Source organism: Pongo pygmaeus, chromosome 1, assembly GCF_028885625.2.
Source record: "Pongo pygmaeus isolate AG05252 chromosome 1, NHGRI_mPonPyg2-v2.0_pri, whole genome shotgun sequence".
Taxonomy (NCBI): domain Eukaryota; kingdom Metazoa; phylum Chordata; class Mammalia; order Primates; family Hominidae; genus Pongo; species Pongo pygmaeus.
In genome coordinates this window covers 42,248,872-42,309,509 of record NC_072373.2, presented here as the reverse complement: position 1 = coordinate 42,309,509, position 60,638 = coordinate 42,248,872, and the positions used below count along the sequence as shown (strand labels likewise).

At 38.0% G+C, this 60,638-nt stretch overlaps 1 protein-coding gene across 1 annotated transcript; it reads left to right on the top strand.

Annotated features, from left to right (window-relative positions):
* Positions 1–13,920: 13,920 nt before the first annotated feature.
* On the top strand, positions 13,921–52,440 carry LOC129030072 (zona pellucida sperm-binding protein 3 receptor-like). The gene is made up of 13 exons (XM_054474964.1): positions 13,921–14,026; positions 33,561–33,742; positions 34,685–34,864; positions 35,423–35,519; positions 39,687–39,772; positions 39,940–40,134; positions 41,677–41,859; positions 41,997–41,999; positions 43,199–43,399; positions 46,707–46,907; positions 49,749–49,916; positions 50,922–51,097; positions 52,044–52,440. The coding sequence occupies exons 1-13, from the start codon at positions 13,968–13,970 to the stop codon at positions 52,290–52,292; spliced, it is 1,980 nt and encodes a 659-aa protein (XP_054330939.1). The 5' UTR covers positions 13,921–13,967; the 3' UTR covers positions 52,293–52,440.
* Positions 52,441–60,638: the final 8,198 nt, after the last annotated feature.

The following is a 60,638-nucleotide window of genomic DNA, read 5'->3' as shown; positions in this document are numbered from 1 at the left end:
CTCCCAAAGTGCTGGGATTACAGGTGTGAGCCACCATGCCTGGCCATACTTGGGTTCTTATCATGGACAGACTGCCTTTACTCCACAGTTTCGTGTGTGCACAGCACTCATGTCCTCCCTGGTGAGGTTAAATGTCAACACACCCTCAAAGCCTCCCCCATTCTCCCGCTCTGGGGGAGTCACGCCTTCCCCTGAGCCCCTGTGCACGTTGTCTCTTTGACTCACGCCACATCTCCACTATTGCCTTCCATGAAGGAAGTTTACTTTTGTGTCTGACTTCCTCATTCCAACCCCAGAGAAGGAACTTCGAAAGACAGATGAAGATGAAGCCCACGTGTCAGTCTTCTGCATATTCTCAATTCTTCTATCTGATTTGGTCACAATTTTCCTTAATATTAAGTTAAAACAGGTTGAGCAACTGCCCCACACAGGAAGAGATATCCCATATCAAACTTCCTTATATCTCTGGGTACTCTAGGAACTTTCATTCCTTTAAGTCATCACTTTTCTCTGACTCTTGCTTCCTGTGCAGTCTCTTTCTCACTCTTATCCCAGCTCCTCTGGCTGTCTTTTCTCTCCCTGCACACAGAACTCTGGCCTTTTGAACATTGGCCTTTTTGGCTTAATTTTCCCAAAATTATGTGAAGGAAATGGCATTATGGCAGGCTTTCACTGAACTTTAGACGTAACAGAGGAGGTGGCGTTGTTGGAGAAACCCACTGCCATAGTTTGAATGTTTGTCCCCTCTAAACTCATGTTGAAAGTAAATCCCCAATGTGGAACTATTGAAAGGTGGGGTTTTTAAGAGGTGACTGGTCCAGGGGGGTTCTGTCCTGATGAATGGATTAAACCATTCATAGATGAATATTTCATGTGCTAATGAGAAGAATGTGTTTTCGCAGCTGTTATCACAGAAGTGGGACTGGTGGCTTTATAAGAAGAGGAAGAGAGACCTGAGTTAGTATGCTCAGCCCCCTTGCCATGTAATGCCCTGTGCCACCTTGGGACCCTGCAAAGTCCCCACCAAGAAGGTTCTCACCAGATGCCGAGCCGTGGCCTTGGATTTCCCAGCCTTGAGAATTGTAAAAAATAATTTTTTTGTTTATAAATTACCCAGTTTCAGGTGTTCTGTTATAAGCAACAGAAAATAGACTAAGACACCCACTTAACATCAAACGTATCTATCCATGATCTTAAAAGTCATTACCTACTAGGCTACTAGGCATTTCTTGGTTTAATGTTTATTTTTGAATTTCCCCTGATACAAGAATTTGTGAGCAACTAGTTTCCCTGAAAGGTGGTTCCAGAAAACACTATGAGTGAGTGGGCAGTAAGATGGAGAAGGGAAGAAAGCCCATGAGGGAACATTGTTGAGGGGGTTATTTCATTGCCAACTGGGACTCAATCATGCTGGAAGCATCTGAGAGCATGTAGAATCCAACTCTGAGTTGTCCTCCTCAGGAAGAAGACCTGGGTATTTTTCTGCCTATTCTCTTCTCTCACTGGTGAAGCTTTGCTCCAGTAGTAATGGCTCCCAGACCCAAGGGATCTACACTGTTGGCTGGCTGAGCAGGCTCCAAGGATGGGGCTCACCATCAGTCAGAGACACATGGGTAGCCAATGGCACCTATGGGACCATTTGCAGTAACCTCTAGAGTATGTCAAGGCCATATGGCCAGGATACAGATGGACTCTTCTACAGTTGCCTTTTCTGTATGGTCCCATCTGTTGACTAAGCACAATGGCATCAGCCAGTCTCTACTGGCTTACAGAAATATCACTGACTTTTTTGTATTAATGTTGAATCTTGCAAATTTACTGAATTCACTTATCAATTCTAACAGTTTTTTGATGGAGTCTTTATGTTTTCTAAATATAAGATAGTGTCATCTACCAACAGGGACATTTTGACTTCTTCCTTTCCAATCTGAATGCCCTTTTATCCCCTTTTGCTTGTCTAATTGCTCAGACTAGGATTTCCAGTATTATGTTGAATAAAAGTGGTGAAACTTGGCATCTTTTTTTTTATTATTATACTTTAAGTTTTGGGGTACATGTGCACAATGTGCAGGTTAGTTACATATGTATACATGTGCCATGCTGGTGTGCTGCACCCATTAACTCGCCATTTAGCATTAGGTATATCTCCTAATGCTATCTCTCCCCCCTCCCCCCACCCCACAACAGTCCCCAGAGTGTGATGTTCCTCTTCCTGTGTCCCTGTGTTCTCATTGTTCAATTCCCATCTATGAGTGAGAACATGTGGTGTTTGGTTTTTTGTCCTTGTGATAGTTTACTGAGAATGATGATTTCCAATTTCATCCATGTCCCTACAAAGGACATGAACTCATCATTTTTTATGGCTGCATAGTATTCCATGGTGTATATGTGCCACATTTTCTTAATCCAGTCTATCATTGTTGGACATTGGGTTGGTTCCAAGTCTTTGCTACTGTGAATGGTGCCCCAATAAACATACATGTGCATGTGTCTTTATAGCAGCATGATTTATAGTCCTTTGGGTATATACCCAGTAATGGGATGGCTGGGTCAAATGGTATTTCTAGTTCTAGATCCCTGAGGAATCGCCACACTGACTTCCACAATGGTTGAACTAGTTTACAGTCCCACCAACAGTGTAAAAGTGTTCCTATTTCTCCACATCCTCTCCAGCACCTGTTGTTTCCTGACTTTTTAATGATTGCCATTCTAACTGGTGTGAGATGGTATCTCATTGTGGTTTTGATTTGCATTTCTCTGATGGCCAGTGATGATGAGCATTTTTTCATGTGTCTTTTGGCTGCATAAATGTCTTCTTTTGAGAAGTGTCTGTTCATATCCTTCACCCACTTTTTGATGGGGTTGTTTGTTTTTTTCTTGTAAATTTGTTGGAGTTCATTGTAGATTCTGGATATTAGCCCTTTGTCAGATGAGTAGGTTGTGAAAATTTTCTCCCATTTTGTAGGTTGCCTGTTCATTCTGATGGTAGTTTCTTTTGCTGTGCAGAAGCTCTTTAGTTTAATTAGATCCCATTTGTCAATTTTGGCTTTTGTTGCCATTGCTTTTGGTGTTTTAGACATGAAGTCCTTGCCCATGCCTATGTCCTGAATGGTAATGCCTAGGTTTTCTTCTAGGGTTTTTATGGTTTTAGGTCTAATGTTTAAGTCTTTAATCCATCTTGAATTAATTCTTGTATAAGGTGTGAGGAAGGGATCCAGTTTCAGCTTTCTACATATGGCTAGCCAGTTTTCCCAGCACCATTTATTAAATAGGGAATCCTTTCCCCATTGCTTGTTTTTCTCAGGTTTGTCAAAGATCAGATAGTTGTAGATATGCGGCATTATTTCTGAGGGCTCTGTTCTGTTCCATTGATCTATATCTCTGTTTTGGTACCAGTACCATGCTGTTTTGGTTACTGTAGCCTTGTAGTATACTTTGAAGTCAGGTAGCGTGATGCCTCCAGCTTTGTTCTTTTGGCTTAGGATTGACTTGGCGATGTGGGCTCTTTTTTGGTTCCATATGAACTTTAAAGTAGTTTTTTCCAATTCTGTGAAGAAAGTCATTGGTAGCTTGATGGGGATGGCATTGAATCTGTAAATTACCTTGGGCAGTATGGCCATTTTCACGATATTGATTCTTCCTACCCATGAGCATGGAACGTTCTTCCATTTGTTTGTATCCTCTTTTATTTCATTGAGCAGTGGTTTGTAGTTCTCCTTGAAGAGGTCCTTCACATCCCTTGTAAGTTGGATTCCTAGGTATTTTATTCTCTTTGAAGCAATTGCGAATGGGAGTTCACTCATGATTTGGCTCTCTGTTTGTCTGTTATTGGTGTATAAGAATGCTTGTGATTTTTGTACATTGATTTTGTATCCTGAGACTTTGCTGAAGTTGCTTATCAGCTTAAGGAGATTTTGGGCTGAGACAATGGGGTTTTCTAGATATACAATCATGTCGTCTGCAAACAGGGACAATTTGACTTCCTCTTTTCCTAATTGAATACCCTTTATTTCCTTTTCCTTCTCCTGCCTAATTGCTCTGGCCAGAACTTCCAACACTATGTTGAATAGAAGTGGTGAGAGAGGGCATCCCTGTCTTGTGCCAGTTTTCAAAGGGAATGCTTCCAGTTTTTGCCCATTCAGTATGATATTGGCTGTGGGTTTGTCATAGATAGCTCTTAGTATTTTGAGATACGTCCCATCAATACCTAATTTATTGAGAGTTTTTAGCATGAAGGGTTGTTGAATTGTGTCAAAGGACTTTTCTGCATCTATTGAGATAATCATGTGGTTTTTGTGTTTGGTTCTGTTTATATGCTGGATTACATTTATTGATTTGCATATATTGAACCAGCCTTGCATCCCAGGGATGAAGCCCACTTGATCATGGTGGATAAGCTTTTTGATGTGCTGCTGGATTTGGTTTGCCAGTATTTTATTGAGGATTTTTGCATCAATGTTCATCAAGGATATTGGTCTAAAATTCTCTTTTTTGGTTGTGTCTCTGCCCAGCTTTGGTATCAGGATGATGCTGGCCTCATAAAATGAGTTAGGGAGGATTCCCTCTTTTTCTATTGATTGGAATAGTTTCAGAAGGAATGGTACCAGTTCCTCCTTGTACCTCTGGTAGAATTCAGCTGCGAATCCGTCTGGTCCTGGACTCTTTTTGGTTGGTAAGCTATTGATTATTGCCACAATTTCAGCTCCTGTTATTGGTCTATTCAGAGATTCAACTTCTTCCTGGTTTAGTCTTGGGAGGGTGTATGTGTCGAGGAATTTATCCATTTCTTCTAGATTTTCTAGTTTATTTGCATAGAGGTGTTTGTAGTATTCTCTGATGGTAGTTTGTATTTCTGTGGGATCGGTGGTGATATCCCCTTTATCATTTTTTATTGTGTCTATTTGATTCTTCTCTCTTTTATTTCTTTATTAGTCTTGCTGGCAGTCTATCAATTTTGTTGATCCTTTCAAAAAACCAGATCCTGGATTCATTAACTTTTTGAAGGGTTTTTTGTGTCTCTATTTCCTTCAGTTCTGCTCTGATTTTAGTTATTTCTTGCCTTCTGCTAGCTTTTGAATGTGTTTGCTCTTGCTTTTCTAGTTCTTTTAATTGTGATGTTAGGGTGTCAATTTTGGATCTTTCCTGCTTTCTCTTGTGGGCATTTAGTGCTATAAATTTCCCTCTACACATTGCTTTGAATGTGTCCCAGAGATTCTGGTGTGTTGTGTCTTTGTTCTCGTTGGTTTCAAAGAACATCTTTATTTCTGCCTTCATTTCGTTATGTACCCAGTAGGCATTCAGGAGCAGGTTGTTCAGTTTCCATGTAGTTGTGCGGTTTTGAGTGAGTTTCTTAATCCTGAGTTCTAGTTTGATTGCACTGTGGTCTGAGAGACAGTTTGTTATAATTTCTGTTCTTTTACATTTGCTGAGGAGAGCTTTACTTCCAAATGTGTGGTCAATTTTGGAATAGGTGTGGTGTGGTACTGAAAAGAATGTATATTCTGTTGATTTGGGGTGGAGAGTTCTGTAGATGTCTATTAGGTCCGCTTGGTGCAGAGCTGAGTTCAATTCCTGGGTATCCTTGTTGACTTTCTGTCTGATTGATCTGTCTAATGTTGACAGTGGGGTGTTAAAGTCTCCCATTATTAATGTGTGGGAGTCTAAGTCTCTTTGTAGGTCACTCAGGACTTGCTCTATGAATCTGGGTGCTCCTGTATTGGGTGCATATATATTTAGGATAGTTAGCTCTTCTTGTTGAATTGATCCCTTTACCATTATGTAATGGCCTTCTTTGTCTCTTTTGATCTTTGTTGGTCTAAAGTCTGTTTCATCAGAGACTAGGATTGCAACCCCTGCCTTTTTTTGTTTTCCATTTGCTTGGTAGATCTTCTTCCATCCTTTTATTTTGAGCCTATGTGTGTCTCTGCACGTGAGATGGGTTTCCTGAATACAGCACAGTGATGGGTCTTGACTCTTTATCCAATTTGCCAGTCTGTGTCTTTTAATTGGAGCATTTAGTCCATTTACATTTAAAGTTAATATTGTTATGTGTGAATTTGATCCTGTCATTATGATGTTAGCTGGTTATTTTGCTCGTTAGTTGATGTAGTTTCTTCCTAGTCTCGATGGTCTTCACATTTTGGCATGATTTTGTAGTGGCTGGTACCGGTTTTGCCTTTCCATGTTTAGTGCTTCCTTCAGGAGCTCTTTTAGGGCAGGCCTGGTGGTGACAAAATCTCTCAGCATTTGCTTGTCTGTAAAGTATTTTATTTCTCCTTCACTTATGAAGCTTAGTTTCGCTGGATATGAAATTCTGGGTTGAAAATTCTTTTCTTTGAGAATGTTGAATATTGGCCCCCACTCTCTTCTGGCTTGTAGAGTTTCCGCCGAGAGATCCGCTGTTAGTCTGATGGGCTTCCCTTTGTGGGTAACCCGACCTTTCTCTCTGGCTGCCCTTAACATTTTTTCCTTCATTTCAACTTTAGTGAATCTGACAACTATGTGTCTTGGAGTTGCTCTTCTCGAGGAGTATCTTTGTAGTGTTCTCTGTATTTCCTGAATCTGAATGTTGGCCTGCCTTGCTAGATTGGGGAAAGTTCTCCTGGATAATATCCTGCAGAGTGTTTTCCAACTTGGTTCCATTCTCCCCGTCACTTTCAGGTACACCAATCAGACGTAGATTTGGTCTTTTCACATAGTCCCACATTTCTTGGAGGCTTTGTTCATTTCTTTTTGTTCTTTTTTCTCTAAACTTCCCTTCACGCTTCATTTCATTCATTTCATCTTCCATCACTGATACCCTTTCTTCCAGCTGGTCGCATTGGCTCCTGAGGCTTCTGCATTCTTCACATAGTTCTCAAGCCTTGGTTTTCAGCTCCATCAGCTCCTTTAAGCACTTCTCTGTATTGGTTATTCTAGTTATACATTTGTCTAAAGTTTTTTCAAAGTTTTCAACTTCTTTGCCTTTGGTTTGAATTTCCTCCTGTAGCTCGGAGTAGTTTGATCATCTGAAGCCTTCTTCTCTCAACTCATCAAAGTCATTCTCTGTCCAGCTTTGTTCCGTTGCTGGTGAGGGACTGCGTTCCTTTGGGGGAGGAAAGGTGCTCTGCTTTTTAGAGTTTCCAGTTTTTCTGCTCTGTTTTTTCCCCATCTTCGTGGTTTTATCTACTTTTGGTCTTTGACGATGGTGTTGTACAGATGGGTTTTTGGTGTGGATGTCCTTTCTGTTTGTTAGTTTTCCTTCTAACAGACAGGACCCTCAGCTGCAGGTCTGTTGGAGTTTGCTGGAGGTCCACTCCAGACCCTGTTTGCCTGGGTATCAGCAGCGGTGTCTGCAGAACCACGGATTTTCGTGATCTGCGAATGCTGCTGTCTGATCGTTCCTCTGGAAGTTTTGTCTCAGAGGAGTACCTGGCCATGTGAGGTGTCAGTCTGCCCCTACTGGGGGATGCCTCCCAGTTAGGCTGCTCGGGGGTCAGGGGTCAGGGACCCACTTAATGAGGCAGTCTGCCTGTTCTCAGATCTCCAGCTGCATGCTGGGAGAACCACTGCTCTCCTCAAAGCTGTCAGACAGGGACATTTAAGTCTGCAGAGGTTACTGCTGTCTTTTTTCTTGTCTGTGCCCTGCCCCCAGAGGTGGAGCCTACAGAGGCAGGAAGGCCTCCTTGAGCTGTGGTGGGCTCCACCCAGTTCGAGCTTCCCGGCTGCTTTGTCTACCTAAGCAAGCCTGGGCAATAGCGGGCGCCCCTCCCCCAGCCTCGCTGCCGCCTTGCAGTTTGATCTCAGACTGCTGTACTAGCAATCAGCGAGACTCTGTGGGCGTAGGACCCTCTGAGCCAGGTGCGGGATATAATCTCCTGGTGTGCCGTTTCCTAAGCCCATCGGAAAAGCGCAGTATTCAGGTGGGAGTGGCCCTATTTTCCAGGTGCCATCTGTCACCCCTTTCCTTGACCAGGAAAGGGAACTCCCTGACCCCTTGCACTTCCCAAGTGAGGCAATGCCTCGCCCTGCTTTGGCTGGCGCATGGTGCACTGCACCCTCTGTCCTGCGCCCACTGTCTGGCACTCCCTAGTGAGATGAACCCAGTACCTCAGATGGTAATGCAGAAATCACCCCCTCTTCTGCGTCGCTCAGGCTGGGAGCTGTAGACCGGAGCTGTTCCTATTCGGCCATCTTGGCTCCTCCCCTCGGCATCTTTGTTTTGTTCTAGATCTTAGAAGAAAGGCTTTCAACTTTTCCCCATTTAGTATGGTATTAGCTATGGGTTTGTGACTTAATGGCCTTTTTTGTTTTTAGGTACTTGGTATAATTTTGATTTCTAAAAATTTGCTGTGACTTGTTTTATGGCCTAACATAATCCTGGAGAATATTTCATGTGGTAATGAGAAAATGTTTCTGCAGCTGTTAGATGAAATGTTCCATAAATATCAATTTGTTCCATTTGGTATAGCGTGTAGTTTAACTCCTAAGTTTGTTTGTCAATTTACTGTCTGGATTATCTGTTTATTGCTGAAAGTGGGGTGTTGAAATCTTCTAGTGTTATTCTATTGCAGTCAGTCTCTCTCTTTAAGTCTATTGATATTTGCTTTATATATTTAGGTGCTCTGGTGTGGAGGGTATATACATACATACATACATACATAAACACACACATACATACACACATACATACACAAACACAATTGTTATATCCTCTTGACATATTGACTTCTTTATCATCACATTTATTACAAAATAATCTTCTTTTAAAAAATCGTTTTTGATTTGAAGTCTATTTTATCTAAGCATATGTACTCCTGCATTTTTTGGGTTGTTTCGCATTGGTTACTTTCTTCATCCTTTCACCTTTAGCGTATGCATGTCTTTATAGGTGAAATGAGCTTCTTGAGAACAGCATATAGCTGAGTCTTGTTTTTTAAAATCCATTCTGCCACTCTATGTCTTTTAATAGGATAATTTAACCCATTTACACTCAAGATTATAACTGATAGCTAAAGATGTACTATTACCATTTTGTTGCTTATTTTCTGTTTTTTTTTTTTGAGTCTTTCTTTGTTCCTCTCTTACTCTTTTCTTTCATAGTTAAGTCTTTATCTCTAGTAGTATCTTTTGATTTCATGCTATTTATTTATTTTTAATTTATTTTTAAATTTTATTTTATTTTAAGTTCTGGGTTACATGTGCAGGACATGCAAGTTTGTTACACATGTAAATGTGTGCCATGGTGGTTTGCTGCACCTATCAACCCATCACCTAGGTATTTTTTTTCACTGCTAAAATATTTTATTTTAAAATGTACCACAGTGAATGGATGTATCCATACTGGTTTTTATAAATGTACACATGCACATCCATATATTTGACAAAGTATATATATGTACTGGCTAAAGACCTATCCAAAAGAGGAAATATTCCTAGAAAGTTCATGTGTTTATACTTCATTTTACAATTAAAACTTACTTATTTGAACTGAAGTTTCAGTAGCTTAGCAATGACTAATAATACCAATGCCTGTCAATAATGACAACTAAATTGAGAACTGTAAATTTCACTGCTGTGCCTTGGGTCAAAATTTTCAATGATAGAATCCTAACTAACAGTTATTCCTATAATGGGGTATATATTCAGAAGGAAATATATATAGCTCCTTTGTGCCCCATGTCATTTTCAGATTATGGTAACATGCTGATACAGCACCATGAAAGAACTCAGGAAAATATATCAATGTAAGAAGTTGACTCTTAGACCTAGTGTTCTGAGGTCAGATGGGTTTGGACTGCCTCAATCAGAAAGATTAAGGACTATTATCAAGAACATGAACATTGGCTTCCTACATAGAGAGGAAATCAGTATCTGAGTTCCATAACAGGCAGTATTAAAATCTAACAGGTCTGTTTGGCCCATTGATAGATACTCAAATGGTATCTCCTTCTGGTTATGGATTTTGACCATTGATTACCTTTCTCAATGTAATGAAGTATTTTACAGTCAATTTGTGATGTAAATGTTGCTCTTGTCTTTCCTCACTCACAGATTACTTTCACATTGAACAGCTGTGAATTTCATATATATATGAATTTCATATATAAATATATATGAATTTATATATATTTTCATATATATATGAAATTTATATATATTTTCATATATATATATATGAAAAGTATCCCATATTCCAGTTTCACGTGACAACAAATTTATGGTTAAATTATTTAAGACATTTACTTTATTTTTCTTGTGGCCATCCATTTAATTAAGTGAAGAACATCAGTGTCTTAAGAAGTCCCTCTTTATCACATGATAGTTCTAAGCAGATATTTAGGAATGCTCAGAAGATTCCACTTTCAGTTTCCTAAGGCCTCCTAAGACATAATTTAAAGTGGAACTTGAACAGAAACAAGTATCTTCAGACTCTAGCAGAAATCGTAGAAATAGTTTCTGTTTAAATCCTGGGAAGCCTTAGATAAGGTATGTGAAACTGAAAAAAGATCGAATCAGCACACACAGATAAAAGATACAACAGATACCAAGATGGGTAAATGCCCAATTATTTTCAGTCCTCATAATCCGTACAAAGCTATGAGGCAACCAGTAGGCCATATCTCACTAGGCAGCCTTTGAGGAAGATGTTTCCCTATTTGAAACAAGAAATTATGAAAATATGGAGATGAAGAGGGAGCAGTTCTGTGCTTCTTGCTGTGTTACCTTTATTATATTCCTAGTGTCACTGAGACTAGTTTAAAAACAGTCTGCAACAAGAATATTCTCATCACCAGCCACCTTTTCCACCTTTCTTCTTTTTCTGTTGCTGTTTCTTCTTTGTTGCTGGAGCCCCTGCAGGTTTCTGACCCATCACCTAGGTATTAAGCCCTGTATGCATTAGCTATTTATCCTGGTGCTCTCCCCTGCCCCCTAACAGGCCCCAGTGTGTGTTGTTCCCCTCCCTGTGTCCGTGTGTATGTGTTCTCATTGTGTAGCTCCCACTTATAAGTGAGAACATGTGGTGTTTGGTTTTCTGTTCCTGTGTTAGTTTGCTGAGGATAATGGCTTCCAGCTCCATCCATGTCCCTGCAAAGGACATGATCTCATTCCTTATTATGGTTGCATAGTATTCCATGGTGTATATGTACCACATTTTCTTTTTCCAGTCTATCATCGATGGGCATTTGGGTTGATTCCATGTCTTTGCTATTGTAAATAGTGCTGCAATGAACATACACATGCATGTGTTTTTATAACAGAATGATTTATGTTCCTTTGGGTATATACTCAGTAATGAGATGGTTGTGTCAAATGGTATTTCTGGTTCTAGGTCTTTGAGGAATCACCACACTATCTTCCACAGTGGTTGACATTTATTTTTTAATGTATCTACTATAAGTTTTTGTGCTGTGGTTTCCCTAAGGTTTATAAATATTTTATAGTCATAACAGGTTATTTTAAACTGACAATTTAACTTCGATCACAAAGAAAAGAATGATAGCAAAAACAAACTCTTCTTTAACATCACTCATCCCCACATTTTGATGTCTCTATTTGCATCTTTTTATATTGCCTGTAAAAAGATATTTGCATCTTTTTATATTGCAACAATAACTATTGTTGCAGTTATTATCTGTAATAGTTTGTTTTATAGTCTTCATGCTAAAGATATAAGTGGTTGAGTTTCTACAGTTACATTATTCTAAATTTGTCTGTAAACTTACTTTTACCAATATGTTTTATACCTCCAGATGTTTTCTTCTAATACGTTAGTGTTCTTTTCTTTCAGACTGAAGAGCTCTCTTTAACATTTCTCTTAAAACAAATCTGGTCTTGATGAATTCCCTCAAATTTTGTTTGTCCAGGTAAGTCTTTATCTCTCATTCATATTTGAAGTTAGCTTTGCTGGGTACTAATATTTGTGTTGGACTTTTTTCTTTAGTACTTTGAATATATACTTCCACTCTCTCTTGGCCTGCAGAGTTTCTGCTGAGAAATCTGAAAGTTGTATTGGGGCTCTGTTTAATGTGACATATTTCTTTTCTCTTGCTGTTTTCAGTATTCTTTCTAGGTCTGACATTTGATAATTTCATTATGCTGTACCTTGGGGAAGAATTCCTCTTTGGGTTGAAGTGGATTGGTGACCTCTGAGCTCCATTCATAGATGAACTCTGAGCTCCATGTACCTGAATTCTACAATCTTTCTCCAGATATGGGGATTTTCAACCATTATTTTCTTAAATATTCTTTCTAGGACTTTTTGTCTCTTGTCTCCTTGCAATCTCCTATTATGCAGAAGTTTGTTTGATAGAGTCCCATAATTCTCATAGGCCTTTTTCACTGCATTTTATTCTTTTTCCTTTTTGCCCTCTGATTGGTTAATTTCATATGTTTTGTCTTTGAGCTTGCTGAATCTTTTTTTTTTTTCCTGTCACTCAGGCTAGAGTGCAGTGGTGCAACCATAGGTCACTGTAACCTTGAACCCTGGAGCTTAAACCACTTTCCCATCTCAGCCTCCTGAGGAGCTAGGACTACAGGCATGCACTACCATGCCTGGCTTTTTTAAGAGACAAGGAGTCTTATTATATTGCCCAGGCCAGTCTCAAACTCCTGGTCTCAAGCAATCCTCTTACCTTGGCCTCCCAAAGTGCTGGGATTATAGGCATAAGGCACTGTGTTAGGGCCCAGCCTTGCTGATTCTTTCCTTTGTTTGATCAGGTCTGCTGCTGAAGTTTTCTGTTGGGTTTTTCAGTTCAGTTATTGCATTCTTTATTTCTAGAATTTTGATTTGGTTTTTAAAAGTTGTTCCTAGGCTGGGCATGGTGGCTTATGCCTGTAATCCCAGTGCTTTGAGAGGCCAGAGGGAGAGGATGGCTTGAGCCCAGGAGTTTGAGACCAGCCTGAGCAATATAGGGAGACCCTGTCTCCACAAAAAAATTAAAAATTAGCCAGGCATTCTGGCATGTGCCTGTAGCAGTCACTTGGGAGGCTGAGGCTGAAGGATCACTTGAGACCAGAAATTCAAGATGGCATTGAGCTATGATCATACCACTGCACTCCAACCTGGGTGAAAAAGTGAGCCCTCCATCTCTAAAAAACAAACATCAAATAAAAATTGTTCTTATTTCTTTGTCAAATTTCTTATTTTGTTTCTGGATTGTTTTATAAATTTTATTTAATTTTCTATTGATACTTTTTGTGATTTCCTGGATTTTTAAAAGCGGGTTATTATTAATTATTTCTCAGGCAGTTCACAGATCTTTAATTCTTCAGGGTCTATTACCAGAGCTTTGTTGGTTTTTTTCCCTGATTTTTTTTCAGTCTTGTGTCTTTACATTGATGCCTGTGCATTCGAAGAGATGGCCACCGCTTCCAACTTTTGCAGATGTTCTTTGGTGATGTTAGACTTTTATTATTTAACATTAGAACTTTATTTGCTGGCCTGTAGTTGCTTCCCATTCTGGGAAGGATTTATATTGAGCACCAGAACTTAAACACTTCCCTGGAACTAAATCACCACCCTTTCATTGTTTCCCAATCTGGGGAAGACTTATTGTGAGTACCAGAACTTATAGCTTGCACAGGAACTTAAACACAGAACTGCAGTGGTTTCCAGGTCTGGGGAAGACTTAAGAGAGCACCAGAACTTCATCACTGAGCTTTCAGTTGCTTCCAGGTCAGGGGAAAGTTCCATGTAAGCATCTGGGCCGTGTGGGAAATCTGACCAGGGACTCAGGCCTTCCCATGGATTGTGTCCCATGAAGCACTATGGCACTATCCAGTCTCCTCTGTGTGATGCCCAGCTGATTTAAATGCGGAGTAGCCACCAAGATCCATATGCCAGTTCCTGTGATAAGCACCTTTTCCCCCCACTTGTCTTCAATTCACCCCAGGTGGTTCAGTCCTCCTGGCATTCCCAGTGCTTCCTGTGGGACAGGACTGCCTTGGGCTTCCCATGAAAATTCCCAGACCAGTGGGGAGATAGAATGTCCACTTCCAGTTCCCTCCTTCCACCTTGGAAACTGTGGGTCCAGGGAAGTTCTCTGTGAGTGGCGGTTATGCCAGCTTAGGGGAGACAGTGGCACAGTCTTAAATGGCCATTTCTGTTACCAGTTGTGGTTTTGTTGTAGGGGCTTTCTCCTCTTCTCTCTCAGGTTCTGGTGAATTCAAGGTGGTGTTCTTGTCTTTGAATAGTTACTAGCTGTACTTTTCTGGGGAGGAGTGGTGCTGAGGATCTTCTATTCCACCAACCATAAATGAACTAATTTCATAAATAAAATTAAAATTTCCACTATCCAGAAAGTCACTTTCCACACCATTTTATGAGCGGATAAGAATGGGTAATTATGTATGCTTATATTTTCATGTTATTAACATGCTTAAACAAAGATCCACCCCAAGTCTCAGTCTTTAAGAGTACAGAAGAAATAGTTGAGGTTTTTAAATATTAGCCCTTTATTTTTCCTTTCTCACCATTCTTTACTAATATAAAGGAGTAGTGTTGACTTATTTTCACATAGATTTAAATTATCCTTCCATTCTTTAATTTATCCTTTTATTTAAATCCCTTTTAAAAGTTATTTAAAATAAATATATATATATTCTAACAAATATTAAAACAATAAAGGTAGGTATAGAGAGCTTACCTCCATTATATTATCCATTTTTCTCTTTCCATTTTAAATTTAAATTTCTCATTTAAGATTTTAACTCTGTATATAATTCTATAAATTATAAACCATGTTAGAAACGCATCTATTTCTTGACCTATCAACTTTATTTATCTTTAAAATTAAGATACATTCACGTTTAACAAATTAGCATATTATCTGGTGCACACAGTTCCCTTTCCCTACTCCCAGAGAACCACTGTCATATCTTGCAACATTTTTTTCCTGATATTTGTGTTCATATTTTAAGGCAATGTTTTTTCTATTTTTCTTAAATTATTCATTTTAGCTGTTATCTATTGATTACAGACATATATTTAATCATCTTCTAATATACCACCTGCTTTTCCTTTTTGTTTCAATATAATTATTGCATAATTTTGGTTACATCAATAATAACTTTTACATGTTATGACTATGCAGTATACCAAATAGTGTTTTGTGAGTATGTTTCATTGCTTTTGTTTTAATATGTTGTCTATAATGTCCTTTTCCAGTAATGTTTGCTTGCTTGTTTTGTTTTCTGTATTTCTATTTACATTTCCTCCTAAATGCGCCAAGAGATTTTTCAGTCTACCAAATCTATTCCAAATGTTGAGATATCATATGCTTTATCAATTCCTTTCTTATTCTTGTGTGTCTTTCTCCCAAAGTCCTAGAAGCAGACCTTGAAACAAGAATTAAACTGTAGGTAATTTGTTTAGGAGGTGCAGGAAACACCAGGAGAGAAAGGCAGTGAGATATGGAAGGAAAGTCAACCAAAAAGGATATGTTAGCAAGCTAGTTAGGATGACCACAGCCTCATTGCAAGGGAAACTGGTAAAGATGGTGAACTCGCACCTCAGAGCAATCATAGCTAAGGGTAGGGAGCTGGGATATTTATACATACTTCCATCAGTTGTTAATTGAGGTCTGCTTCTGCAAGGTGTTATCTTCAGTTTATCCTGCTAATTGCAAATCAGAGTAGGCTTCGATGGTTGTGGAAAAAGCCTGGGTAAAAGGAAACAGATATAGGCAGTTGGAAGTTGTTTAGAGTGTGCTAAAGTGGCAGGGCGCTGGTGATACTGACAGGACATTGACAGGGCCTGCTACACACTACAACAAGCAATGGATGTTCTCAAATCTGTAGACTCGCCTTCCTGCCCTGTCTTTACTTTGTTGACTCATGTTCTCTTTCTTATTTCCTCATTTTATTGGAGCACATCCTCCAGGAACTGCCTAAGAAATGATGTATACGAAGTAAGCTATTGAGTGAACTCCTATATTCTTGAAACTGTCATTATTTTCACACTTGATTGATAGTTTGGCTGGGTGTAGTAGGGTGGGTAAAGTGTAATTTTTCCTCTCATTTTAAAAGAATTTATCTACTGCTTTAATATATTCCATACAGCTATTGAGAAGTCAGAAGACATCCTGATTTCTGACCTGATTTTTCCTCAACGCTGGAAGCTTTTAGGATACAATCTTTACTCACGGTGCTCTAAAATATCACGTTGGTATACTTTACTGTATGATTTATTTTTATTTATTATGCTAATTCTTGATGGGCTCTTTCACTCTATAAACTCATGTTCTTTTATTCTGAGAAATTTTCTTAGAAAATGTTTTCAGTAACATTTCTTCACAGTTTTCTTTTTTCATGGGAACCAAAATCATTTGATATTGGACCTCCTTGTTAATTATTGGATTTAGTTATGTTTTCTGCCTTCATTCTTACCTTCAATTCTCCAAACACTTTTTTGGAGATTTCCTTGACTTCATTTTTTTTTCTGAATTTTTCAATTTCTTTTAAGAACATTTTCTAACATTTTCCAAAGAATTTTTAAAAATTGTTTTCTGTTTTTTAAAAAACAGTAATCCTGTTCTTTCCACCTAGATTCATTATTGTCTCTATAGAGCTATTTTGCAATAGAGAAGTATGATTTTGCTCCCTACAAACCTCTGCTAATGATCATTGGTCAGCAGTTGTTCTTTAAGAGTAAGGCCTAAATAATCTCATTTAAAGTTCTGTGTATGTGAATAAATTTTGCTGGCAGCAGGCTTACTTGCAGCATGATGGGACAGTGAGGCATTTTAAATTAACTTGTGGCTATAACAGAGAGTGTTAATTGTTTCCCTGTATTAACCTCTATTTTCACTTTAAGTAATAGAACCACTTCTACCATTTCAGCAGGGCACAGTGTTGCTCAAGTTGTCCCTCCCTTGGAGCAACCTCCCAATAAATGCAACACGCTTGTCACCTTCTTAAAAAGGAAGCTTCTTGCTCTCCTCTTCCTCTTCCATACTCTTGAGGGATGAAATGCTGATAGGGTGCCTGAGAGCCAGCTTCTGCCTTTTTGAGAAGGACAGCATCCTAGGGGATATTAAAGCAACAAGGAGAAAAGGCCCTAGTCCCTAGTTGACCATGTTGAGCAGTACTGCCTTCCATCCTGAATGGGTTTTTGCCTCCAAACTGTATTTGAAAGAAAAATAAAGTTCTACCTGCTCTGAGCCATTGAGTTTTTGGTGGTCCTATCTCATGACAAGTATAGGACAATGAATATCCAAATACTAATGTTTGTAGGTGTCTTCTTTGTTGCTGTCCAGTTGCTCCAGAGAAGGAACTTCTGTTTTTTTTTTTTTTTTTGCCTGTGTACAACTTGAGTTTACAACTTAAATTTCTCCTGTGCAAGATGAGGCAATTACTGCTTCTGTACTTTTTAAAATTCTGTTTCTCCCTCTATTCCTCAGGCTATTTCCATCACCACATTACTTTTGCACTATCAACATCGAGAGAACTTTCTTTCCTGAAATGATTGCCCCTATCCCTAAAAGACAGCAGTTGCATTTGTCTGCTTGCTTTAAGTTAAATGTTTTTCTTTACACTATGACTAACTAGTTCATATATTTCCTTCAGAAGTTCACCCACAGTGGTGCTGAATAATTACACCAGGAGTAAAAAATGTATAGGTTATTTGGAATGTGAATCTGGTGCTAAAGTTTAGTTGAGCCTGAGAAAAGTCAACTATGAAATCCCTGCCGCCAAATATCCTTCTTTGATCACAAGAAAATAAATTAAAACGAAGTGAATTCTTTCTATTCCAGGTTTAATAACTGTGGGGAGAAAGCAATTGGTAAGCTAGAGGCTCTGCCCTAAAAAAGTTATAACTAAAGAGAGACTATTTTGATTCCGTTATCATTTTATATTTATGGGCACTAAAAAAGGGGGATGCTATTTTCTAATATTTCTCTGAATTTAGGAATTACCCTTCCTAGTGCTGTTTCTGCCATTTTTTTTTTTTTTTTTTTTGAGATCAAGGAAGGAAGTCATCCTTCCTTGATATATATACAGCCTTTGGGTACAAATTGTGTGATTTCTTGAGGATTGGACTCTTGATGGATTTCTATTTTTATATAACTATACAGTAAGCATTTGTATTTTCTCTCTCTAGGTATAAGTTATTAGTTTGGAATGTCCACTAGGACCTTTAATAAATGAGTTAAAAATTTGTCTTATGAGACACACCTATTTTAAGTACAGATTTTGGCTTTATTGCCCAAAATCCTCCTGAAAGGGTAGAGAGAGTCCCCTCTCTGGGCTGGCAGTGTGAATGAGATCTGTTTAGTCTCGTGCATATAGTTGCTGTTTTTTTTTCTTTTTTTTTATTATTATTATACTTTAGGTTTTATGGAACATGTGCGCAATGTGCAGGTTAGTTACATATGTATACATGTGCCATGCTGGTGTGCTGCACCCACTAACTCATCATCTAGCATTAGGTATATCTCCCAATGCTATCCCTCCCCTCTCCCCCCACCCCACAACAGTCCCCGAAGTGTGATGTTCCCCTTCCTGTGTCCATGTGTTCTCATTGTTCAATTCCCACCTATGAGTGAGAATATGTGGTGTTTCGTTTTTTGTTCTTGCGATAGTTTACTGAGAATGATGACTTCCAGTTTCATCCATGTCCCTACGAAGGACATGAACTCATCATTTTTTATGGCTGCATAGTATTCCATGGTGTATATGTGCCACATTTTCTTAATCCAGTCTATCATTGTTGGACATTTGGTTTGGTTCCAAGTCTTTGCTATTGTGAATAATGCCGCAATAAACATACGTGTGCATGTGTCTTTATAGCAGCATGATTTATAGTCCTTTGGGTATATACCCAGTAATGGGATGGCTGGGTCGAATGGAATTTCTAGTTCTAGATCCCTGAGGAATCGCCACACTGACTTCCACAAGGGTTGAACTAGTTTACAGTCCCACCAACAGTGTAAAAGTGTTCCTATTTCTCCACATCCTCTCCAGCACCTGTTGTTCCCTGACTTTTTAATGATTGCCATTCTAACTGGTGTGAGATGGTATCTCATTGTAGTTTTGATTTGCATTTCTCTGATGGCCAGTGATGATGAGCATTTTTTCATGTGTCTTTTGGCTGCATAAATGTCTTCTTTTGAGAAGTGTCTGTTCATGTCCTTCGCCCACTTTTTGATGGGGTTGTTTGCTTTTTTCTTGTAAATTTGTTGGAGTTCATTGTAGATTCTGAATATTAGCCCTTTGTCAGATGAGTAGGTTGCGAAAATTTTCTCCCATTTTGTAGGTTGCCTGTTCACTCTGATGGTAGTTTCCTTTGCCGTGCAGAAGCTCTTTAGTTTAATTAGATCCCATTTGTCAATTTTGGCTTTTGTTGCCATTGCTTTTGGTGTTTTAGACATGAAGTCCTTGCCCATGCCTATGTCCTGAATGGTAATGCCTAGGTTTTCTTCTAGGGTTTGTATGGTTTTAGGTCTAACGTTTAAGTCTTTAATCCATCTTGAATTGATTTTTGTATAAGGTGTAAGGAAAGGATCCAGTTTCAGCTTTCTCCATATGGCTAGCCAGTTTTCCCAGCACCATTTATTAAATAGGGAATCCTTTCCCCATTGCTTGTTTTTCTCAGGTTTGTCAAAGATCAGATAGTTGTAGATATGCGGCGTTATTTCTGAGGGCTCTGTTCTGTTCCATTGATCTATATCTCTGTTTTGGTACCAGTACCATGCTGTTTTGGTTACTGTAGCCTTGTAGTATACTTTGAAGTCAGGTAGCGTGATGCCTCCAGCTTTGTTCTTTTGGCTTAGGATTGACTTGGCGATGCGGGCTCTTTTTTGGTTCCATATGAACTTTAAAGTAGTTTTTTCCAATTCTGTGAAGAAAGTCATTGGTAGCTTGATGGGGATGGCATTGAATCTGTAAATTACCTTGGGCAGTATGGCCATTTTCATGATATTGATTCTTCCTACCCATGAGCATGGAAAGTTCTTCCATTTGTTTGTATCCTCTTTTATTTCATTGAGCAGTGGTTTGTAGTTCTCCTTGAAGAGGTCCTTCACATCCCTTGTAAGTTGGATTCCTAGGTATTTTATTCTCTTTGAAGCAATTGTGAATGGGAGTTCACTCATGATTTGGCTCTCTGTTTGTCTGTTATTGGTGTATAAGAATGCTTGTGATTTTTGTACATTGATTTTGCATCCTGAGACTTTGCTGAAGTTGCTTATCAGCTTAAGGAGATTTTGGGCTGAGACAATGGGGTTTTCTAGATATACAATCATGTCGTCTGCAAACAGGGACAATTTGACTTCCTCTTTTCCTAATTGAATACCCTTTATTTCCTTCTCCTGCCTAATTGCCCTGGCCAGAACTTCCAACACTATGTTGAATAGGAGTGGTGAGAGAGGGCATCCCTGTCTTGTGCCAGTTTTCAAAGGGAATGCTTCCAGTTTTTGCCCATTCAGTATGATATTGGCTGTGGGTTTGTCATAGATAGCTCTTAGTATTTTGAGATACGTCCCATCAATACCTAATTTATTGAGAGTTTTTAGCATGAAGGGTTGTTGAATTTTGTCAAAGGACTTTTCTGCATCTATTGAGATAATCATGTGGTTTTTGTCTTTGGTTCTGTTTATATGCTGGATTACATTTATTGATTTGCGTATATTGAACCAGCCTTGCATCCCAGGGATGAAGCCCACTTGATCATGGTGGATAAGCTTTTTGATGTGCTGCTGGATTTGGTTTGCCAGTATTTTATTGAGGATTTTTGCATCAATGTTCATCAAGGATATTGGTCTAAAATTCTCTTTTTTGGTTGTGTCTCTGCCTTGGCTTTGGTATCAGGATGATGCTGGCCTCATAAAATGAGTTAGGGAGGATTTCCTCTTTTTCTATTGATTGGAATAGTTTCAGAAGGAATGGTACCAGTTTCTCCTTGTACCTCTGGTAGAATTCGGCTGTGAACCCATCTGGTCCTGGACTTTTTTTGGTTGGTAAGCTATTGATTATTGCCACAATTTCAGCTCCTGTTATTGGTCTATTCAGAGATTCAACTTCTTCCTGGTTTAGTCTTGGGAGGGTGTATGTGTTGAGGAATTTATCCATTTCTTCTAGATTTTCTAGTTTATTTGCGTAGAGGTGTTTGTAGTATTCTCTGATGGTAGTTTGCATTTCTGTGGGAACGGTGGTGATATCCCCTTTATCATTTTTTATTGCATCTATTTGATTCTTCTCTCTTTTTTTCTTTATTAATCTTGCTAGCGGTCTATCAATTTTGTTGATCCTTTCAAAAAACCAGATCCTGGATTCATTAATTTTTTGAAGGGTTTTTTGTGTCTCTATTTCCTTCAGTTCTGCTCTGATTTTAGTTATTTCTTGCCTTCTGCTAGCTTTTGAATGTGTTTGCTCTTGCTTTTCTAGTTCTTTTAATTGTGATGTTAGGGTGTCAATTCTGGATCTTTCCTGCTTTCTCTTATGGGCATTTAGTGCTATAAATTTCCCTCTACACATTGCTTTGAATGCATCCCAGAGATTCTGGTATGTTGTGTCTTGGTTCTCGTTGGTTTCAAAGAACATCTTTATTTCTGCCTTCATTTTGTTATGTACCCAGTAGGCATTCAGGAGCAGGTTGTTCAGTTTCCATGTAGTTGAGCGGTTTTGAGTGAGATTCTTAATCCTGAGTTCTAGCTTGATTGCACTGTGATCTGAGAGATAGTTTTGTTATAATTTCTGTTCTTTTACAATTACTGAGGAGAGCTTTACTTCCAAGTACGTGGTCAATTTTGGAATAGGTGTGGTGTGGTGCTGAAAGAAATGTATATTCTGTTGATTTGGGGTGGAGAGTTCTGTAGATGTCTATTAGGTCCGCTTGGTGCAGAGCTGAGTTCAATTCCTGGGTATCCTTGTTGACTTTCTGTCTGATTGATCTGTCTAATGTTGACAGTGGGGTGTTAAAGTCTCCCATTATTAATGTGTGGGAGTCTAAGTCTCTTTGTAGGTCACTCAGGACTTGCTCTATGAATCTGGGTGCTCCTGTATTGGGTGCATATATATTTAGGATAGTTAGCTCTTCTTGTTGAATTGATCCCTTTACCATTATGTAATGGCCTTCTTTGTCTCTTTTGATCTTTGTTGGTCTAAAGTCTGTTTCATCAGAGACTAGGATTGCAACCCCTGCCTTTTTTTGTTTTCCATTTGCTTGGTAGATCTTCTTCCATCCTTTTATTTTGAGCCTATGTGTGTCTCTGCACGTGAGATGGGTTTCCTGAATACAGCACAGTGATGGGTCTTGACTCTTTATCCAATTTGCCAGTCTGTGTCTTTTAATTGGAGCATTTAGTCCATTTACATTTAAAGTTAATATTGTTATGTGTGAATTTGATCCTGTCATTATGATGTTAGCTGGTTATTTTGCTCGTTAGTTGATGCAGTCTCTTCCTAGTCTCGATGGTCTTTACATTTTGGCATGATTTTGCAGCGGCTGGTACCGGTTGTGCCTTTCCATGTTTAGGGCTTCCTTCAGGAGCTCTTTTAGGGCAGGCCTGGTGGTGACAAAATCTCTCAGCATTTGCTTGTCTATAAAGGATTTTATTTCTCCTTCACTTATGAAGCTTAGTTTGGCTGGATATGAAATTCTGGGTTGAAAATTCTTTTCTTTAAGAATGTTGAATATTGGCCCCCACTCTCTTCTGGCTTGTAGGGTTTCTGCTGAGAGATCCGCTGTTAGTCTGATGGGCTTCCCTTTGAGGGTAACCCGACCTTTCTCTCTGGCTGCCCTTAACATTTTTTCCTTCATTTCAACTTTGGTAAATCCTACAATTATGTGTCTTGGAGTTGCTCTTCTTGAGGAGTATCTTTGTGGCATTCTCTGTATTTCCTGAATATGAATGTTGGCATGCCTTGCTAGATTGGGGAAGTTCTCCTGGATAATATCCTGCAGAGTGTTTTCCAACTTGTTTCCATTCTCCCCGTCACTTTCAGGTACACCAATCAGACGTAGATTTGGTCTTTTCACATAGTCTCACATTTCTTGGAGGCTTTGCTCGTTTCTTTTTATTCTTTTTTCTCTAAACTTCCCTTCTCACTTCATTTCATTCATTTCATCTTCCAGGGCTGATACCCTTTCTTCCATTTGATCGCATCGGCTCCTGAGGCTTCTGCATTCTTCACATAGTTCTCGAGCCTTGGTTTTCAGCTCCATCAGCTCCTTTAAGCACTTCTCTGTATTGGTTATTCTAGTTATACATTCTTCTAAATTTTTTTCAAAGTTTTCAACTTCTTTGCCTTTGGTTTGAATATCCTCCTGTAGCTTGGAGTAATTTGATTGTCTGAAGCCTTCTTCTCTCAGCTCGTCAAAGTCATTCTCCATCCAGCTTTGTTCCATTGCTGGTGAGGAACTGCATTCCTTTGGAGGAGGAGAGGCACTCTGCTTTTTAGAGTTTCCAGTTTTTCTGCTCTGTTTTTTCCCCATCTTTGTGGTTTTATCTACTTTTGGTCTTTGATGATGGTGATGTACAGATGGGTTTTTGGAGTGGATGTCCTTTCTGTTTGTTTTCCTTCTAACAGACAGGACCCTCAGCTGCAGGTCTGTTGGAGTACCCGGCCGGCCATGTGAGGTGTCAGTCTGCCCCTGCTGGGGGGTGCCTCCCGGTTAGGCTGCTCGGGGCTCAGGGGTCAGGGACCCACTTGAGGAGGCAGTCTGCCCGTTCTCAGATCTCCAGCTGCGTGCTGGGAGAACCACTGCTCTCCTCAAAGCTCAGATGGAAATGCAGAAATCACCCGTCTTCTGTGTCACTCACGCTGGGAGCTGTAGACCGGAGGTGTTCCTATTCGGCCATCTTGGCTCCTCCCCTGTTTCTGCCAATTTTAACCAATAAGTGACCTTTTGATACCGAGTCTGTTTGCATATTTAGGGATGTAGTGAATTCTCCTTTATTTAAAAAATAATACTCTTTATTCAAAATGTAAATACACTGAATAGATTATGTAATTAATAATTATTTCCATAAAATTATTTTCCCTCAGAAACTTTATATGCCATCTATCTCAATACCAAATAGAAGCTTATTACAAGTTTTAGATTATCCCAAAATGTCTATGTGTCAGCCTGGGTCCAATCAGGAGATAGAAACCATAGAATGATTTAAATAGAGGAAATTTAATATACAGAATTACTAAACTCTGATAAAAAAAGTAAGTATAAAATTTAAGAAAACTCTGTATGGTATTCTAGGGCTGAGACAGGGTACTCAAGGGAGACAAACTGCAATGAGGTGCCCCTTCCCAAGGCTGGGGTTTAGACTTCATTAAAAAAGGTATAGTAGCAATCCACTGGATGCCAGAGAAGTTCACTAGTTGCCTGGAGAAGAGCTGGTCTGTGGTCATTGGGCTAGTAGAAACCAAATATCCAGAATAGAGGCAGAATATAGGTGAGCTCCAGCTGGTGGCTACATGCATAGGCCTGCAGATAGGGTTGGGGGTCACTGGAACATGAGCTATCTGTGAGGGGAACCACAGATAGTGGCCAGATGGGCAGGTGTGCAGAAAAGTGACCCCAGTAACAAGCCTTCAAGGCAGAGAAAGCACACAGGCAAGTAGGTGGCCAGGTGTGAGGGCATGAAGAGGGAGTAGGGGTGCTGTTGTGGCAAGAGTCTTGGAGAAGTATCCGTCAGAAGAACCACGGGGAGGTGATAGCCAGCCTGGTCCACGACTGCAAGATTGCCAGGGGATAGTGCATTCTGGGAAGAGGGCCTGGGGCAGACCACCCCCTTGTATCTTACTAACCCATCATGTAGCAGCAGGAAACAGCTGCTCTCAATTGGCGATTGAGAATCTTTGCTTCCTGCAATGTCCCTCAAGCATCCTCTAATGAGAATATTAAACATCATTCTCATTGTAAAGGATTAATACTTAAGGGAATTTCATTCATTATCACAGAGCTGTAATAAATGGTTAGTTTGGATCTGAGAGGAAATATACTGATAAGTGGCACGGCACGTATAACTTAAAGATGCTAAAATAAAAATGCAAAGTCAAACTACTCAAGGATTGCTTAGAGCGAGACTTATGGAAGAGGAAGTACAGGAAGAGTAGCAGCAAATTCACTAAAATTTAGACTTATAAGCAATTTTGTTGAGTTTATTTTCAGTCAAGGAAAAATGATTATATATTTCCTACTACTTGATAAAAAGAAACAGTTCTGAAAGAGGAACTTATTTTCACTAATTAAAATAGAAAAACTTAAAATAGAAAATTAAAATTTATCCCATGGGCCATTTAATAAGAAACAGTGAATAACATAATTAGGACAATGCCAGTAACATGGACAATAGCAAAGTTGTTTTTCAAATAGCCAAATATACCAGCCTTTAATAAGAACTGAGTTGATCTATTAAAACATAAATTAAGACTGATGCTTTTACAAGAAGTTAAGCAAGCTACTGATATCCAGGTACCGCTACTAAAGCTTTGTTTTGAATCAAAGATAGACCCTGGAATACATAGAAAAATGAATGGATTTCGTCTCTGTTAGACTAGTGATTCCTGCATTTGCTGAACATGAGAATAACTTGAGGCATTTTAAAAATAATTCAGGCATTGAAGCCTCATTAGATCTATTTGATTAGGGGATTGGGAATCTGCATTTTAGCAAACACAGATATTTTGGGGCAGCTGCCTCACTCAAGGTGGCAGTCTTTCTCTGGGACACCCACATTTATTGATTGGTCGATGCAGTGGTACAAAAGCCCAGCTTTACTTAATCCTGGACACCTTTGAAGGGCCAGCCCAACTTTAGAGGATGCTCTGAAGTCTCTGATGCAACTGCTTCAAAGTTTTGCTTTTCTCTCTTCTTTCTCATTCTTCCTTTACAGACGATGTTCCTGTAAGAACGCCTCAATAAACCACTCTGCATGCACATTTGTATTTCTTCTGTTTTGATTTGCTTGTTTGTGTTCTTTCCTCATGTGTTTGAAAATTTTATTTTTGAGTGATTTGTAAAGAAGGCTTTTATATTTAAGACATGAAATTTTAATCGTTATATCTGCTTTAATTATTTAATTTAATTTTTTTTTTTTTGAGACAGGGTCTCGCTCTGCCATCCAGGCTGGAGTGTGGTGGTGTTATCATGGCTCACTGCAGCCACGACCTCCTGGGCCCAAATGATCTTCCTATCTCAGCCTTCTGAGTAGTTGAGACCACAGGCATGCACAAACATGCCCAGCTGATATTTTTTATTTTTACTTTTGTAGAGACAGGGTCAGGATCTCCCTATGTGGCCCAGACTGGTCTCGAACTCCTGGGCTTACAGGATTCACCCTCTTGGGCTTCCCAAAGTGTTGAGATTACAGCCATGAGCCACTGTACCTGGCCTTAAAATTTTATTATTATTTCATTTACTTAATAGTGTTTGATATATTGGAGATTTAAAAAATTGTATTCAAATTAAATATTTTTCCATTTAATTATTTCCACCCTCACTCTAATGCTTAAAAACATTATGCCTATTGGGAGGCTGAAGTGGGTGGATTGCCTGAGCTCAGGAGTTCGAGACTATCCCGGGCAACACAGAGAAATCCTGTCTCTACTAAAATACAAAAAATTAGCTGGGCGTGGTGGCGTGCACCTGTAGTCCCAGCTACTCGGGAGGCTGAGACAGGAGAATCACTTGAACCCGGGAGGTGGAGGTTGCAGTGAGCTGAGATCGCCACTGCACTCCAGCCTGGGTGATAGAGCCAGACTCCATCTCCAAAAACAAAAACAAAAACAAAAACAAAAACAAAAACAAAAAACATTGCAACCAAAAAGTATATGACTCTCTATGGACATTTAGTGCTCCCAATGGACTTATTTAAAACAAAAAATCAATAGTTAAAAGGAAATCCTCAAGGATTGTCCAGAGTTAGTTCTATGAGGAGGAAGTACCAGAAGATAGAACAGGGACATAATGAGAATTAAAGCAGACTGGGGATTCTTACCCCTACTTCCCAAGTTTGTTTTTTAGTTAAAAAGAAAATACTGAAAAATTTTATCAGCAAACGTATAACTACCTTCACTTCTCAATTGCAAAACTGTGAGAGGGTCTGATATAGGTGTGTGCTTAGTTTTAACCAAGTCCCACTTCTGAATCCAAATCTTTCAACAGTGTTTGAACACTAAAACAGTATGAATAGACATGTTATGATCCAGCATGTAGAAAACTATGGTCCAATACTGTACAGTATTTCCTATTTTATCCAGCTACTCAGTTTCTATCCTCCTCCAAGATACATCCCTAATTTATTCCAGAAAGATTTTACTTAACATGCCAGTCCTCTCAGTCTGTCATCACTTCTTACAGAACCTGTTTCCTCATGCCTCACCTCATCTTGCCCTATTCCTCCTTTTCAAATGCCATCATTCTCTTGATTTGTAGCAATCACCTTTTTTCTGTTATTTATAGTTTTATAAAATAAGTATGCATCCCTAAATAATCTAGCTGAGTGTTTGTTACTTCTTTTTATATATGAGATCATGCAGTATGTATTATATTTTGACTGATTTCTTTTGCTTACATTTGTGAGATTTATTTATGTTGTGTCTAGTTGTTATTTATTCATTTTTATTGCTATATATTATACCATTCTGTGACTGTACTATAATTTATTTATCCACTTTATTAAGGATACAATTTAGATAGTTTTAGTTCTTTGGCTATTACATAACTATGAATATTCCTATACATGTCTTTTGGTGTACACGCTTGTTGTGTAATGTACATATTCAACTTTCATAGACAAATTTCCAAAATCTAGGTTTATATCCTGGCTATGCTGCTTAAAAGTTATACGATCAGTAAAATACAATTTAGATCTTTTGAAATAATCCAGTCAAGGGGAAAAATAAATGAATAATAGTAAAAAAGAATGAAGAAAGCCTACGTGTGTTTTCATGAAAGTACTAAACTCACTAGTAAGGTAAATTTACAAATCACACTTAGAATACTCCAGTGATGTTATGGTGCTATGTAAATCTCTCAATCCTATAGTATAAATGTTTAAAGTCAAAACAGTCAAAACAACAACAGCTACAATTAGTGGCTAAGGAACACAGAATAGATAAAGAAGTAAATTAGGGCAAGAAAAATATAAATTGCGAGAAAGGCAGAAAAAGTCTAGAGTATTTTTATGCAACCAAAGTTAAGTTGATATCAGCTAAAAATGGTCAATATAACTATGGGACTGTTTATGTTTGTTGCATGGTTAACTACAAGGAAAGAAATTACAGCAGACACACAGATAAGAAAGAGAAATGGAACAAGTTAAACATCACAGAAAACCACCAACAAGAGAGGAAGCAACAAAAAATGAAGAAAGAAACAGAATCTATATAACAACCAAAGCAATTAATAAAATGGCAAGAGTCAGTCCTTACCTATCAACAGTAACCTTGAATGTAAATAAGTTAATTTTTTATATTGAAAGATACATAGTGGCTAAATGAATAAAACTACAAGATCTAATGATGTGCTACCTATAAGAGACTCATTTCATGGTTAAAGTCAAATATAGACTCAAATTGAAGGGATGGAAAAAGATATTCCAAGCAAACAAAAACCTAAAGCAAACAGGAGTAGCCATACTTATATACAATAGACTTGAAGTTAAAAAAAACTGTAAAAAGGTCATTATATAAAGATAAAAAGATCAATTCAACAAGAGTAAATAACAATTATAAATACATATGCACCCAATCCTAGAGCACCCATATATATAAAGCAAATATCGTTAGACCTAAAGAGAGATGGACTGCAATACAATAATACTAGGGAACATCAACATCTCTTTCAGCAATGGACACATTATTTAGAAAAAAAAAAAAAATCAACCCAGAAACGTCAGACTTAAAGTGCACCATAGACCAAATGGATCTAACTGACCTTTACAGAATATTCCACACAACAGCTACAGAATACACATTCTCAACTGCACATGGAACATTCTCTAGGATAGATCAGATATTAGGCCACAGAACAAGTCTTGAAAAATTTAGGAAGGAAGAGATCATATCAAATAGGTTTTCTGATCACAATAATGTGAAACTTGAAATTAACAACAAGAAAAACTTTGGAAACTTTACAGATACATGAAAGTTAAATGACATGTCCCTAAACAACCAATTGGTCAAAAAGAAATTAAAAGGAAAACTAAACGATTTTTTGAGACAAACGGGAATGAAAACACATTATACCCAAATCTATAGGACACAGCAAAACTAGTTCTAATTGGGAAGTTTATAGTAATAAACACCTACATAAAAAAGAAGAGAGATTTCTAATAAACACCCCAAGGAAATAGACAAACAAGAACTAACTAAACCTAAAATTGGTATAAGGAAGAAAATAATAAAGCTCAGAGCAGAAATAAATGAAAAAGACATGAAAAAAATTAAAAAGAGGCCAGGCACGGTGACTCACGCCTGTGATCCCAGCACTTTGGGAGGCCGAGGCGGGTGGATCACGAGGTCAAGAGATCGAGACCATTCTGGCTAACACGGTGAAACCCCATCTCTACTAAAAATACAAAAAATTAGCCGGGCATGGTGGCGGGCGCCTGTAGTCCCAGTTACTCAGGAGGCTGAGGCAGGAGAATGGTGTGAACCCAGGAGGCAGAGCTTGCAGTGAGCCGAGATTGTGCCACTAAACTCCAGCCTGGGCAACAGAGCGAGACTCTGTCTTAAAAAAAAAAAAAATTAAAAAATTAAAAAGAGCAATAAAATGAAGTTGGGATTTTGAAAATATAAACAAAAATGACAAACATTTAGCTGGACTAACCATAAAAGAGAGAATGCTGAAATAAATAAAACAGATTAAAAAGGAGACATTACTATTAATACCACAGAAATAGAAAGTATTATAAGATATTATTATAAACAACTGTATGCCAACAAATTTTATAAGATAGAAGACATGGATAAATTCCTGGATGCATACAACCTACCAAAATCAAGTTATGAAGAAATAGAACACCTGAACAGAACAATTAAAGTTGAATTGAAGAGAAAATTGAATCAGTAATAAAAAGTTTTCCATCAAATAAAAGCCTAGGACCTTATGTCTTTGTTGCTGAATTCTACCAAACACTTAAAAAAGAACTAATACCAATTCCTCTCAACCTATTCCAGAAAGATTGAAGAGGAGGGAATACTTACAAACTCATTTTGCAAGGCTAGCATTACTTTGATTCTAAAACTGGACAAGAACACAACGAGAAAAGAAAACTATAGGCTGATATCCCTGATAAGCATCGATGCAAAGATTCCTAACAAGATACCAGCAAACCAAATCCAAGAGCACATTAAAAAGATTATTCATTATGATGAAGTGGAATTCATCCCAGGGATCCACGGATGGTTTATCATACTCAGATCAATAAATGTGACACACTACATTAACAGAAAGAAAGAAAGACCAACATGATATAATCATTTCAATAGGTGCAGAAAAAGAATGTGACAAATTTCACATTCCTTCATGACAAAAACTCTCAACAAATTAGTATAGAAGGTATGCACCTTAATACAATAAAGGCCATATATAAAAAACTCCTAGCTAACATCATACTGAATGGGGAAAAGCTTCATATACAAATGGACCAATGGAACAGAAGAGAAAGCCCAGAAATAAACTTACTCACCAAAAGCCAACTGATTTTTGACACAGGTGAGAACACATACTGGAGAAAAGACAGTCTTCAATAAATGGTGCTGGGAAAATTGGATATTCACATACAGAAGAATGAGACTAGATCCCTACCTCTCACGATATACAAAATCAACTCAAAATGGATTACAGACCAAAAAAGAGCCCGCATCGCCAAGTCAATCCTAAGCCAAAAGAACAAAGCTGGAGGCTTCACACTACCTGACTTCAAACTATACTACAGGCTACAGTAACCAAAACAGCATGGTACTGGTACCAAAACAGAGATATAGATCAATGGAACAGAACAGAGCCCTCAGAAATAATGCCACATATCTACAACTATCTGATCTTTGACAAACCTGACAAAAACAAGAAATGGGGAAAGGATTCCCTATTTAATAAATGGTGCTGGGAAAACTGGCTAGCCATATGGAGAAAGCTGAAACTGGATTCCTTCCTTACACCTTATACAAAAATCAATTCAAGATGGATTAAAGACTTAAATGTTAGGCCTAAAACCATAAAAACCCTAGAAGAAAACCTAGGCATTACCATTCAGGACATAGGAATGGGCAAGGACTTCATGTCTAAAACACCAAAAGCAATGGCAACAAAAGCCAAAATTGACAAATGGGATCTAATTAAACTAAAGAGCTTCTGCACAGCAAAGGAAACTACCATCAGAGTGAACAGGCAACCTACAAAATGGGAGAAACTTTTCACAACCTACTCATCTGACAAAGGGCTAATATCCAGAATCTACAATGAACTCCAACAAATTTACAAGAAAAAAACAAACAACCCCATCAAAAATTGGGCAAAGGACATGAACAGACACTTCTCAAAAGAAGACATTTATGCAGCCAAAAAACATGAAAAAATGCTCACCATCACTGGCCATCAGAGAAATGCAAATCAAAACCACAATGAGATACCATCTCACACCAGTTAGAATGGCAATCATTAAAAAGTCAGGAAACAACAGGTGCTGGAGAGGATGTGGAGAAATAGGAACACTTTTACACTGTTGGTGGGACTGTAAACTAGTTCAACCCTTGTGGAAGTCAGTGTGGCGATTCCTCAGGGATCTAGAACTAGAAATTCCATTCGACCCAGCCATCCCATTACTGGGTATATACCCAAAGGACTATAAATCATGCTGCTATAAAGACACATGCACATGTATGTTTATTGCGGCATTATTCACAATAGCAAACACTTGGAACCAAACCAAATGTCCAACAATGATAGACTGGATTAAGAAAATGTGGCACATATACACCATGGAATACTATGCAGCCATAAAAAATGATGAGTTCATGTCCTTTGTAGGGACATGGATGAAATTGGAAATCATCATTCTCAGTAAACTATCGCAAGAACAAAAAACCAAACACCGCATATTCTCACTCATAGGTGGGAATTGAACAATGAGAACACATGGACACAGGAAGGGGAACATCACACTTCGGGGACTGTTGTGGGGTGGGGGGAGAGGGGAGGGATAGCATTGGGAGATATACCTAATGCTAGGTGACGAGTTAGTGGGTGCAGCACACCAGCATGGCACATGTATACTTATGTAACTTACCTGCACATTGCGCACATGTACCATAAAACCTAAAGTATAATAATAATAATAGTAATAAAAATAAATAAAATAAAACATGAAAAGTGAAAAAAAAAGAATTTACTGAAAAAAAATAAAAAATAAAAATAAAACCCCAAACTACAAAACTACTAGAAGAAAATATAGGGGAAATGCCCCACAACGTTGGCCTATTGACTTAAATGGAGATGAGTTGGCAATTCATATAATTAAGGACAGATGGCAATATGAAACCATCTCAACCTACCTAAGGTTTCAGAACAAAAGGTGAAATCCTATATTTCACTGAAAGTTAATTTTATATATCACTTTGGGTCATACTTCTTAAGTAACTTGTTTCTGAAGTGAACTTAGGATATGTGAGGGTTTTTCTCATTCAGGGGTAAGAATGACTTTATAGAGATCTTGCTTTGAAGAAGTCTCTGATTAATGAATGAATGACTGGAACCAAGAAACATAACAGTAATACTACTTATTGTTGGTGATTGTTGGTAAAAACCATACTTAAAAAATTCTGAATGACCCAATGGATTTTTGCTTTTGTTGACAGTTGCCATAAGAAAATCATATAGATGGATGGATAGATATAGATAGATATATGATTCATAGATAGAGACATCTCCAACTCTTTTCCTCTGTCTTGTCATTTTCTTGCTTTTCTTAAGCTTGCTCTTTCTTCTATAACTCTTCTGCCATTTCCTTGTTCAGATAATTTCCTTGGTTCACTTGGCCAATTGCTATAGTCTTCTTAATCAATCTCCCTGTCTCTTCCCTCTGCCTCTTTCAATCTACCTTGTATACATCTGCCATAATAGTCTTTCAAAAACACAGTAATCATGTCACTTAAAAAAAGTATATGTATATTCCCTAGTTTCAAGCTCCCAAACTTGGTATTGAAAACCTGATGAAACCCAGTTCTAACCTGCCTCTCTATCTTTAACTATCATCTTCTATCAGGAATTCCTTATCTTCTAATCAATCTGAAGTACTAATTACTATTTTCAAGAAATAACCTTTACCTTCTCACTGCTGTGCCTTTACTCAATTTTTACTATTGCCATAAAATATCCCACATTTAACACTCCAAATTTCACAGCAATATCTACTACCTCTGTACAGTCCACCCCAGATCTCTGGAATTTACTGGTCTCCTGAATATGCTCCTGTCACAGAAAATACAAGCTATCTTTTATTACAAACATTTAATGCCTTTCCTTCTACATTGGATTATAATCTCCTTGAAAACAGTTCCCATTGTATTCTTCGTAGTACTTTATGAAAGGTAAGAATTCAATGACTGTTTATTAAGTTGAGTTCTTTCAGCAGGAAAACACTGAAGAGGCATCAGATCATGCACTCCCAGAGAGCTCCACTTGCACTCCTTGAGGGCTCCACCCTCGATAGAAAAGGAGAAATGGCAGCTTCACTCGTCTCTAGGCTGTGGAAAGTCTCCAATTCAACTCTGTTCCAAATGATGCTGGTCACTGTTTTGTTGGCTACTGTCCTTGGTAAGTAGTGGGGAGACAGGCCAGGTGACCAGCATGCAACTGAGTTCATCATACACCCTATTGTAAGAGGTGTCTAAGAGATCTTTAACATTATGGGATATATTTGACCACCTGGAATTTGGGAAACATGCTATAAACTAAAAAAAGAAAGTCTTGTTTTATAGAACCTCCTGATGCTCCCTTTTAGAATTTTTCTCTCCAGGAAACTCTGAACAACTTAACATTGAAGCAATCATGACTTGTAATAAATGCATATTATCTGCCAGCCCGGCCATGAACTCTCACTGCCTGTGTGGTTATTTAGAATGTAGAGGGGGTCGGTATAATTCTTCTGGGGCATTTGGAAGGCCACTCAGTACTTTGTTTAATTCTTGCCAGGGAAGTAGAATTAAGATTTTATTTTTCAAGGGTTTAATGATTCTCCACCTTGTGATGCTTTTGAAAAATATTTTATTTTTTAACAGGCCATTTATTCTAAATCTAAAAGGTCCAAAAGGACATAAATGAAATGCCTCCTCATCCTTGACTGAGGCAACTAATCTTGCATAATGCTATTATTAGTAGAAAATATGTTTCTGCTAAGGCAGGAGGTAGAGTCATATGGCATGGCATAGCTACCTATATTCTGAGCAGACAGATGTGGGCAATCTGATAGAATGACGAAAATCAAGTCTATTCATTCACTTTCTAATAAATTAGCACTTATACAGTCAAAGACAGGTGGAATTTTTCTGTGTTTACTCATTATTGTTGTCATTATCATTACTCAACAAATATGTATTATTGATCACTTACTGCGCTCATTGAACAATGACATAATAGGGGTTATGATGAAAGAGAAAATCATGGTCTCTGCTCTAGAAAACTTAGTACTAGGACATCGAGACATTGTGTCCCAAGATATAACTGTTGATGTTCCTTGCCATTTTTTTGTGTGTGCAGGTGACTGTGGTCCTCCACCCAAATTACCATTTGCTTCTCCAATAAATCCGTTGTATGATACTGAATTCAAAACTGGAACTACTCTGAAGTACACCTGCCACCCTGGGTATGGTAAAATCAATTCAAGTCGACTGATTTGTGATGCCAAAGGCTCGTGGAACTATAGCATCTTTTGTGCAAGTAAGTATCAACATTTATTTTTCTCACCTTTACTTTTTTTCCCAGAAAGTTCTTTAGGAACTTAATGAATTACTTAATTCATATGAAAATCTTCGATCAAAACAGTTCAAAATTAACATCACCTATAGTATTTAGAAGAAATCAGTTGGGAATACACTTGGACATATTTTTTGAACAGTTAGAATATAGCATCTGCTTCCCTTTTCCTTCTGTTTCCCTGTGATGAAGATCATATATTTTCGAGAGCATACATTTTTATGGACAACTGGTCAATGAATACATCCAGCATTATCACAGTGGTCTAACTGAGCAAATGAAACTAAGTGAAGTTTTTTTTTCTCTTCTTAAAATGTGTCAGAAAAATGAGATATATGTTTACATGTATTTTTTTCTCAAAGCAAAATATTAATGAGTCAGAATAAGAAATAAGCATTGAAAAATATCTCTAGGTCTATCTGGAAGCAGGAGTTAAAGTTAGTGAACCAGACTTTTTTTCCCCTAATGTTCTATTTTGTGAGTAATTGGAATCATGAGTCATTATTTTAATTTTCCTCCTAGAGAAACAATGTAGAAATCCAGAATTAATCAATGGGATAGTGGAAGTTAAAAAAGATCTTCTCCTTGGTTCAACCATAGAATTCAGCTGCTCAGAGGGGTGAGTATAAGGCAACCTAGAAGCAATAATTTCCTTTTCAATTAATTTTTATAAGGAGTTAATGCATTTATATGTTTCAAAAATAAAAGTGGAATAAAAAGGTATACATCAATAATTCTCACTTCCACCCCATCCTCATTCATCCCATTTCTCTCTGCCCTCTGACAGAAAATGACATTGATTAGTTTCAGATTTATCCCTTTAGTGTTTACTTCTATAAATACAAGTGAGTACAAGTATTTTTGTCAATACTTTTCCCCCTTTATTATACAGAAGATACCTGACTGTATACATCGTTTCTAACCTTGCTTTTGTTTTTTTCACTTACAACATTGCTATGGACTGAATTTTCTTGGTATTCCCTCAAAATTCATATCTGAATCCCCAATGTGATGGTATTTGGAGATGGGGCCTTTGGGAGCTAATTAGGTCATGGGAGCGGAGTCCTCATGTGGGGATTAGTGTCCTTATAAAAAGACGTGAGAGAGCTTTCTCTCTCTCTCTCTCTCTCTCTCTCTCTCTCTGTCTATCTTTCTCTCTCTCTCTCTGCCATGTGAGGACACAGCAGGAAGGCAAACCATCTGCAAACCAGGAAGCAGGCCCTCACCAGAACCTAACTATGTTGGTACCCTGATCTCAGACTTCCTAGCTTCCAGCACTGTGAGAAATAAATTTCTGTTGTTTAAGCCATCCAGTCTATGGCATTTTGTTATAGCAACCAGAAATAACTAAGACAAATATGTACTAGAGATCTTTGACATTCATGCACCAAGTGTGTCCTCATTCTCTCTCTCTGTGTGTATATGTATGTTTATAGCCATATAGTTTTCTAATGCATGTATCGTAGCTTATCATAGTTTATTTAATGATTCCTACTGATGGATTTTTGTGTGTTTCCAATCTTTTCCTGTTACATACAATGTCCTGATGCATACTTTTTATATATGTTATGTTATATCTATTAATATAGAGAGATGTTTGTAGGACAAATTCCCAGAAGTGGGATTGTTGGATCAAAGAGAAGATGCTTTGAAATTTTGCTAAATATTGCCAAATTGCTGTTCATAAACTGTAAAATTTTGTAATATAAACAAATGCCTGTGTCTTTACCTCTGTGATTTACTATTTTTGAATTTTTTGCCTATTAAAAAGAGAAAATAAAATCTCTGTATAGTATTTTTTAAGTTTTTTATTTTTTTCAGACCTCTCAGGGGTGAAAAACTTTTTATTTTGAGGTAAGTATAGGTTCACATGCAAATATTAAAAAAATACAGAAAGAATCCATATCTTTCTCTAGATGGCCTTCACATTGTCTTGGCATCATTTATTAATAAGTCTACATCTAATCCATGTGAGAGAACATCTTTTAAAAATACGTATTTAATTATTCAGTGTATATTAGTCTTCTTTAGATGTTCTATTCAATGCTTTTAGTCCTTCTGTATATTCACACAACCAGTTCCTTTCTCTTGAATTTTTAGTGTGCAACATCACTTAGAGGTATCCGCCTGACTGTTCTGTTTTTATAGTTTTCCTATGTTTGCTTGTTTATATTTCTATATGAACTTTTAAACTGGTTGATTTTTACTTTTAATCAATTGTATTAAGCTTTTAAATGAACTTTAAGAGAATAGACATTTTATGATGTTGCATCTTGCCAGCCAAGACTTTCCATTTGTCCTAGTTGTCTATGTGTGTGTGGCTGTGTGTGTGTGTTTCAGGACTGTTTTAAAGTTTTCCCCATTTACATTTTTCAATTCTTATGTTTAGTCTCTACTATCTTATTTTATTTTTGTCTTATTTTTGAGATTGCAAATGGTGTCTTTTCTTCCATTATATCTCCTAACAATTTTTATTCGTATATATGGAAACTACTTATTTCTATATATTAATCTCATATCTCAGCTAATGCCTTGAATTTCCTTATTACTTATAATAGTCTATCAGTTGGTGATATGGCTTGGCTTTGTTCCCACCTAAATCTCATTTTGAATTGTAGCTCCCATAATTTCCACGTGTGGTGGAAGGGACCCCGTGGGAGATAACTGAATCATGGCGGGGCGGTTTCCCCGTTATTGTTCTCATGGTGATGATTAAGTCTCACCAAATCTGATGATTTTATAAGCGGTTTCCCCTTTCACTTAGCACTCATTCTTTCTTGCCTGCTGCCATGTAAGACATGCCTTTTCCCTTCCACCAAGATTTTGAGGCTTCCTCCGCCACATGGAACCATCAGTCCATTAAACCTCTTTTTCTTTATAAACTACCCAGGCTCAGGTATGTCTTTATCAGCCGTGTGAAAACGGACTAATACAGTCGGATTTTCTTGGGATTTCCAGATATGTAATTATGTCATCTGAAAACAATGATTCTGTTATATTCTCTTTTCCGATTTTTGTATTTCTAATTCCTTTTTCTTATATACTTATGCTAGCAATTATCTCAAATAAAAAATTGATACCAGTTATTGTTCTCTTACTCTTGACTCTAGCAGAAATGACTAGCATTTTCTTCCTAAATTTAGTGGAGGTGTATCTGTACGGATTCCTGTTACATTGAACATTTTTGGCCAAAACTAATTGTTGATTATTTTTCAAATGCCATTTTAGTGACTATCAAGAAGATGGTTTATTTTTCTTAATAGATTTATTAATATCATGTATATATTAGTCTGCTCAGGCTTTCATAACAAAATATCAAAATCCCGCGGGCTGGGACAGTTCTGGAGTCTAGAAGTCTCAGAACAAGGTCCTGCAGGTTTTGGTTCCTGTTGAGGGCTCCCAGCCTGGGTTTCAGATGGCTGGTTGTCTTCTCACTGTGTCCACACATGACCTTTCCTGGTGTCAGCATGAGGGCGCAGGGACTGCAAGTGGGAGATCTTTGTGGTGTTTTTTCTTATAAGGATTCTAATCTTACTGGAACAGGGCCCCATCCTTCTGAACATTAATTACTTCCTTATGCAAATATAGCCACACTAGGGGGTTAGGGCTTCCACATATAAATTTTGAGAGACAGATACATTCAGTCCATAACAAGTTATTCTATATTAATATATTTCCTAATTTTGAAGGATCCTTTTTTTCTTGAAATAAAACTATACTATTTGGTCATTGTATAATTTTCTTTTAAAATGTTCCTGGACTCTGTTTGATAATATTTTATTCAGGAACTTATTATTGATATTCAGGGTAAATTTTTTTTAAAGGCAAAAAGTCCTAGAAGACCGGGACTTGTCAAGAGCAAGAACAATGAGATAATAATCAGGAAGTTAGGAACTTATCAGTTCCTAAGGAACTCTCAGGTTTATGAGAGTAAGCCAAGCTCTAGAAGCCAGAAGAAAGATTCAAATTAGAGGTCAGAGTACTAGTACACATCAGTAATGTCTCTTGCTCATTTATTTAAAAGAAACTACATAATAAACTCAAGTGAACCACTTACTTGTTTTGAACTGCCTGATTTATAGCTTGTTAGGGAAAGAGTGTAAGATTTAAGCCAAGTCCTCAGATTTTAGGTGTAAAACTTGTTGTGTTCTCTTTTTATTCATTGCGGATGGGTACCATGTGATATAAAGAAAGAGCTTAAGTTGCTTAGACAAGCTAGAGCATTTTAAAACTGAACAAATAAGACCTTTGCTTGATATGAGAAAATGTAAGTTGGCCTAAATGGTAATTAGTAATCAAGACAGCATTATTTTTTCATTTTAAAATATTTAATAAAAATTTGTTTCTTTTTTTCTTTAACAGGAGAAAATTACAGTGTTTATTCATGCAACATACATGTGGGAGAGCTTGGTGATGAGTAACTCAAAGGGGGTGATGAGAATTTGGGGCTTATATACCATTTCAGTAAAGGAAGGGAGAAAGGCACTTATGGGAAACAAATTACTTTTTAGAAAGATAAATACATTTTCAGGAGAACAAACAGGAGATAAGAAAGTTTGTAAAAATATATATTTAAAAAATTTTTACTTTAGGTTCAGGGGTACATGTGCAGGTTTGTTATATAGGTAAACTCATGTCGTGAGGATTTGGTGTGCAGGTTATTACATCACACATGTACTAAGCATAGTACTCAATATTTATTTTTTCCCATTTGTCCAAAACCTCATAGACAATTTATGTCTAGAGTAAATGAATTCCACTAAAATGTTTGACCTATCTTATTTAGATTTTTCTTAATTGGCTCAACCACCAGTCATTGTCAGATCCAAGGTAAAGGAGTTGACTGGAGTGATCCTCTCCCAGAATGTGTAAGTAAAACTTTTTTTTTCTGACCTGACTACAAACCTAAACTACTTTAGGTAATAACACTGCTGTGAAATTTCACTGCTTCTTTTACCCTCCATTAGAATTTGCATGAATTTTCGATTTAACACAATGCGTACCCTGAGTGTTTCTTTCTCTTCACTCACTCACCTCAGTTGCCAAGTGCGAGCCCCCTCCAGACATCAGGAACGGGAAGCACAGTGGTGGAGATCAAGAATTCTACACATATGCCTCCTCTGTCACCTACAGCTGCAAACCCTACTTCTCACTCATAGGCAACGCCTCCATCTCCTGCACCGTGGAGAATAAAACAATAGGTGTCTGGAGCCCAAACCCTCCTATCTGTGAAAGTAAGTCAGAATGATGAGTTCTGCTTTGATCTCTTTTATTTGTTTAAAAACAAAAGGAAGGCATATTTATTAGGGAAGATGGAATGATTCAAAGAGAAACTAATCACTGCAATGATGGAGTCATTCATTTGTTCAACTAATCTTGTTACATGCTGTATCAGTCAGAATAGCATAGGCTGTACTGCAGTAGTAATCAACACCTAAATCTCAAGGCCTTTATATAGTAAAAGTTTTTTTCAAGTTTCTTCTCAGTGCACTGCTAGCCTGGGAAACTCCCTAGGGCATCTGTCACTTATACGGTAATTCAGATTGTTTAGATCTTTGACACCTCCATGTCAAAACTTACACAATTAGTTCAGTGGGAGAAGAGAACAAGGAAAGTCAGTCTCCGGCTCTTCAGTTCTTTGACCTGGAAGTGACATATATCACTTGTCATTACAGCCTTTTGACCAGGACTAGTTCCTTATTTCTGCCTAATACAGAATAACCGGGGAACATTGTCTTTTGTTTACTTTACAATAACTGGAAATATGGGTGGACACTAATAATGTCAACCATGCATGCCTAAGGAGCAAACAAAACACCAACACCAGCAGGTAATAAAGGTAATAAAAGACAATGAAAGAAAGTACTTTCCCTTGGCCTCGCTACGGAAGCCAGAAGAGATGTTACGTCAATATCAGTAATGATTAAGCTTGCTGGTTTAGGACATTATTCTTTACTGCAAATAAAGTGCCTAAAAACCATAGTACCACATATTGTTTTGACTCAGTACAGGATACAGCCAGTGCTGGGGTGAGAGAGAGAATAATAGTGAAAAGACTGCAAGAAGTGGAAAAGGCATGAGCTGAGGCTGCATAAGTTAGTAGGGGCCAGGTTACGAAAGATTTGTCTGTCACTTTCAGGAGTTTGGAATGAAGGAAAAGGGAAGACATTAAAAGGACAATCTGAAGTGAGACAAAACATAACTAATAGGTACCTGTTGCAACCTTTCAGCCAGGAAGTGAAGGTGGCTTCAACTGTAGCCACAGCAGTGAGCCTGGAGGGAAGTTGAGGAAGTATAGAGGAATTAAGATGGCAGGATTGACAGGACGTGATGACTAACATGATGTGGGGTGAAGGCGGCTTGTTCTTTGCTTATGGAAGCGCAGCACAGATTTCCCGATACTCTGGCTGCCTCTGCATGACACCATATCATTACCATGGGTCACTGACCCCCAACCAAAATCATCCAGGAAATTAGGCCATTTAATGGAAGGATTTGGAGACATTGAGATTTGGACTTCAGGGTTTAGATATTGCCCATTCTTATTGATGAGAAAGTTGGAGGACTTTACATGATTAACATGATGGGACCTCATTTTGCTGAGGTTTCTGGCAACTGACAGGAAGTATACAAATCTCCAAAACGTTTTCTTTTTTCAGTGCCTATTAAATATATATTTGTATCAGGCCCTCCTTGAAGCCATGCCAACAGTTACAGTCACATCTTTACTGCCATTTCTCTCTGATAACTCAGATGTCTTTTGTACGTTTCTTTAGAAATTGTCTGTCGTCGACCACAGATTCCAAAGGCAATCTTTGTTTCTGGATTTGGACCCCTCTATACTTACAAAGACTCTATTGTGGTTAACTGTGAGGAAGGTTATATCCTCAGAGGCAGCAATTTAATCTATTGTGAAGCGAATAATGAGTGGTATCCTTCTGTTCCCTCTTGCGTATCCAGTGAGTATGGACTACAATGGAGTTCCAATATTTGGATCTAAAATTATCCTGACATAGGTGTGGCATGCTCATAGGCACAAGCCAACTCTACTCCCAATAATCATTTTAAGATAAATTAATACTTTTCTTGTTAAAAGGAAGTTTTTTTGTTAATAATCTCTTAGTGCTATTGGAAGAATTTCATATATATCATATAGTCATGAGACCAATGACTTCATAGATATTGTAGACTTATATATTTGCTATAAAAATTTTCCAGGAGACAATAGTGAAGTGTTTCAGTCTAACAAAATCAATATATCATGAGAATTTTTTGAACAATGGAAGTAAGATTCCTTTAAGACAGTTCTTTTTTATAATTTGCATAGAAATGCTCTATGGGCCAATATTGGTCTTGAGACCTTCATGTTGTAAATACATACAGATCATTTATAACATTAATGATTTATTGCCAACATTTACTGAGCATTTTCTATGTTATAAACACTGTTCTAAGTGCTTTCCATCAATTAACTCATTCAATATTTACAACTATTCCAAGAAGTTGCTATTTTTTATCCAATTTTAATGATGAGAAAACCGAAAAAGAAAGATTAAGTAACTGGCACAAGCTCACATAGTTAATTGGAGGTGGAAGCCACCACTACATTGTGGTTTATCTAGTCTCTTCTGCTATCACATGAACTTAGGTGCCATTCAAAATGTGTAGTAAAGAAATTCAATAAATATACAATTTGACAGACACGTATCCTCTCCTTGATTCACACTGACCTTTAGCATATTGTTGAATAGAAAAAAAAAAATACAAGACAAAAGGCCCAGCTGCAAAAGTTATATGGGGCTTGGTTTGAGGCCAAAGAATGAAGTTGCAGATGATAGTGTCATGATGTCAAGAAGAATGCCTCTTATTTTAATTCCCCATTAGGCAATGAGATTAGAAAGTCAGTCTCATCTTGGAGCAAATTTTTGCTGTGTCTTTCTAGTGATCCTAATGCTTCCCCTGAAGACCAACCATTCTAAAGTACAGTGATGTGAAAGGAAAACTAACCTCCTACAGAGTTGGCCCAGCACCTAGAAACTGTCCCCTTCCTGCACCATGGCATGCTTCTCAGTACAGCCTCTCCAGTGGCACATGCATTTAGTAGACACATGCACTTAATAGACACTAGTCTATTGGGCAGTGGTGCTGCCGAGTCTTTTTCTGGAGTTCCCATTTCATCTTTACCATCTCATTTTTTGCTGAATGACTATGTTATATCCCTTTTTTTGTGACAGGCTCATGAGTCACTCTGCCATTCCCAGTAACACGTTTCTTTCACCCTTGTGCTTTCTTTATGAGTGAATGGTTGCACCGACCTACCGGACATTTCCTATGCTTCCTGGGAGAGAAATGACTACAACCTAAGTGATCGCGAAATATTTGAAATTGGAACTGAGTTGAAATATCTATGCAAACCTGGCTATAGACCTGTTTTAGATGAGCCTCTGACTGTGACTTGTCAGGAAAATTTGACATGGACATCTTCCAATGAGTGTGAGAGTAAGAAGACTTGAACTTTGTTTTGTGTATATATGTGTGTGTATCTTCTTTGATATTGAAAATGTTGAGCACAATCCTTGAAATTTGCTGAGACTTGCTTCACTCCATAGCATACAGTTAATTTTTATAAATGTTCTGTGTGCACTTGAAAAGATGCATATTTTGCAGTTGTTGGGTGCAATGTTACATATACATCAATTAGATCTAATTTTAATGGTTTTGTTCAAATCTATTTCCATATTTATATTTATTTCTTGTCTACTTGTTCTCTCGGTTACTAAAAAAGTTTTGTTTGTCTTTTATCTTTTCAGAGTTTTTGTTTGTTTGCTTGCTTGCCTGTTTTGAGACAGGGTCTTGCTCTGTCACCCAGGCTGGAATGCAGTGGCATGATCTCGGCTCGATGCAGCCTTAACTTCCCGGGCTCAAGCCATCCTCCTGACTCAGTAGGTGGGACTACAAGTGTACACCACCACACCTGGCTCATTTTTGTATTTTTTGTAAAGATGGGGTTTTGTCATGTTGTCCAGACTGGTCTCAAACTCCTGGACTCAAGAAACTCACTCACCTCGGCCTCCCAAAGTGCTGGGATTACTGGTGTGAGCCACCACACCTGGCCATCTTTTTAGTTTTTTCAAATCATTTTTTGCTTTGTACATTTTGAGACTACATTGCTAGATGCATACAAATTTAGAATGATATATTTTCCTGATAAATTTCACTTTTTATCATTATAAAATGACTCTATTCTATAACTGTTTTATCTTTAAAATTCTACTTTTACATTAATATAGTTCTGACATCTTTATTTGAGTTAGTGTTTACATGGTTTATCCTTTTAGTCTTTTGTTTTTATACTTTCTGTAACTGTATATTTTAAGTGTATCTTGGAAGCAGGATAGAGTTGGATATTTTAATCCTACTTGACAATTTTCATTATTTAATTAGAGCACTTGTCAGTGTACAGTTAGTGTAATTATTAATATATTTGAATTTATATCTACCATTATTTGCTATATACGTTTTTGTTTTACATTCCTTTTTTCCCTTCTTTTGAATTGATTTTAAATTTTTTTTCCATTTTTTTACCTGGTATTTACTTACTTTTAGATCTTTTTATGATGTTTACACATAATTTACTACTTTTGCCTCTTCCCAGGCAAAGAGAAGCCTTAGAAACCTTTAACTTGATTTATCCTGCCTGACTTATATGATTTTATTTTTCAATTCTAAATGTGTCTTAAACTCTGCATTATTATTATCATTATTACTATTGCATTATTAACTTAGTAAATCCAATTAGTTTACATTTGTTCACATAATTACTATTTTATTCTCTTCTGATTCTTCAGTCATATCTGTTATCCCTTTCTTTTGCCTCATAAATACTCTTTAGTTTCTTTTAGTGAGAACCTGTTGATGATAAATTTCTCTCTTTGTTTTTCTCAATGTGTCTTTATTTCACCTTAATATTTGAAGATACATTTGCTGGATATAAAATTCTATATTGGCAATTATTTTCCGTGGTCATGTGAAATATTTCATTCCATTGTCTTCTGCCTTTAATTGTTTCTGTCAAGAATTTTGCTATTAGTCATACTGTTGATCATGTGAAGGTTTTCTGTTTTTTCTGATTGCTTTTAAGATGTTCTTGTCTTTATTTTGTGGCAGTTTTTGTCTGATATGTCTAGGTTGGTTTCTTTGTGTTTAGCCTTTTTTGAGATTTAGGATATTTCTAGAATATGAGGTTTGATGGCTTTCATTGATTTTGGAAAAATTTTCAACTTCAAATACTTCAATATTACAAATAAGTATTTTCTTTGAGTATAATTTCAGCCCTATTTTCACTCTTCTACTGATACTTTGGCCACATTTGTGTTAAGCTTTTATACTGAATCTTCTATATTTCCTGTGATCTTACCTGTGTTTTTACTTTTTGTTTCTCAGTATTTTACTATGAATATAAATTAAGTTCACCAATTCTCTCTTCATTGATGTATTATCTGATATTAATTATTAGTTGAATTCTTAACTTTATTGTTTTTTCAGTTTCAAGATTCCCATTTGTAGTGGATTTATAGTATTGATATTGATTTTTCTACCAAAATTCTCAATGTTGTATTTTATTTCCTTCTACATAACAAAGCAAAGTGGCTTTTAAGTCAATGTTTAGAACTTCATTTTCTGGATCCTCTCAGATCTGTTAGTATTGTGTCTTGCTTTCTTTGGCTTTTTAATAACCTTGTCTGGTCTCCTGTTTGCTTGTGGCAGGTAGTAAGGGGCATTAAGGGCTTTGAATGACCCGAATCCAATCAGGGAATGTAATGATACAAGCCTGGGCTTCAATACTTATTATAGATAGTTGGTCTATTTTTGGTTTATTCTTACTTCAAGGTGTAGTTCTAAAGATTCCCAAGAGCTGTGGGTTACCAGCAATCAATCCCCACTACCACACACCCATTGAGTTCTGATCAGCTTCTTAGCCACTCAGTTGTATTTTGGGGGAGGAGAATTATCGTATACTTCTAGATATATATAAAAAAAGCAGCTCTACATTCCTGGTACACCTCATTGGGTATCTTTCTTTCTCATTAAAAGAACAACTAAGACAATTAAGGTCTTAGCACCTGAATTCTTTCTTCATGGATTAACTGCCCCCTCCCCACCATGTTTTTCTACTTGTTATCAAAGAGAAGGTGAATCTAAATTGCTTAGCTCATTACTGCCAAAATCAACACTTCGTTTTAAGGACTTCTAATGAAGAAACACGGTTGGAGGGAAATTAAGTAATAGCACTTCAACCAAACAATGGCAGAATTTGGAGAAGATGCTTGGTCTAACTCTTCCCTCAACTTCTTTGTTTCTTTCTTTCTCTTTCTCACTTTAAATTTTGGCAAAAGCACTTAACATGAGATCCACCCTTTCAACAAGTTTTTCAGTGTACAATATAGTACTGCTAATTATAGGCACTATTTGTACAGCAGATTTCTAGAACTTATTAATCTTGCACAACTGAAACTTTATACCTGTTGAACAACTGGGGAGTTGTTATCCCTCCCTCCTCCAGCCTCTGGCACCCACCGTTCTACTCTCTGCTTCTATGAGTTTGCCTTCAGATATTAGTATCTTCTATAAGGTGGAATCAGGTCCTCAGCCAAAGGTGTGCCCCCTGAATGATTTACTAAATGTGAACAACATTTAAAAATGTTTTTAAAAATTTTTGTGAGTACATAGTAGGTGTATATATTTATGGGGTACATGAGATATTTTGATACAGACATGTAATGTTGAACATTTTTTAATCCATCAGGGGTATGTTGCCCAACACCAGATCTGGAGAATATCAGAATCATAAATGAAAGGAGGTATTTCACTGGTAGATGTGTCTATGCCTATGGAGACTATGTTTCATATATGTGTGATGAAGGCTATTACCCTGTTTCTGTTGATGGGGAGAGTTCATGCCACACAGATGGCACATGGAAGCCTAAAATGCCAGCATGTGAGCCAGGTAAGAATATTGAGAGAACCTGTCATAATCATTTCCTAGATTCCCCAAATGATTCCACTTGGTTACACAAAAGATCAAAGTACTTTAACTGAATTAGAGGTTGTTCCTGCAAGAAGCATTGTGCAAAAAGGATCACAGATACACATCACTAGCACCATGCAAGGCAGCTATAGAACAAAATATGTTGGAAGACAAACTTACAGGAGAAATTTTCTTGTAAGAGAAAAAAGTAGAATTGATGAAGTCTTTCAGTCTCATTTTGTCATTTTCCTGCATGTATGCTGATGTTTTAGTAAAGAGGGACACTACCTCACAATGCTCCATATTTATAAGTCAAGGGAGAAAACATGATTTACATATTGTGTAACAATGGAAGCTCCAGGTTGAAGAAGTGATCTGTTAGGGAGAGCCTTGAAGCCTAGTGGCTGACAGTGTCAGCCTTTTCTTTCCTTGCTTTAACTCAGACCTACTGAACCACCTCTCTGTTGAAATACCATGAAGGAGAAGAAATAAGCATCTAAGGTGATAAACATCTGTCTCTTATCAGGATAAGACACTGAAAATGTTATTATTATGGAAGTATCTTCATTATGAAAGACTCTTCACATCAACACGATGGTGATTACTCGGTACTATAGTTTGTGGGTTTCTCTAAAAGCAAAGCTTGAGAAAATGACTTGGGAGCCAGTAGTTTATTTTGGAGGTGATTCTAGGAGGTAGGAGCGAGGGATGAGAGAGAGACAAGGGGAATCAGCAAAGGTGACTATTATAAGCAGCAGGGGCTCAATTCTTTGGGACCACAGAGAAGTGTAAGGAATGCCTTTCATCATTATCTGTCTGAAGGATGGGAGACTGGGACATTTATCCAATACTTTCTGTTGCTCATTGGTTTAGGGTTGCCCTAAGGGGCAGTAACCGCTTCAGTAATTTAGTCAGTAACTGAGCCTCAATTGCAACTGTGCTCTTTCAGCTGCAAAGGAGGCTCCAAAGTGAGACTGACAGATTCACATTGAATGCTTTCCGTAGAACATCATCAGCGTAAATCTGAGCTTGTGTAAAATTATATATTTCATCTGCGACTGTAGTCAGAAGTCCAAAGGGACATGGCATGGGTACAAAACATTTGTTACAATATATCCTTTGCACCACTCGATTTGTTTATGTCCCATTAATTAAACCCTATTAATCTTAAGTAATCTACTGCTAACAAGTGTTATAAAAAGAAAGAACAGACATTGTGTATTGGAATAATCAAACAAAGTTTCATGGAGAAGTGGGACTTGAGATAACAATTAGAGTTCATGTCCTTTGTAGGGACATGGATGGAACTGGAAACCATCATTCTCAGCAAACTATCACAAGGACAAAAAACCAAACACCGCATGTTCTCACTCATAGGTGGGAATTGAACAATGAGAACACATGGACACAGGAAGGGGAACATCACACACTGGGGACTGTTGTGGGGTGGGGGGAGGGGGGAGGGATAGCATTAGGAGATATACCTAATGTTAAATGACGAGTTAATGGGTGCAGCACACCAACATGGCACATGTATACATATGTAACAAACCTGCACGTTGTGCACATGTACCCTAAAACTTAAAGTATAATAATAAAAAAATAAAAAAAAGAAGGTAAGCGGATGCTAATAAAGGGGAGTCCCAGGAGGAAATATGAATATATAGAAGTGGAAATTTACATAACAAGTTTAGGGAAGGAGGAGTTGACTAGTTTGGTCAAACAGAAATAGTGCTAGATGGGGCCGAGAGCGGTGGCTCACGCCTGTAATCCCGGCACTTTGGGAGACTGAGGTGGGCGGATCACCTGAGGTCAGAGGTTCAAGACCAACCTGGCCAACGTGGTGAAACCCCGTCTCTACTAAAAATACAAAAATTAGCCAGGTGTGGTGGCACATGCCTGTAATCGCAGCTACTTGGGAGGCTGAGGCACGAGAATTGCTTTAACTTGGGAGGCAGAGGTTGCAGTGAGCCAAGACTGTTCCACTTCACTCCAGCCTGGGCAAAAGAGTGAGACTCCATCTCAAAAAAAAAAAAAAAAAAAATAGTGCTAGATGAATTTGAAGGATCTATGAAAAAGGCCAATAGAGGTATTTTTATTTTTTCATATGTCCATGGTTGTTAAAGATGCTGATTATTTTATTTTTAGAAAATGGAGCATTTTAAAATCCCTGTCACTTAGTTTTAATCTTCGGAGGCAATCATCCTTCAACACAGGACTTCCTTTGACATTCTCAGGGCTCTAAATTTGTTGCAATTTTTCATTCAAAAGTTCCTGAAACTTGAAAGTTCCCTTCTAGTGTGACTACCCCATCATTTGATATTACTTATGTCAACACTGAAATCATTGTTTAAATTGTAAGATATGGTAATTATGTTCTTATGGTGTTGTAGTTATGGACCAGATTGTTTGGGGATCCTGCAGTTATTCAGGGCCTTTACAACTATTCCTTTACTTAGCCTGACTTCTATTGAGAATGATTTTCATTTAATATGACTCTCTGTGGTTGAATTCATGCTTTCGTACCAAAGCTCATTTAATTTCCCTAAGCAGTGAAATATTTTAGTGATCATGTAAACAAAAACCAAGAAAAGTCCTATAAAATGGAGAATTCTCTCAACCCAAGAGTTGCTTTCATTCACATCAAGCTTTTCTCTAGGTTCTCAGCCTGAAAGCAGTAGAAATGTTGAGTTGTGTCAAGTTACCCTATGGAAAAAGGATTTGGATGGGAACATTTGAATCTCCTACAGATCACTCAGATTTGGGGAGATTAATCTGAAACTATGAGTTCATGCTCTTCTCTCTCTCTCATCATCCAAGTTTGCAGTTACCCTCCCAGTATTGCCCATGGACACTATAAGAAAGTTATTTTAATAACTCCTTATCCTGAGGCTACATATGAATGTGATGAAGGATATGTTTTGGCTGGATTTGCTACAATCTACTGCAAGTCTTTTCACTGGCAACATGCACCTCCTCAATGTAAAGGTAACTCCAACTCAACTCATAATCCATAGAAGATAGAATTAGAAAATATTAATAGCAATGTTTCCTATTAATCAAAGGCAGCATAAATTTTGTCTTTATTTATTTATTCATACTATTTAAATTATGCCTGATATATTTTAAAAAGTAATTGACAGGTATATTGAAAATGAACTTTACTTCCTACTCCAGTCTTCCAAAAGCATAGCTTGCCCTATGTTCAGAGAGAACCACTACTACCAGGTTCTTATGTGTCTTTCCAGAATATGTTGAGACAGTATCTTTTACCTGAGAATACCTTTGTGGCTCTAGTTTTCATGAGAATCCTGAGTTAATTTCAACTACTCAAGAAAGAGGAATCTCAAGTGTTAATTCCCAAATTATGAAGTGTTGGAAATCTCCACAAAAACTTCATGATGGTCACCATCTCCCCATGATATTTACATTTCCACTTTTGATTACCTGATGGTGGTACTGTTGGTAAACCTGCTGTAGAAACAAGACGAATCAAGTAAGGCTCTGTCTCTTGATTGTGCTTAGAGCTTTCATCATTCTGCTAATAATCACCACTGGCTCCGTTTAACCCAGGAAGATTATGAAGCAAGAACAATGGAAAGTACATATCAAGAATCCACAAATCAAGGCTGTGGGATGCAGCAATTGAGAGCACCAATTCTTACCACCTATAAGCTATGTGATACTGAGGAAATATTTAACTTTTCAGTTTCCTTGTTGGTAAAATTGTGATAATAATAGTATCTAACTCATAGATTGGTAGTGAGGATTAAATGAGATAAGTAAAAAAATTAGCACATAGACTGACATATAGTACTTGTTCAATAAATGCTAATTATTACTGTTATAATTATCATTAAAATAAAAGCATAGAACAACATGCAGGACCAGAATATAATTGTGAATATAATTTTATATCCTTTTTATTATCCAGTGCTGTTATGATGACTTTTTTTGAGAAACAATGTGATCAAAAATACATTTTCATTACAGCTCTGTGTCTGAAACCAGAAATAGTGAATGGAAGGCTGTCTGTGGATAAGGATCAGTATGTTGAGCCTGAAAATGTTACCATTGAATGTGATTCTGGCTATGGTGTGGTTGGTCTCAAAAGTATCACTTGCTCAGAGAAGAGAACCTGGTACCCAGAAGTGCCCAGGTGTGAGTGGGTAAGTGGCACAATTCAAGGAAGTTCTGTGCTACCAATCCCTAAAAATAGTGGCCTCTCCCAAGGTTGTGTCCCAGTTAGCAATGAGGAGATCTGACTTTTGTCAGGAAGCATAAGTAACTTACCACAATTAGCACAATTACCACCAAACTTGCATGGTGATAAGCCAAGAGAGACACATTTTCCTGCTCTGTGTCTAGAGCCCAAATCTCTAGACTTGAGAGTCTATTGACCCAGATGTCCTGACCCCTAGCTCTACATTTTCTACAATAAAGGTTGTGCATTTGTTCTATTTCTGGTTGGTCCTCAGAACCATCCCTCAGTTGTCCTTGTGGACGTGCTTTGCATCTCCTTTGGAGCCCTGCATCTTTTTGGCTTCAACCTGCTTGGTTGCTGCTCAAGGACAGATCTGGGCTTGGCTTGCATGTGAACACTTGCTAGGATGCACTGTCTCTCCCGATTTCCTATTTGTTCCTCAGGTCAATCTCCCTTTTGCCAGTAATGACTCTCGGAATGTACTCCCATCTTTATAGCAGCATGATTTATATTCCTTTGGGTATATACCCGGTAATGGGATGGCTGGGTCAAATGGTATTTCTAGTTCTAGATCCGTGAGGAATCATTCTTAGCAAACTATTGCAAGGACAAAAAACAAAACACCGCATGTTCTCACTCATAGGTGGGAATTGAACAATAACACTTGGACACAGGAAGGGGAACATCACACACCGGAGCCTGTTGTGGGGTGGGGGGAGGGGGGAGGGATAGCATTAGGAGATATACCTAATGTAAATGACGAGTTAATGGGTGCAGCTCACGAACACGGCACATGTATACATATGTAACAAACCTGCACGTTGTGCACATGTACCCTAGAACTTAAAGTATAAAAAAAAAAAAAAAGAATGTACTCCCATCCCCTACTCATTTCTTTAAATCACTTTTAGGAGGCACCTGAAGGTTGTGAGCAAGTCCTCACAGGCAGAAAACTCATGCAGTGTCTCCCAAGCCCAGAGGATGTGAAAGTGGCCCTGGAGGTGTATAAGCTGTCTCTGGAGATTAAACAACTTGAAAAAGAGAGAGACAAATTGATGAACACCCATCAGAAATTTTCTGAAAAAGAGGAAATGAAGGACTTATTTTTCCCTTCAAATCAACGTACAGAATCTTCATTCATCAACCCTACTCTTCCTTAAGCACCATCACTCTAATAAGTGTCTGGGCTAGGAGAACTTTCTCATTACTGCTAGAGAAAATGTGTAATTATTGGTAATCTAGCCTTTTGTAGCTCAAATGTCTACTTTCCTGGACTTGAAGTGCTGGTTAATTAAATAATTATTTACCAAATATCAGTTTGTGTTGTCATCTTGGTCAATATGTCGCATAAATATGACACACTCCAGTACACAAATCCACTGCCTAAAGTTTCTGTAATTAACTTTGCCTCACCTTTTTCGTACCTCAGAAAGAATGGAAGCCAGGAAATTCAAACCATGTTCATACCATAATCTTTATCTGAATGCCTTTACTCTGAATCCCGCATGTGCCTACCCTTAACCTACAGAAAAGGATACAAAACTCAAAGGATTTTCTGTAACATTACAGACAAAACCATTGTCTGTTTGATGGCCCCTGTCCATTAGTAACTCATCGCTTTACCCCCGCACAGAATTCCACTCTTCTCACTTTTAACAGCACTTTTAACAGATTGGGCTTGCATGTTGCTCAACTTTATAGAAATGGAATCATCCATTATGCATTCTTTCATACATGTTATTTTTTTCCTTTAAATATTATATTTGTGAGATTCATCCATGTTATACATAGTTGAGGTTCATTTATTTTCATTTCTATTTAGTATTCCACCAGTGTATGAATATATCACAATTAACTTATCTATCCTATTGTTGATGAACATTTGGGTTAGTTTTAGTTTTTTGGCTATCATGAATAGTGCTGCTACAAATATTTTTGTAAATGCCTTTTGCTGAACATTGACATTTTTTTCTCCGCATATACCTGAGGATGGGCTTGCTGGCTTGTAAGGTGTGTGTATGTGTTTGTTCAGTTTTCCAAAGCTGTTATACCAAAACACACTCCTGCAGAACATGGAACACTTACTATTGTTAATTGTTCTTTTTTTTTTCTTTTTGAGAAATTCTTTTGGGTATCACATTGTGCTTTAAATTTGTTGTTCCCCAGTGATTAGTGGGGTTGAATTACTTTTCATATGTTTATTGACCATTTAGATATTCCTTTTCTGTGAAGTTCTAGTTCAAGTTATTTACTCATTTTTCTATTGGATAATTTACCTAGTTCTAATTTAGTTGTAGGAGTTTTTAATATATTCTGGACAAAAGTCCTTTGTGAGATATGTATTGCAAATGTCTTTTTCCTGATCTATGGCCTGGCTTTTTTTACTTTTATAAAGTTATGTGTTTTATAAACATAAATTCCTAATTTTAATGTAGTACAATATATCAAGTGCTTCTCTTTTGATTAGTGTTTTGTACACCATTTAAGAAATCTATGCCTACCCCCAAATCTTTGCCCATGTTTTCTTTTAAGATATTTAGAATTTTACTTTCACACTTAGAACTATGATCTACCCATAACTGCTATGGTGTAAGGTAAAGGACCAAGATTCATTTTTTTCCATATGGATATACAATTAATCTGGTAAAATTTATTTAAAAGACCATCCTTTCTCCCATTGCTCTGTAGTGTCACTTTGTCATAAGCCAATTAGCTATGCATATTTGGCGTTTGTTCTTGACTCACAGTTGTTAGCCCTTGGTCTATTTGGCTATCTTACACCAATACCACAATGTCTTCTTTACTACAGCTTCATAATGAGCCTTAATATCTGGCAATGTGGGTCCTTCTCCTATTCCTCCTCCACCTCCTCTTTAGATTACATTGAAAACTTTGCTCCTTTGCACTTAAACGAATTTTAAAATCAGCTTGTCAATTTTCACCAAAATTCTTTTGAAATTTTTATTAGAATGCATTTTATTGATGTATGAATTTGGGAGGAATTGATATCTATACAACATTGTGCCTTCTAATCCATAAACATGGTATTTTCCTACATTTATTTATATCTTTTATTTATCTCTAGCTTTCAGTGAAGAGCTCTTATACATCTCTCATTGAACTTACCTCTAGGCACCTGGCATTTTAAGTTTTACATTTATAAAAAAATCTTTTTATATAATTTTTGGACAGTAGGTAATTGTTTTTAATTGTTGATATTTTATTTGATAATTAGCTAATTCTAATTAATTTTTGATATGTCTTTGGCTTTTTAAAGTTCCTAATTACGTCACCTGTGAGAAATAACAGTTTACGTTCCTTCCCACTCCTACCATTTATCTATCTATCTATCTATCTATCTATCCGCCTGCCTGCCTATCTATCTATTCACTCAGCTAACATTCTATTCCCATGAATGGGACCTGCAATTCAATGTACAATGGAAGTGTACATTGCAATGTACAGTGGAAGTGAATATAGCAATGGTTCACGTCTTCTTATTGATCTCAAGAGAAAAACTTTTAATGGCTCACTGTTATGTAGTATGTCTATGGCCATACCACCCTGAACATGCCCGATCTTGTCTGATTGAGAAAGTTTCTTTTCATTCCTAATTTTCTAAGAGGTTTCCATTTTTATCATAAATTGTTGTTGAATTTTATCAAGTATGTTTTCTGCACCTAGTGAAGTTATCAAAAACATTTTTTCTGTTAATGTGGAGGATGCTGTAATGCTATTTGTTGCTGCATAATAAATTACCCCAAAACTTACTTAGTGGCTTAAAATGGTAGCATTTACTTTGTTCATAAATCTGCAGTCTGGGCAGAACTTTGTGGAGGATGACTTTGCTCTACTTAGCATCAGTAGAGGTGTCTCATAGACTGGGAGCTGGAATCATCTAAAGATTTCCTTACTCACGTGTCTGGTATCTGAGCTGGGAAGACTTAACAAGCTGAGGGCTAGAACAGCTGGGACTCCTCAGGCATCTCTGTCTTTATGTGATATCTGCCCTTTGGTTTACTAGTCTGGCCACTTCAGAATAGCTCAAACTATCAACTACTATTTTAGGAAATATATTGTATCCTGGCTGGGTATAGTATCCCACGCCTGTAATCCCAGCACTTTGGGAGGCCAAGGTGGGTGGATCTCTTGAGGCCTGGAGTTCAAGACGAGTCTGGCCAACGTGGTGAAATCCCATCTCTACTACAAATACAAAAATTAGCTAGGGATGGTGGTGCATGCCTGTAATCCTAGCTACTCAGGAGGCTGAGGCATGAGACTCACTTGAACTTGGGAGGTGGAAGTTGCAGTGAGCTGAGATTGTGCCACTGCACTCCAGCCTGGGTGACAGAGCAAGACTCTGTCTGAAAAGAAAAGAAAAGAAAAGAAAAGAAAAGAAAGAAAAGAAAAGAAAAGAAAAGAAAGAAAAGAAAAGAAAAGAAAAGAAAAGAAAAGAAAAGAAAAGAAAAGAAACCATATGCTATAGGTCTATACTCCAAGTTCATAAGGCATTCTTTCTTAGCTTCTTGGGCATTCAATAGACCATTGCATTCTTTCATAATGTCAGCTGCTTCTGTGATGGAATACCACATAGGACCAGTGAATCTCAGGAACATCATTTCATTGACTTATATTATTTCATCATCAAGTGAATTCCTTGATCAGAAGCAATAATGTATGTCCTCCCATAACAGTGAATAAAGCAGTTAGTAAGTCCGCAGATGGTATGGCTGCAAGAAGCCTTGCCATAGGGATGATAAATCCAAATCCATTCAAGAATCTACTGCTGCAGAGGCAAATCACTGTATCTTCCATGATGGGAAGCCAAGTGATTGGCTGGCCTCTCTCGGATATGGTACCAAGATGGATGTTGGTAGATATAAATGCCAGCTTTCTTAATCCACAGGTAGGCAATCTCTGAGGCATGTTCTACACTCTCTACCTGAGGTTCCTTAAGGGGTTTAGCTTCAGTTCCCCACAAAGGTAACTTGCTCGCCAATGTAAACTGTATTTATTTTCTTCTCTCCCATTTTTACATCCTTATTCCTTTAATGGTGTATTCTAGGATCTCATAAATTTCATAAAGTTCTTCTCAAGGACTGCATCTTGGTGGGCTAAGGCAAGTTCTTTTACATTCACATATTTTGTTCATTCAATAGGGGTTGATATGGTTTGGCTGTGTCCCCACCCAAATCTCATCTTGAATTGTAGCTTTCTGTAGTTTCCATGTGTTGTGGGAGGGACCTGGTGGGAGATAATTGAATCATAGGGGTGGTTTCCCCCATACTATTCTCATGGTAGTAAACAAGTCTCATGAGAGCTGATAGTTTTATAAGGGGAAACTCCTTTTGTTTGGTTTTCATTTCTCTCTTGCCTGCTGCCATGTAAGATGTGACTTTCACCTTCTGCCATGATTGTGAGGTCCCCCCCAGCCACATGGAACTGGGAGTCCATTAAATCTCTTTTTCTTTATAAATTACCCAATGTCTGGTATTATCAGCAGCATGAAAATGGACTGATACAGGTGTTAACATGATTATTTCATGGTGAGTTGAGCTACGAGGAGTAGGTTTTACACCTCATTATTGTCAACCCAATTTCTGCTTTTCTTGTCCTTTATTTAAGACAATAAATTCCTATTTTTTGGCACTTTTTTTTTCCATTACTGCACGAGCTTAAAATTTCTGTACTGGAAATATCATAGAGACCATTCTAATTCCAAGATCTTCTTTAAACATATGTGGAGATGAAGGCCTGGGTCACAGTCTCATGACTAAGCCACATGATTCTTAGTAGGTTATATGAGATTTGGTCTCCTGATAAAACGGGCAGTTCAGAGTCTTTTCCACCATAGTAAAAGCAGAAAGTCCTTAGGCATACTCTCTTAAGTGATAGGCATAGAGTTCCACACAAAACAGCTTAGTCTGATTTCATTCAATGCAATTAGTTTGACATAGTGAAAAGAGCTTGGGATTTGAATCAGATTTGGATTCAGAATCTGATTTTGCCACTGATGAGAAAGATTTAGAAAAGTATACTCAGCCTTTCTGAATAAGTTTCCTCTATAAAATATGTCTACTAATATCCATGTTATAGGTTTGCTTTAAGAAATTAAATGCAATAATTTATGTAAAAGTTTGGAACATGTTTAATAAGCAGAAGCTGTTTCTTAAAAACAATATTCTACTTAACTATTTAAATGACCTCTTTTGAAGATGGCCGAATAGGAACAGCTCCGGTCTACAGCTCCCAGGGTGAGCGACGCAGAAGACAGGTGATTTCTGCATTTCCATCTGAGGTACCATGTTCATCTCACTAGGGAGTGCCAGACAGTGGGCGCAGGTCAGTGGGTGAGCACACCGTGCACCAGCCGAAGCAGGGGCAAGGCATTGCCTCACTCGGGAAGCACAAGGGGTCAGGGAGTTCCCTTTCCAGGGGTGACAGACGGCACCTGGAAAATCGGGCCACTCCCACCCGAATACTGTGCTTTTCCAACGGGCTTAGGAAACGGCACACCAGGAGATTATAGCCCACACCTGGCTCAGAGGGTCCTACGCCCACGGAGTCTCGCTGATTGCTAGCACAGCAGTCTGAGATCAAACAGCAAGGCGGCAGTGAGGCTGGGGGAGGGGCGCCCACCATTGCCCAGGCTCGCTTAGGTAAACAAAGCAGCTGGGAAGCTTGAACTGGGTGGAGCCCACCACAGCTCAAGGAGGCCTGCCTGCCTCTGTAGGCTCCACCTCTGGGGGCAGGGCACAGACAAACAAAAAGACAGCAGTAACCTCTGCAGACTTAAATGTCCCTGTCTGACAGCTTTGAGGAGAACAGTGGTTTTCCCAGAACGCACCTGGAGATCTGAGAACGGGCAGACTGCCTCCTCAAGTGGGTCCCTGACCCCTGACCCCCGAGCAGCCTAACTGGGAGGCACTCCCCAGCAGGGGCAGACTGACACCTCACATGGCCGGCCAGGTACTCCAACAGACCTGCAGCTGAGGGTCCTGTCTGTTAGAAGGAAAACAAACAGAAAGGACATCCACACCAAAAACCCATCTGTACATCACCATCATCAAAGACCAAAAGTAGATAAAACCACAAAGATGGGGAAAAAACAGAGCAGAAAAACTGGAAACTCTAAAAAGCAGAGTGCCTCTCCTCCTCCAAAGGAACGCAGTTCCTCACCAGCAATGGAACAAAGCTGGATGGAGAATGACTTTGATGAGCTGAGAGAAGGCTTCAGACGATCAAATTACTCCGAGCTACGGGAGGATATTCAAACCAAAGGCAAAGAAGTTGAAAACTTTGAAAAAAATTTAGAAGAATGTATAACTAGAATAACCAATACAGAGAAGTGCTTAAAGGAGCTGATGGAGCTGAAAACCAAGGCTCGAGAACTATGTGAAGAATGCAGAAGCCTCAGGAGCCGATGCGATCAAATGGAAGAAAGGGTATCAGCCATGGAAGACGAAATGAATGAAATGAAGCGAGAAGGGAAGTTTAGAGAAAAAAGAATAAAAAGAAACGAGCAAAGCCTCCAAGAAATGTGGGACTATGTGAAAAGACCAAATCTACATCTGATTGGTGTACCTGAAAGTGACGGGGAGAATGGAACCAAGTTGGAAAACACTCTGCAGGATATTATCCAGGAGAACTTCCCCAATCTAGCAAGGCAGGCCAACATTCATATTCAGGAAATACAGAGAACGCCACAAAGATACTCCATGAGAAGAGCAACTCCAAGACACATAATTGTCAGATTCACCAAACTTGAAATGAAGGAAAAAATGTTAAGGGCAGCCAGAGAGAAAGGTCGGGTTACCCTCAAAGGGAAGCCCATCAGACTAACAGCGGATCTCTCGGCAGAAACCCTACAAGCCGGAAGAGAGTGGGGACCAATATTCAACATTCTGAAAGAAAAGAATTTTCAACCCAGAATTTCATATCCAGCCAAACTAAGCTTCATAAGTGAAGGAGAAATAAAATACTTTACAGACAAGCAAATGCTGAGAGATTTTGTCACCACCAGGCCTGCCCTAAAAGAGCTCCTGAAGGAAGCGCTAAACATGGAAAGGTACAACCGGTACCAGCCACTGCAAAATCATACTGAAATGTAAAGACCATCGAGACTAGGAAGAGACTGCATCAACTAACGAGCAAAATAACCAGCTAACATCATAACGACAGGATCAAATTCACACATAACAATATTAACTTTAAATGTAAATGGACTAAATGCTCCAATTAAAAGACACAGACTGGCAAATTGGATAAAGACTCAAGACCCATCAGTGTGCTGTATTCAGGAAACCCATCTCACGTGCAGAGACACACATAGGCTCAAAATAAAAGGATGGAGGAAGATCTACCAAGCAAATGGAAAACAAAAAAAGGCAGGGGTTGCAGTCCTAGTCTCTGATAAAACAGACTTTAAACCAACAAAGATCAAAAGAGACAAAGAAGGCCATTACATAATGGTAAAGGGATTAATTCAACAAGAAGAGCTAACTATCCTAAATATATAGGCACCCAATACAGGAGCACCCAGATTCATAAAGCAAGTCCTGAGTGACCTACAAAGAGACTTAGACTCCCACACATTAATAATGGGAGACTTTAACACCCCACTGTCAACATTAGACAGATCAACGAGACAGAAAGTCAACAAGGATACCCAGGAATTGAACTCAGCTCTGCACCAAGCGGACCTAATAGACATCTACAGAACTCTCCACCCCAAATCAACAGAATATACATTTTTTTCAGCACCACACCACACCTATTCCAAAATTGACCACATACTTGGAAGTAAAGCTCTCCTCAGTAATTGTAAAAGAACAGAAATTATAACAAAACTATCTCTCAGATCACAGTGCAATCAAGCTAGAACCCAGGATTAAGAATCTCACTCAAAACCGCTCAACTACATGGAAACTGAACAACCTGCCCCTGAATGACTACTGGGTACATAACGAAATGAAGGCAGAAATAAAGATGTTCTTTGAAACCAACGAGAACCAAGACACAACATACCAGAATCTCTCGGATGCATTCAAAGCAGTGTGTAGAGGGAAATTTATAGCACTAAATGCCCATAAGAGAAAGCAGGAAAGATCCAAAATTGACACCCTAACATCACAACTAAAAGAACTAGAAAAGTAAGAGCAAACACATTCAAAAGCTAGCAGAAGGCAAGAAATAACTAAAATCAGAGCAGAACTGAAGGAAATAGAGACACAAAAAACCCTTCAAAAAATTAATGAATCCAGGATCTGGTTTTTTGAAAGGATCAACAAAATTGATAGACTGCCAGCAAGACTAATAAAGAAAGAAAAGAGAGAAGAATCAAATAGACGCAATAAAAAATGATAAAGGGGATATCACCACCGATCCCACAGAAATACAAACTACCATCAGAGAATACTACAAACACCTCTATGCAAATAAACTAGAAAATCTAGAAGAAATGGATAAATTCCTCGACACATACACTCTCCCAAGACTAAACCAGG

Coding starts and splice junctions, on each gene's coding strand:
- LOC129030072 (XM_054474964.1), top strand. CDS start 13,968: ATGTCCACTTCCAGTTCCCTCCTTCCACCTTGGAAACTGTGGGTCCAG. Junction 35,520..39,686: donor GAATTCAGCTGCTCAGAGGG/GTGAGTATAAGG, acceptor TATCTTATTTAG/ATTTTTCTTAATTGGCTCAA. Junction 51,098..52,043: donor AAGTGCCCAGGTGTGAGTGG/GTAAGTGGCACA, acceptor AATCACTTTTAG/GAGGCACCTGAAGGTTGTGA.